A 72,089-nucleotide genomic window follows, 5' to 3' on the forward strand; every position below is an offset into this window, starting at 1 on the left:
GACTTTATTTAAATTAGTACTTAATGGAAACGACACATAATGATACATAAGAGCCATGTCATACATTCAGCCTAGGAATAGTAGCATTGTGCACTATTAAAAATATACACATCAATTGCTCGAATCCCATTGTTGCAAAGTAAAACTCTAATAAAACTCTAGTCTGACATCAACAGAGAAGACTTAGTGTATGTACTACAAATACAGCATTAGGATTTCGAGTGGACCGTGCACCTTGTGAACCATCAGAGGCTTATGACGCAACATATCTTCCAGTTGCTATTAGACAAGTTAGAATTCTCAACCATTTTTCGGAACTGGTTTCTTGGGTCCGTGAGTAAATGCCAAATGAGATGATAGTCCTTAAGTAAGTTCCTGGCGATCCCATGTCACGCTCTTGCCCATCAGCCGGTGAACGCTGAGACGGAACTCGATGAGAGCGATGTATTTTTTAAGTGCTCCGAATGTACTTCTAACAAGCGTGCGATTCACTTCGTGAGTAAACCGCAGCTGCAGCTGATTCAAACAGTCGAGCCAACTTTCTACATCACAATATGCGTTTTGTAGTTAGTCGAGTTTTCTTTTGTGTGGCGCATGCACGGGTTGTTAGCGTCCAGCTCCCAGCTTAGAGAGTCCTGTATTGACACAGACATCAATACATCTCGATGTCATGCAACACACAAAGTCTGTCGCATACAGGTGGGTTAACACACATGTACGATGTGTGCGATGGCGCGCCCGTTTACAATGGGACACGTTGATGATCATTGTTAACCAAACTCTTGTTTCTCACGACAGGTGGTAGCGTTGTCTCCTGCACCTGGTCTTCGTGCACAGAGGGTGTTGTAATGTGCTCGTCATAGTCGCGATCATTGTCACTCGAATCCGTTGTTCTCATGACAGGTGGTAGCGTTGTCTCCTGTATGATGTCTTCGCGTGCGGCAAGCGTTGTGCTGTGCTCGTTATAATGGTTGTCTTCGTACAAAGGGGGTGTTGAATACTCCTTCGCGAGTAGTCTAGGAGGTGGTGTGATGGGACGTATCTCAGAGGCGTTATGTGAGCGTATCACCATGGCCTGAGTAACTGCGACTACTGAGAGTACACCCAGTACAGACAGCGAGATCATTTTTTTTCTTGGGTGTTGTACGTGTGGGTACAGCCGCTTTAATGGCAGTGAGAGCAAGTGGGTATATGTATTTATAGGTCACTAGCAGAAACTAAGGCACGTGGTCAGACTGTAATCGTAACCACCGTAGCTCTTGTCATAATTTAATATACATAGAAATCAGAAACGGGCATGTCAGGATAGACATCACGAGTGATAATGCAGCCAGTATCTGTGTGCGCTTGAGAGCACCTTGTTGTTCTACTGTGGTGCCCACGCCGCCGGGTCTGTAAATGTCATCGACCTTCTTTATATACACATACGCTAAAGACTGTATATTCTCTATGGATTTGAACACGTCCTTTGTTTCGCGTAAGGCTTGAGCTGTCTCGAGCGTGATGTTGTGAGTGTACGCCAGTGTTTCGCGTGCACCGAGATCCGAAAGGGCGTGCGCTACAACTATTAACCTTGGTTTGGGAGTGTGGCGAAACGCTCGCTCCGCTGTAATGGGCGGATGCAATGTTATCACCTGATACATTTCGTTAGTCGGGTCGTAACACACCGGTCCGTCACACGGACCGTCACATTGTATGGGGCACAGTAAGGACAACACGCCGCCGACCGTGACTTCGCACTCGACGGCGGTGGTGTTGTCGATTTGCAAAGGATCACATACGCCTCTCCAGTCGCAATGAGGCACATTGTAGTCGACGCGACCGTCGGTCACCATAGCTTTCGTCAGCCAACACACTCGATTGCCCTTCGAAACATCGGCGTTCAACGTGAGCGTAGAGGTCGCCGTCGCTTTACTGTCCGCCATGATATCCGTGTGTGAGTGCACGCTCGACGTCGATTGACAACCGGTCATGTCAGACCTGATCAGACCTTCCGAACACATGACCATTAGTTGTTGTGCGGCCGAGAGTATCGCGATCATACCGTTGAGATGTGTAGAAAGCGCCTACACGCCAGCCTTCCACGTTTCCAAAGTTTCCAGCAGTCTAGAGGGACTTGTCTTAGCGCACACGGCTGTGCTGAATTTGCGTTTGGTTGACACAACAGCTTCGACCTCGCTTAGGATCTGTGGGCTGATGTACTCGTGGTAGGCCAAGACGTGTATAGTCGAGCGCGGTGACGCCCCGAACACTTGACCCGGTTTTGTTGTGGCGATATGCGTGTCCAGTAACACGGCAAAGTCCGCATGTCTAGCGTGTATTGATTTTACAGCTCACTCATACCCCAACAGTACGGTCCGTAGAAGTTCGTTCACTTGTTTCCATGCGCTCGTGGAACACAGGACATCGCAACCTCTGTGATACTCAAGTAAAGCGTCACACACCAGCTGCTTGCACGTTGGAAATACAATCGGTAGTAACTTCTTACTCCACTCTATGTTGAACTCGTATAGTATGTAATTGGGCGGTTGCGGCGGTTTGCTCATTTTCTATCCACCCTCCGCTAATATGACTCTGTGGTCTGTCTCCTGAGATGGTGCGGTTGGAACTTGCGAGAGTGCACTATCGACGGTCGGCGTTTCCATTTCGTCAACTGTGCCATTTTCAGCCGCTGGCAAACGGCCGTCGTCGGTCGATGCGAGACACCAACATAACGTTAGACCGTGACCCTCATGCCAGTTTTCTGTAGTACTGGTTGTAGTTTCTGGTGCACACTCGATACGCCATTAAGATCACAATTACGTTGATTAATAAATCCAGTGTTGTAGCGACTGCAGCCAGCGCCGTCGCGCAACTCGTGTCGGTGTTATCTCTCGATACTTTTATTTGTATCCGAGCGTATGCAGAATCTACGGATCTGGTGAAGTTGCTTGTCACTAGCTTCCGCACGTTTGATATGGCACTTTGCGCGAGACTCACACAACCTGCAGTGGCGACCGTCGTGTCAGTGCAAAGTTTTTCCGATATATCGCTCGCAACATCGTTTGTCATTTGCTGTACACTGCGCACACTGGCCGCGAGGTCGCGGAGAGGGTCGTCGTTACGAGCTACTCTGGTAGTGTCGTGGTTGATGAGGCTGATCATCTTTAGCAATAGTTCATCTCGAAGCGCAACGATGGTGAGGGCGACGGGTTGGCCGGTTCCGCCTTCAGGCCACTCAGTTGCCGCTAGATTGCCCAATGCCACACACGCAGACGAACCATGTACACACTCAATGACTCGTGTGCGATCGTTGATTTCTGCTAGTACGTTTGCTAGTTCTACGTGCTTCCACGGATCGGGCGTGGGCATGCGCTTTTTTTTAGAGGCGTTTTCGCGCAGCCTCTACCCTGCACGACCGATCATGGCCGCACTAGCTATATTTATCTTTATTTGTTTCACACACACACACACACACACACACACACACACACACACACACACACACACACACACACACACACACACACACACACACACACACACACACACACACACACACACACACAGGCCCTTGCGTGCAAACCCCGGTCAGGCCTGCAGTGTACAGATCACAGACATGATGTTCTTTCACAGAACTGAGGTTGTTCATTACTAAATTACTTTTACAGGAATATTGTTATTATACTATTCAACAGGTTTTTCATAATAATGTGTATTAAACCCACAACCTAGCACTGAGGACAGAGGGACTTTATTTAAATTAGTACTTAATGGAAACGACACATAATGATACATAAGAGCCATGTCATACATTCAGCCTAGGAATAGTAGCATTGTGCACTATTAAAAATATACACATCAATTGCTCGAATCCCATTGTTGCAAAGTAAAACTCTAATAAAACTCTAGTCTGACATCAACAGAGAAGACTTAGTGTATGTACTACAAATACAGCATTAGGATTTCGAGTGGACCGTGCACCTTGTGAACCATCAGAGGCTTATGACGCAACATATCTTCCAGTTGCTATTAGACAAGTTAGAATTCTCAACCATTTTTCGGAACTGGTTTCTTGGGTCCGTGAGTAAATGCCAAATGAGATGATAGTCCTTAAGTAAGTTCCTGGCGATCCCATGTCACGCTCTTGCCCATCAGCCGGTGAACGCTGAGACGGAACTCGATGAGAGCGATGTATTTTTTAAGTGCTCCGAATGTACTTCTAACAAGCGTGCGATTCACTTCGTGAGTAAACCGCAGCTGCAGCTGATTCAAACAGTCGAGCCAACTTTCTACATCACAATATGCGTTTTGTAGTTAGTCGAGTTTTCTTTTGTGTGGCGCATGCACGGGTTGTTAGCGTCCAGCTCCCAGCTTAGAGAGTCCTGTATTGACACAGACATCAATACATCTCGATGTCATGCAACACACAAAGTCTGTCGCATACAGGTGGGTTAACACACATGTACGATGTGTGCGATGGCGCGCCCGTTTACAATGGGACACGTTGATGATCATTGTTAACCAAACTCTTGTTTCTCACGACAGGTGGTAGCGTTGTCTCCTGCACCTGGTCTTCGTGCACAGAGGGTGTTGTAATGTGCTCGTCATAGTCGCGATCATTGTCACTCGAATCCGTTGTTCTCATGACAGGTGGTAGCGTTGTCTCCTGTATGATGTCTTCGCGTGCGGCAAGCGTTGTGCTGTGCTCGTTATAATGGTTGTCTTCGTACAAAGGGGGTGTTGAATACTCCTTCGCGAGTAGTCTAGGAGGTGGTGTGATGGGACGTATCTCAGAGGCGTTATGTGAGCGTATCACCATGGCCTGAGTAACTGCGACTACTGAGAGTACACCCAGTACAGACAGCGAGATCATTTTTTTTCTTGGGTGTTGTACGTGTGGGTACAGCCGCTTTAATGGCAGTGAGAGCAAGTGGGTATATGTATTTATAGGTCACTAGCAGAAACTAAGGCACGTGGTCAGACTGTAATCGTAACCACCGTAGCTCTTGTCTTAATTTAATATACATAGAAATCAGAAACGGGCATGTCAGGATAGACATCACGAGTGATAATGCAGCCAGTATCTGTGTGCGCTTGAGAGCACCTTGTTGTTCTACTGTGGTGCCCACGCCGCCGGGTCTGTAAATGTCATCGACCTTCTTTATATACACATACGCTAAAGACTGTATATTCTCTTTGGATTTGAACACGTCCTTTGTTTCGCGTAAGGCTTGAGCTGTCTCGAGCGTGATGTTGTGAGTGTACGCCAGTGTTTCGCGTGCACCGAGATCCGAAAGGGCGTGCGCTACAACTATTAACCTTGGTTTGGGAGTGTGGCGAAACGCTCGCTCCGCTGTAATGGGCGGATGCAATGTTATCACCTGATACATTTCGTTAGTCGGGTCGTAACACACCGGTCCGTCACACGGACCGTCACATTGTATGGGGCACAGTAAGGACAACACGCCGCCGACCGTGACTTCGCACTCGACGGCGGTGGTGTTGTCGATTTGCAAAGGATCACATACGCCTCTCCAGTCGCAATGAGGCACATTGTAGTCGACGCGACCGTCGGTCACCATAGCTTTCGTCAGCCAACACACTCGATTGCCCTTCGAAACATCGGCGTTCAACGTGAGCGTAGAGGTCGCCGTCGCTTTACTGTCCGCCATGATATCCGTGTGTGAGTGCACGCTCGACGTCGATTGACAACCGGTCATGTCAGACCTGATCAGACCTTCCGAACACATGACCATTAGTTGTTGTGCGGCCGAGAGTATCGCGATCATACCGTTGAGATGTGTAGAAAGCGCCTACACGCCAGCCTTCCACGTTTCCAAAGTTTCCAGCAGTCTAGAGGGACTTGTCTTAGCGCACACGGCTGTGCTGAATTTGCGTTTGGTTGACACAACAGCTTCGACCTCGCTTAGGATCTGTGGGCTGATGTACTCGTGGTAGGCCAAGACGTGTATAGTCGAGCGCGGTGACGCCCCGAACACTTGACCCGGTTTTGTTGTGGCGATATGCGTGTCCAGTAACACGGCAAAGTCCGCATGTCTAGCGTGTATTGATTTTACAGCTCACTCATACCCCAACAGTACGGTCCGTAGAAGTTCGTTCACTTGTTTCCATGCACTCGTGGAACACAGGACATCGCAACCTCTGTGATACTCAAGTAAAGCGTCACACACCAGCTGCTTGCACGTTGGAAATACAATCGGTAGTAACTTCTTACTCCACTCTATGTTGAACTCGTATAGTATGTAATTGGGCGGTTGCGGCGGTTTGCTCATTTTCTATCCACCCTCCGCTAATATGACTCTGTGGTCTGTCTCCTGAGATGGTGCGGTTGGAACTTGCGAGAGTGCACTATCGACGGTTGGCGTTTCCATTTCGTCAACTGTGCCATTTTCAGCCGCTGGCAAACGGCCGACGACGGTCGATGCGAGACACCAACATAACGTTAGACCGCGACCCTCATGCCAGTTTTCTGTAGTACTGGTTGTAGTTTCTTGTGCACACTCGAAACGCCATTACGATCACAATTACGTTGATTAATAAATCCAGTGTTGTAGCGACTGCAGCCAGCGCCGTCGTTCAACTCGTGTCGGTGTTATCTCTCGATACTTTCATTCGTATCCGAGCGTATGCAGAATCTACGGATCTGGTGAAGTTGCTTGTCACTAGCTTGTGCACGTTTGATATGGCACTTTGCGCGAGACTCACACAACCTGCAGTGGCGACCGTCGCGTCAGTGCAAAGTTTTTCCGATATATCGCTCGCAACATCGTTTGTCATTTGCTGTACACTGCGCACACTGGCCGCGAGGTCGCGGAGAGGGTTTTCGTTACGAGTTGTAAAATATCCGCTGACTTGCCGATTCAATTCTGGTGGCGATGACCCAAACGAGAACGCTTTTAAGGCGCATGTCGTGGTAACTCTGGTAGCGCCGTGGTTGACGAGGAGGATCATCTTTAGCAATAGTTCATCTCGAAGCGCAACGATGGTGAGGGCGACGGGTTGGCCGGTTCCGCCTTCAGGCCACTCGGTTGCCGCTAGATTGCCCAATGCCACACACGCAGACAAACCCTGTACACACTCAATGACCCGTGTGCGATCGTTGATTTCTGCTAGTATGTTTGCTAGTTCTACGTGCTTCCACGGATCGGGCGTGGGCACGCGCTTGTTTTAGAGGCGTTTTCACGCAGCCTCTACCCTGCACGACCGCTCGTGGCCGCACTAGCTATATTTATCTTTATTTGTTTCACACACACACACACACTCTCACACACACACAAACACACACACACACACACACACACACACACACACACACACACACACACAGGCCCTTGCGTGCAAACCCCGGTCAGGCCTGCAGTGTACACATCAGAGACATGATGTTCTTTCAAAGAACTGAGGTTGTTCATTACTAAATGACTTTTACAGGAATATTGTTATTATACTATTCAACAGGTTGATCATAATAATGTGTATTAAACCCACAACCTAGCACTGAGGACAGAGGGACTTTATTTAAATTAGTACTTAATGGAAACGATACATAATGATACATAAGAGCCATGTCATACATTCAGCCTAGGAATAGTAGCATTGTGCACTATTAAAAATATACACATCAATTGCTCGAATCCCATTGTTGCAAAGTAAAACTCTAATAAAACTCTAGTCTGACATCAACAGAGAAGACTTAGTGTATGTACTACAAATACAGCATTAGGATTTCGAGTGGACCGTGCACCTTGTGAACCATCAGAGGCTTATGATGCAACATATCTTCCAGTTGCTATTAGACAAGTTATAATTCTCGACCATTTTTCGGAACTGGTTTCTTGGGTCCGTGAGTAAATGCCAAATGAGATGATAGTCCTTAAGTAAGTTCCTGGCGATCCCATGTCACGCTCTTGCCCATCAGCTGGTGAACACTGAGACGGAACTCGATGAGAGCGATGTATTTTTTAAGTGCTCCGAATGTACTTCTAACAAGCGTGCGATTCACTTCGTGAGTAAACCGCAGCTGCAGCTGATTCAAACAGTCGAGCCAACTTTCTACATCACAATATGCGTTTTGTAGTTAGTCGAGTTACCTTTTGTGTGGCGCATGCACGGGTCGTCAGCGTCCAGCTCCCAGCATATAGAGTCCTGTATTGACACAGGCGTCAATACATCTCGATGTCATGCAACACACAAAGTCTGTCGCATACAGGTGGGTTAACACATGTACGATACCTTTTGTGTGGCGCATGCACGGGTCGTTAGCGTCCAGCTCCCGGCTTATAGAGAGTCCTGTATTGACACAGACGTCAATACATCTCGATGTCATGCAACACTCAAAGTCTGTCGCATACAGGTGGGTTAACACACATGTACGATGTGTGCGATGGCGCGCCCGTTTACAATGGGACACGACGATGATCATTGTTAACCAAACTCTTGTTTCTCACGACAGGTGGTAGCGTTGTCTCCTGCACCTGGTCTTCGTGCACAGAGGGTGTTGTAATGTGCTCGTCATAGTCGCGATCGTTGTCACTCGAATCCGTTGTTCTCACGACAGGTGGTAGCGTTGTCTCCTGCATGTTGTCTTCGCGTGCGGCAAGCGTTGTGCTGTGCTCGATATAATGGTTGTCTTCGTACAAAGGGGGTGTTGAATACTCCTTCGCGAGTAGTCTAGGAGGTGGTGTGATGGGACATATCTCAGAGGCGTTATGTGAGCGTACCACCATTGCCTGAGCAACTGCAACTACTGAGAGTACACCCAGTACAGACAGCGAGATCATTTTTTTCTTGGGTGTTGCACGTGTGGGTACAGCCGCTTTAATGGCAGCGAGAGCAAGTGGGCAAATGTATTTATAGGTCACTAGCAGAAACTAAGGCACGTGGTCAGAGTGCAATCGTAACCACCTAAAGTAGCTCTTGTCATAATTTAATATACATAGAAATCAGAAACGGGCATGTCAGGATAGACATCGCGAGTGATAATGCGGCCAGTTTCTGTGTGCGCTTGAGAGCACCTTGTTGTTCTACTGTGGTGCCCACGCCGCCGGGTCTGCAAAAGTCATCGACCTTCTTTATATACGCATACGCTAAAGACCGTATATTCTCTATGGATTTGAACACGTCCTTTGTTTCGCGTAACGCTTGAGCTTTCTCGAGCGTGATGTTGTGAGTGTACGCCAGTGTTTCGCGTGCACCGAGGTCCGAAAGGGCGTGCGATACAACTATTAAACTTGGTTTGGGAGTGTGGCGAAATGCTCGCTCCGCTATAATGGGCGGATGCAATGTTATCACCTGGTACGTTTCGTTAGTCGGGTCGTAACACACCGGTCCGTGACACGGACCGTCACATTGTATGGGGCACAGTAAGGACAACACACCACAGACCGTGACTTCGCACTCGACCGCGGTGGTGTTGTCGATTTGAAAAGGATCACATACGCCTCTCCAGTCGCAATGAGGCACATTGTAGTCGACGCGACCGTCGGTCACCATAGCTTTCGTCAGCCAACACACTCGATTGCCCTTCGAAAAATCGGCGATCAACGTGAGCGTAGAGGTCGCTGTCGCTTTACTGTACGCCAGGATATCCGTGTGTGAGTGCACGCTCGACGTCGATTGACAACCGGTCATGTCAGACCTTCCGAACACATGACCATTAGTTGTTGTGCAGCCGAGAGTATCGCGATCATACCGTTGAGATGTGTAGAAAGCACGTACACGCCAGCCTTCCACGCTTCCAAAGTTTCCAGCAGTCTAGAGGGACTTGTCTTAGCGCGCACGGCAGTGCTGAATTTGCGTTGGGTAGACACAACGGCTTCGACCTCGCTTAGGATCTGTGGGCTCATGTACTCGTGGTAGGCCAAGACGTGTATAGTCGAGCGCGGTGACGCCCCGAACACTTGACCCGGTTTTGTTGTGGCGATATGCGTGTCCAGTAACGCGGCAAAGTCCGCGTGTCTAGCGTGTATTGATTTTACAGCTCGCTCATACCCCAACAGTACGGTCCGTAGAAGTTCGTTCACTTGTTTCCATGCACTCGTGGAACACAGGACATCGCAACCTCTGTGATACTCAAGTAAAGCGTCACACACCAGCTGCTTGCACGTTGGAAATACAATCGGTAGTAACTTCTTACTCCACTCTATGTTGAACTCGTATAGTATGTATATGGGCGGTTGCGGCGGTTTGCGCATTTTCTATCTACCCTCCGCTAATATGACTCTGTGGTCTGTCTCCTGAGATGGTGCGGTTGGAACTTGTGAGAATGCGCTATCGACGGTCGGCGTTTCCATTTCGTCAACTGTGCCATTTTTAGCCGCTGGCAAACGGCCGTCGACGGTCGATGCGAGACACCAACATAACGTTAGACCGTGACCCTCATGCCAGTTTTCTGTAGTACTGGTTGTAGATTCTGGTGCACACTCGAAACGCCGTTACGTTCACAATTACGTTGATTAATAAATCCAGTGTTGTAGCGACTGCAGCCAGCGCCGTCGCGCAACTCGTGTCGGTGTTATCTCTCGATACTTTCATTCGTATCCGAGCGTATGCAGAATCTACGGATCTGGTGAAGTTGCTTGTCACTAGCTTGCGCACGTTTGATATGGCACTTTGCGCGAGACTCACACAACCTGCAGTGGCGACCGTTGCGTCAGTGCAAAGTTTTTCCGATATATCGCTCGCAACATCGTTTGTCATTTGCTGTACACTGCGCACACTGGCCGCGAGGTCGCGGAGAGGGTCTTCGTTACGAGTTGTGTAATATCCGCTGACTTGCCAATTCAATTTTGGTGGCGCTGACCCAAACGAGAACGCTTTTAAGGCGCATGTCGTGGTAACCCTGGTAGCGCCGTGGTTGACGAAGACGATCATCTTTAGCAATAGTTCATCTCGAAGCGCAACGATGGTGAGGGCGACGGGTTGGCCGGTTCCGCCTTCAGGCCACTCGGTTGCCGCTAGATTGTCCAATGCCACACACGCAGACGAACCCTGTACACACTCAATGACCCGTGTGCGATCGTTGATTTCTGCTAGTCTGTTTGCTAGTTCTACGTGCTTCCACGGATCGGGCGTGGGCACGCGCTTGTTTTAGAGGCGTTTTCGCGCAGCCTCTACCCTGCACGACCGCTCCTGGCCGCACTAGCTATTTTTATCTTTATTTGTTTCACACACACACACACACACACACACACACACACACACACAAACACACACACACACACACACACACACACACACACACACACACACACACACACACACACAGGCCCTTGCGTGCAAACCCCGGTCAGGCCTGCAGTGTACACATCAGAGACATGATGTTCCTTCACAGAACTGAGGTTGTTCATTACTAAATGACTTTTACAGGAATATTGTTATTATACTATTCAACAGGTTGATCATAATAATGTGTATTAAACCCACAACCTAGCACTGAGGACAGAGGGACTTTATTTAAATTAGTACTTAATGGAAACGATACATAATGATACATAAGAGCCATGCCATACATTCAGCCTAGGAATAGTAGCATTGTGCACTATTAAAAATATACACATCAATTGCTCGAATCCCATTGTTGCAAAGTAAAACTCTAATAAAACTCTAGTCTGACATCAACAGAGAAGACTTAGTGTATGTACTACAAATACAGCATTAGGATTTCGAGTGGACCGTGCACCTTGTGAACCATCAGAGGCTTATGACGCAACATATCTTCCAGTTGCTATTAGACAAGTTATAATTCTCGACCATTTTTCGGAACTGGTTTCTTGGGTCCGTGAGTAAATGCCAAATGAGATGATAGTCCTTAAGTAAGTTCCTGGCGATCCCATGTCACGCTCTTGCCCATCAGCCGGTGAACGCTGAGACGGAACTCGATGAGAGTGATGTATTTTTTAAGTGCTCCGAATGTACTTCTAACAAGCGTGCAATTCACATCGTGAGTAAACCGCAGCTGCAGCTGATTAAAACAGTCGAGCCAACTTTCTACATCACAATATGCGTTTTGTAGTTAGTCGAGTTACCTTTTGTGTGGCACATGCACGGGTCGTTAGCGTCCAGCTCCCGGATTATAGAGAGTCCTGTATTGACACAGACGTCAATACATCTCGATGTCATGCAACACACAAAGTCTGTCGCATACAGGTGGGTTAACACACATGTACGATGTGTGCGATGGCGCGCCCGTTTACAATGGGACACGACGATGATCATTGTTAACCAAACTCTTGTTTCTCACGACAGGTGGTAGCGTTGTCTCCTGCACCTGGTCTTCGTGCACAGAGGGTGTTGTAATGTGCTCGTCATAGTCGCGATCGTTGTCACTCGAATCCGTTGTTCTCACGACAGGTGGTAGCGTTGTCTCCTGCATGTTGTCTTCGCGTGCGGCAAGCGTTGTGCTGTGCTCGATATAATGGTTGTCTTCGTACAAAGGGGGTGTTGAATACTCCTTCGCGAGTAGTCTAGGAGGTGGTGTGATGGGACATATCTCAGAGGCGTTATGTGAGCGTACCACCATTGCCTGAGCAACTGCAACTACTGAGAGTACACCCAGTACAGACAGCGAGATCATTTTTTTCTTGGGTGTTGCACGTGTGGGTACAGCCGCTTTAATGGCAGCGAGAGCAAGTGGGCAAATGTATTTATAGGTCACTAGCAGAAACTAAGGCACGTGGTCAGAGTGCAATCGTAACCACCTAAAGTAGCTCTTGTCATAATTTAATATACATAGAAATCAGAAACGGGCATGTCAGGATAGACATCGCGAGTGATAATGCGGCCAGTTTCTGTGTGCGCTTGAGAGCACCTTGTTGTTCTACTGTGGTGCCCACGCCGCCGGGTCTGCAAAAGTCATCGACCTTCTTTATATACGCATACGCTAAAGACCGTATATTCTCTATGGATTTGAACACGTCCTTTGTTTCGCGTAACGCTTGAGCTTTCTCGAGCGTGATGTTGTGAGTGTACGCCAGTGTTTCGCGTGCACCGAGGTCCGAAAGGGCGTGCGATACAACTATTAAACTTGGTTTGGGAGTGTGGCGAAATGCTCGCTCCGCTATAATGGGCGGATGCAATGTTATCACCTGGTACGTTTCGTTAGTCGGGTCGTAACACACCGGTCCGTGACACGGACCGTCACATTGTATGGGGCACAGTAAGGACAACACACCACAGACCGTGACTTCGCACTCGACCGCGGTGGTGTTGTCGATTTGAAAAGGATCACATACGCCTCTCCAGTCGCAATGAGGCACATTGTAGTCGACGCGACCGTCGGTCACCATAGCTTTCGTCAGCCAACACACTCGATTGCCCTTCGAAAAATCGGCGATCAACGTGAGCGTAGAGGTCGCTGTCGCTTTACTGTACGCCAGGATATCCGTGTGTGAGTGCACGCTCGACGTCGATTGACAACCGGTCATGTCAGACCTTCCGAACACATGACCATTAGTTGTTGTGCAGCCGAGAGTATCGCGATCATACCGTTGAGATGTGTAGAAAGCACGTACACGCCAGCCTTCCACGCTTCCAAAGTTTCCAGCAGTCTAGAGGGACTTGTCTTAGCGCGCACGGCAGTGCTGAATTTGCGTTGGGTAGACACAACGGCTTCGACCTCGCTTAGGATCTGTGGGCTCATGTACTCGTGGTAGGCCAAGACGTGTATAGTCGAGCGCGGTGACGCCCCGAACACTTGACCCGGTTTTGTTGTGGCGATATGCGTGTCCAGTAACGCGGCAAAGTCCGCGTGTCTAGCGTGTATTGATTTTACAGCTCGCTCATACCCCAACAGTACGGTCCGTAGAAGTTCGTTCACTTGTTTCCATGCACTCGTGGAACACAGGACATCGCAACCTCTGTGATACTCAAGTAAAGCGTCACACACCAGCTGCTTGCACGTTGGAAATACAATCGGTAGTAACTTCTTACTCCACTCTATGTTGAACTCGTATAGTATGTATATGGGCGGTTGCGGCGGTTTGCGCATTTTCTATCTACCCTCCGCTAATATGACTCTGTGGTCTGTCTCCTGAGATGGTGCGGTTGGAACTTGTGAGAATGCGCTATCGACGGTCGGCGTTTCCATTTCGTCAACTGTGCCATTTTTAGCCGCTGGCAAACGGCCGTCGACGGTCGATGCGAGACACCAACATAACGTTAGACCGTGACCCTCATGCCAGTTTTCTGTAGTACTGGTTGTAGATTCTGGTGCACACTCGAAACGCCGTTACGTTCACAATTACGTTGATTAATAAATCCAGTGTTGTAGCGACTGCAGCCAGCGCCGTCGCGCAACTCGTGTCGGTGTTATCTCTCGATACTTTCATTCGTATCCGAGCGTATGCAGAATCTACGGATCTGGTGAAGTTGCTTGTCACTAGCTTGCGCACGTTTGATATGGCACTTTGCGCGAGACTCACACAACCTGCAGTGGCGACCGTTGCGTCAGTGCAAAGTTTTTCCGATATATCGCTCGCAACATCGTTTGTCATTTGCTGTACACTGCGCACACTGGCCGCGAGGTCGCGGAGAGGGTCTTCGTTACGAGTTGTGTAATATCCGCTGACTTGCCAATTCAATTTTGGTGGCGCTGACCCAAACGAGAACGCTTTTAAGGCGCATGTCGTGGTAACCCTGGTAGCGCCGTGGTTGACGAAGACGATCATCTTTAGCAATAGTTCATCTCGAAGCGCAACGATGGTGAGGGCGACGGGTTGGCCGGTTCCGCCTTCAGGCCACTCGGTTGCCGCTAGATTGTCCAATGCCACACACGCAGACGAACCCTGTACACACTCAATGACCCGTGTGCGATCGTTGATTTCTGCTAGTCTGTTTGCTAGTTCTACGTGCTTCCACGGATCGGGCGTGGGCACGCGCTTGTTTTAGAGGCGTTTTCGCGCAGCCTCTACCCTGCACGACCGCTCCTGGCCGCACTAGCTATTTTTATCTTTATTTGTTTCACACACACACACACACACACACACACACACACACACAAACACACACACACACACACACACACACACACACACACACACACACACACACACACACACACACAGGCCCTTGCGTGCAAACCCCGGTCAGGCCTGCAGTGTACACATCAGAGACATGATGTTCCTTCACAGAACTGAGGTTGTTCATTACTAAATGACTTTTACAGGAATATTGTTATTATACTATTCAACAGGTTGATCATAATAATGTGTATTAAACCCACAACCTAGCACTGAGGACAGAGGGACTTTATTTAAATTAGTACTTAATGGAAACGATACATAATGATACATAAGAGCCATGCCATACATTCAGCCTAGGAATAGTAGCATTGTGCACTATTAAAAATATACACATCAATTGCTCGAATCCCATTGTTGCAAAGTAAAACTCTAATAAAACTCTAGTCTGACATCAACAGAGAAGACTTAGTGTATGTACTACAAATACAGCATTAGGATTTCGAGTGGACCGTGCACCTTGTGAACCATCAGAGGCTTATGACGCAACATATCTTCCAGTTGCTATTAGACAAGTTATAATTCTCGACCATTTTTCGGAACTGGTTTCTTGGGTCCGTGAGTAAATGCCAAATGAGATGATAGTCCTTAAGTAAGTTCCTGGCGATCCCATGTCACGCTCTTGCCCATCAGCCGGTGAACGCTGAGACGGAACTCGATGAGAGTGATGTATTTTTTAAGTGCTCCGAATGTACTTCTAACAAGCGTGCAATTCACATCGTGAGTAAACCGCAGCTGCAGCTGATTCAAACAGTCGAGCCAACTTTCTACATCACAATATGCGTTTTGTAGTTAGTCGAGTTACCTTTTGTGTGGCACATGCACGGGTCGTTAGCGTCCAGCTCCCGGATTATAGAGAGTCCTGTATTGACACAGACGTCAATACATCTCGATGTCATGCAACACACAAAGTCTGTCGCATACAGGTGGGTTAACACACATGTACGATGTGTGCGATGGCGCGCCCGTTTACAATGGGACACGACGATGATCATTGTTAACCAAACTCTTGTTTCTCACGACAGGTGGTAGCGTTGTCTCCTGCACCTGGTCTTCGTGCACAGAGGGTGTTGTAATGTGCTCGTCATAGGCGCGATCGTTGTCACTCGAATCCGTTGTTCTCACGACAGGTGGTAGCGTTGTCTCCTGCATGTTGTCTTCGCGTGCGGCAAGCGTTGTGCTGTGCTCGTTATAATGGTTGTCTTCGTACAAAGGGGGTGTTGAATACTCCTTCGCGAGTAGTCTAGGAGGTGGTGTGATGGGACATATCTCAGAGGCGTTATGTGAGCGTACCACCATGGCCTGAGCAACTGCGACTACTGAGAGTACACCCAGTACAGACAGCGAGATCATTTTTTTTCTTGGGTGTTGTACGTGTGGGTACAGCCGCTTTAATGGCAGTGAGAGCAAGTGGTCAAATGTATTTATAGGTCACTAGCAGAAACTAAGGCACGTGGTCAGAGTGTAATCGTAACCACCGTAGCTCTTGTCATAATTTGATATACATAGAAATCAGAAACGGGCATGTCAGGATAGACATCGCGAGTGATAATGCGGCCAGTATCTGTGTGCGCTTGAGAGCATCTTGTTGTTCTACTGTGGTGCCCACGCCGCCGGGTCTGTAAATGTCATCGACCTTCTTTATATACGCATACGCTAAAGACCGTATATTCTCTATGGATTTGAACACGTCCTTTGTTTCGCGTAACGCTTGAGCTGTCTCGAGCGTGATGTTGTGAGTGTACGCCAGTGTTTCGCGTGCACCGAGGTCCGAGAAGGGCGTGCGCTACAAATATTAACCTTGGTTTGGGAGTGTGGCGAAACGCTCGCTCCGCTGTAATGGGCAGATGCAATGTTATCACCTGGTATGTTTCGTTAGTCGGGTCGTAACACACCGGTCCGTGACACGGACTGTCACATTGTATGGGTCACAGTAAGGACAACACGCCGCCGCCCGTGACTTCGCACTCGACCGCTGTGGTGTTGTCGATTTGCAAAGGATCACATACGCCTCTCGGGTCGCAATGAGGCACATTGCAACAATGGGTCTGACTGAGAGCCTCCAGGAGAGAGGCCCAAGCAAGAAGCGCCCCGAGGAGCGTCTTGCCACATGTGAACACTGGGTCTGACTGAGCGCCTCCAGGAGAGATGCCCAAGCAAGACGCGCCCCGAGGAGCATCTTGCCACATGTCAACACTGGGTGTGACTGAGAACCTCCAGGAGAGAGGCCCAAGCAAGACGCGCCCCGAGGAGCGTCTTGCCACATGTCAACACTGGGTCTGACTGAGGGCCTCCAGGAGAGAAGCCCAAGCCAGACGCGCCCCGAGGAGCGTCTTGCCACATGTCACCTCTGGGTCTGACTGAGCACCTCCAGGAGAGAGGCCCAAGCAAGACGCGCCCCGAGGAGCGTCTTGTCACATGTCAACACTGGGTCTGACTGAGCGCCTCCGGGAGAGAGGCCCTAGCAAGAAACGCCCGAGGAGCGTCTTGACACATGTCAACACTGGGTCTGACTGAGTGCCTCCATGAGAGAAGCCCCAGCAAGACGCGCCCCGAGGAGCGTCTTGTCACATGTCACTACTCGGTCTGACTGAGCGCCTCCAGGAGAGAGGCCCAAGCAAGACGTGTCCCGAGGAGCGTCTTGCCACATGTCACCACTGGGTCTGACTGAGCGCCTCCAGGAGAGAGGCCCAAGCAAGAAGCGCCCCGAGGAGCGTCTTGCCACGTGTCAACACTGGGTCTGATTGAGGGCCTTCTGGAGAGAGGCCCAAGCAAAACGCGCCCCGAGGAGCGTCTTGCCACATGTCAACACTGGGTCTGACAGAGGGCATCCAGGAGAGAGGCCCAAGCAATACGCGCCCCGAGGAGCGTCTTGCCACATGTCACCACTGGGTCTGACTGAGCGCCTCCAGGAGAGAGGCCCAAGCAAGAAGCGCCCCGAGGAGCGTCTTGCCACGTGTCAACACTGGGTCTGATTGAGGGCCTTCTGGAGAGAGGCCCAAGCAAGACGCGCCCCGAGGAGCGTCTTGCCACATGTCAACAATGGGTCTGACTGAGGGCCTCCAGGAGAGAGGCCCAAGCAAGACACGCCCCGAGGAGCTTCTTGCCACATGTCAGCACTCGGTCTGACTGAGCACCTCCAGGAGAGAGGCCAAAGCAAGACGCGCCCCGAGGAGCGTCTTGACACATGTCAACACTGGGTCTGACAGAGGGCCTCCATGAGAGAGGCCCAAGCAAGACGCGCCCCGAGGAGTGTCTTGCCACATGTCAACACTGGGTCTGACTGAGCGCCTCCAGGAGAGAGGCCCAAGCAAGAAGCGCCCCGAGGAGCGTCTTGCCACGTGTCAACACTGGGTCTGACTTAGCGCCTCCAGGAGAGAGGCCCAAGCAAGATGCGCCCCGAGGAGCGTCTTGCCACGTGTCACCACTGGGTCTGAATGAGCTCCTCCAGGAGAGAGGCCCAAGCAAGAAGCGCCCCGAGGAGCGTCTTGCCACGTGTCAACACTGGGTCTGATTGAGGGCCTTCTGGAGAGAGGCCCAAGCAAAACGCGCCCCGAGGAGCGTCTTGCCACATGTCAACACTGGGTCTGACAGAGGGCATCCAGGAGAGAGGCCCAAGCAATACGCGCCCCGAGGAGCGTCTTGCCACATGTCACCACTGGGTCTGACTGAGCGCCTCCAGGAGAGAGGCCCAAGCAAGAAGCGCCCCGGGGAGCGTCTTGACACGTGTCAACACTGGGTCTGATTGAGGGCCTTCTGGAGAGAGGCCCAAGCAAGACGCGCCCCGAGGAGCGTCTTGCCACATGTCAACAATGGGTCTGACTGAGGGCCTCCAGGAGAGAAGCCCAAGCAAGACACACCCCGAGGAGCTTCTTGCCACATGTCAGCACTCGGTCTGACTGAGCGCCTCTAGGAGAGAGGCCAAAGCAAGACACACCCCGAGGAGCGTCTTGACACATGTCAACACTGGGTCTGACAGAGGGCCTCCATGAGAGAGGCCCAAGCAAGACGCGCCCCGAGGAGTGTCTTGCCACATGTCAACACTGGGTCTGACTGAGCGCCTCCAGGAGAGAGGCCCAAGCAAGAAGCGCCCCGAGGAGCGTCTTGCCACGTGTCAACACTGGGTCTGACTTAGCGCCTCCAGGAGAGAGGCCCAAGCAAGATGCGCCCCGAGGAGCGTCTTGCCACGTGTCACCACTGGGTCTGAATGAGCTCCTCCAGGAGACAGGCCCAAGCAAGACGCGCCCCGAGGAGCGTCTTGCCATGTGTCACCACTGGGTCTGACTGAGCGCCTCCAGGAGAGAGGCCCAAGCAAGAAACGCCCGAGGAGCGTCTTGACACATGTCAACACTGGGTCTGACTGAGCGCCTCCAGGAGAGAGGCCCAAGCAAGACGCGCCCCGAGGAGCGTCTTGCCACATGTAAACACTGGGTCTGACTGAGTGCCTCCATGAGAGAAGCCCCAGCAAGACGCGCCCCGAGGAGCGTCTTGTCACATGTCACTACTCGGTCTGACTGAGCGCCTCCAGGAGAGAGGCCCAAGCAAGACGTGTCCCGAGGAGCGTCTTGTCACATGTAAACACTGGGTCTGACTGAGGGCCTCCATGTGAGAAGCCCAAGCAAGACGCGCCCCGAGGAGATTCTTGCCACATGTCAACACTGGGTCTGACAGAGGGCATCCAGGAGAGAGGCCCAAGCAATACGCGCCCCGAGGAGCGTCTTGCCACATGTCAACAATGGGTCTGACTGAGGGCCTCCAGGAGAGAAGCCCAAGGAAGACGCGCCCCGAGGAGCTTCTTGCCACATGTCAGCACTCGGTCTGACTGGCGCCTTCAGGAGAGAGGCCAAAGCAAGAAGTGCCTCAAGGAGCGTCTTGACACATGTCAACACTGGGTCTGACAGAGGGCCTCCATGAGAGAGGCCCAAGCAAGATGCGCCCCGAGGAGTGTCTTGCCACATGTCAACACTGGGTCTGACTGAGCGCCTCCAGGAGAGAGGCCCAAGCAAGACGTGCCCCGAGGAGCGTCTTGTCACATGTCAACACTGGGTCTGACTGAGCGCCTCCAGGAGAGAAGCCCCAGCAAGACGTGCCCCGAGGAGCGTCTTGCCACATGTCAGCACTCGGTATGACTGAGCGCCTCCAGGAGAGAGGCCCAAGCAAGATGCGCCCCGAGGAGCATCTTGCCACATGTCAACACTGGGTTTGACAGAGGGCCTCCAGGAGAGAGGCCCAAGCAAGACGCGCCCCGAGGAGTGTCTTGCCACATATCACCTCTGGGTCTTACTGAGCGCCTCCAGGAGAGAGGCCCAAGAAAGACGCGCCCCGAGGAGCGTCTTGTCACATGTCAACACTGGGTCTGACTGAGCGCCTCCAGGAGAGAAGCCCCAGCAAGACGTGCCCCGAGGAGCGTCTTGCCACATGTCAGCACTCGGTCTGACTGAGCGCCTCCAGGAGAGAGGCCCAAGCAAGATGCGCCCGGAGGAGCGTCTTGCCACATGTCAACAATGGGTCTGAGTGAGGGCCTCCAGGAGAGAAGCCCAAGCAAGATGCGCCCCGAGGAGCGTCTTGCCACATGTCAGCACTCAGTCTGACTGAGCGCCTCCAGGAGAGAGGGCCAAGCAAGACGCGCCCCGAGGAGCGTCTTGCCACATGTCAACGAAGGGTCTGACTGAGGGCCTCCAGGAGAGAAGCCCAAGCAAGAAGCGCCCCGAGGCGCGTCTTGCCACATGTCAGCACTAGGTCTGACTGAGCGCCTCCAGGAGAGAGGCCCAAGCAAGACGCGCCCCGAGGAGCGTCTTGCCACATGTCAACACTGGGTCTGACTGAGCGCCTCCAGGATAGAGGCCCAAGCAAGAAACGCCCGAGGAGCGTCTTGACACATGTCAACACTGGGTCTGACTGATCGCCTCCCCAGGAGAGAGGCCCAAGCAAGACGCGCCCCGAGGAGCGTCTTGCCACATGTCAACACTGGGTCTGACTGAACGCCTCCAGGTGAGAGGCCCAAGCAAGACGCGCCCGGAGGAGCGTCTTGCCACATGTCAACACTGGGTCTGACTGAGCGCCTCCAGGAGAGAGGCCCAAGCAAGACGCGCCCCGAGGAGCGTCTTGTCACATGACAACAATGGGTCTGACTGAGAGCCTCCAGGAGAGAAGCCCAAGCAGGATGCGCCCCGAGGAGCGTCTTGCCACATGTCAGCACTCGGTCTGACTGAGCGCCTCCAGGAGAGAGGCCCAAGCAAGACGGGCCCCGAGGAGCGTCTTGCCACATGTCAGCACTCAGTCTGACTGAGCGCCTCCAGGAGAGAGGCCCAAGCAAGACGCGCCCCGAGGAGCGTCTTGCCACATGACAACAATGGGTCTGACTGAGAGCCTCCAGGAGAAAAGCCCAAGCAAGATGCGCCCCGAGGAGCGTCTTGCCACATGTCAGCACTCGGTCTGACTGAGCGCCTCCAGGAGAGAGGCCCAAGCAAGACGTGCCCCGAGGAGCGTCTTGCCACATGTCACCACTGGGTCTGACTGAGCGCCTCCAGGAGAGAGGCCCAAGCAAGAAACGCCCGAGGAGCGTCTTGCCACATGTCAGCACTCGGTCTGACTGAGCGCCTCCAGGAGAGAGGCCCCAGCAAGACGTGCCCCGAGGAGCGTCTTGCCACATGTCAGCACTCGGTCTGACTGAGCGCCTCCAGGAGAGAGGCCCAAGCAAGATACGCCCGGAGGAGCGTCTTGCCACATGTCAACAATGGGTCTGAGTGAGGGCCTCCAGGAGAGAAGCCCAAGCAAGATGCGCCCCGAGGAGCGTCTTGCCAGATGTCAGCACTCAGTCTGACTGAGCGCCTCCCGGAGAGAGGGCCAAGCAAGACCCGCCCCGAGGAGCGTCTTGCCACATGTCAACGAAGGGTCTGACTGAGGGCCTCCAGGAGAGAAGCCCAAGCAAGAAGCGCCCGGAGGAGCGTTTTGCCACATGTCAACACTGGGTCTGACAGAGGGCCTCAAGGAGAGAGGCCCAAGCAAGACGTGCCCCGAGGAGCGTCTTGCCACATGTCAACAATGGGTCTGACTGAGCGCCTCCAGGAGAGAGGCCCAAGCAAGACGCGCCCCGAGGAGCGTCTTGCCACATGTTACCTCTGGGTCTGACTGAGCACCTCCAGGAGAGAGGCCCAAGCAAGACGCGCCCCGAGGAGCGTCTTGTCACATGTCAACACTGGGTCTGACTGAGCGCCTCCGGGAGAGAGGCCCAAGCAAGAAACGCCCGAGGAGCGTCTTGACACATGTCAACACTGGGTCTGACTGATCGCCTCCCCAGGAGAGAGGCCCAAGCAAGACGCGCCCTGAGGAGCGTCTTGCCACATGTCAACACTGGGTCTGACTGAGTGCCTCCATGAGAGAAGCCCCAGCAAGACGCGCCCCGGGGAGCGTCTTGCCAGATGTCAGCACTCGGTCTGACAGGGCGCCTCCAGGAGAGAGGCCAAGGCAAGACGCGCCCCAAGGAGCGTCTTGCCACATGTCAACACTGGGTCTGACTGAGCGCCTCCAGGAGAGAGGCCCAAGCAAGACGCGCCCGGAGGAGCGTTTTGCCACATGTCAACACTGGGTCTGACAGAGGGCCTCAAGGAGAGAGGCCCAAGCAAGATGCGCCCCGAGGAGCATCTTGCCAAATGTCAACAATGGGTCTGACTGAGCGCCTCCAGGAGAGAGGCCCAAGCAAGAAGCGCCGCGAGGAGCGTCTTGCCATGTGTCAACACTGGGTCTGATTGAGGGCCTTCTGGAGAGAGGCCCAAGCAAGACGCGCCCCGAGGAGCGTCTTGCCACATGTCAACAATGGGTCTGACTGAGGGCCTCCAGGAGAGAAGCCCAAGCAAGACACGCCCCGAGGAGCTTCTTGCCACATGTCAGCACTTGGTCTGACTGAGCGCCTCCAGGAGAGAGGCCAAAGCAAGATGCGCCCCGAGGAGCGTCTTGACACATGTCAACACTGGGTCCGACAGAGGGCCTCCATGAGAGAGGCCCAAGCAAGACGCGCCCCGAGGAGTGTCTTGCCACATGTCAACACTGGGTCTGACTGAATCTCTCCTGGAGGCGCTCAGTCAGACCCAGTGTTCACATGTGGCAAGACGCTCCTCAGGGCGCGTCTTGCTTGGGCCTCTCTCCTGGGGAGGCGATCAGTCAGACCCAGTGTTGACATGTGTCAAGACGCTCCTCGGGTGTTTCTTGCTTGGGCCTCTCTCCTGGGGAGGCGATCAGTCAGACCCAGTGTTGACATGTGTCAAGACGCTCCTCGGGTGTTTCTTGCTTGGGCCTCTCTCCTGGAGGAGCTCAGTCAGACCCAGTGTTGACATGTGACAAGACGCTCCTCGGGGCGCGTCTTGCTTGGGCCTCTCTCCTGGAGGTGCTAAGTCAGACCCAGAGGTGACATGTGGCAAGACGCTCCTCGGGGCGCGTCTTGCTTGGGCCTCTCTCCTGGAGAAGCTCAGTCAGACCCAGTGTTGACATGTGGCAAGACGCTCCTCGGGGCACGTCTTGCTTGGGCCTCTCTCCTGGAGGCGCTCAGTCAGACCGAGTAGTGACATGTGACAAGACTCTCCTCGGGGCGTGTCTTGCTTGGGCCTCTCTCCTGGAGGCGCTCAGTCAGACCCAGTGTTGACATGTGGCAAGACGCTCCTCGGGGCGCGTCTTGCTTGGGCCTCTCTCCTGGAGGTTCTTAGTCAGACCCAGTGTTGACATGTGGCAAGATGCTCCTCGGGGCACGTCTTGCTGGGGCTTCTCTCATGGAGGCACTCAGTCAGACCCAGTGTTGACATGTGGCAAGACGCTCCTCGGGGCACGTCTTGCTTGGGCCTCTCTCCTGGAGGCGCTCAGTCAGATCCAGAGGAGACATGTGTCAAGATGCTCCTCGGGGCGCGTCTTGCTTGGGCCTCTCTCCTGGAGGCGCTCAGTCAGACCGAGTGCTGACATGTGGCAAGACGCTCCTCCGGGCGCGTCTTGCTTGGGCCTCTCTCCTGGAGGCGCTCAGTCAGACCCAGTGTTCACATGTGGCAAGACGCTCCTCAGGGCGCGTCTTGCTTGGGCCTCTCTCCTGGGGAGGCGATCAGTCAGACCCAGTGTTGACATGTGTCAAGACGCTCCTCGGGTGTTTCTTGCTTGGGCCTCTCTCCTGGGGAGGCGATCAGTCAGACCCAGTGTTGACATGTGTCAAGACGCTCCTCGGGTGTTTCTTGCTTGGGCCTCTCTCCTGGAGGAGCTCAGTCAGACCCAGTGTTGACATGTGACAAGACGCTCCTCGGGGCGCGTCTTGCTTGGGCCTCTCTCCTGGAGGTGCTAAGTCAGACCCAGAGGTGACATGTGGCAAGACGCTCCTCGGGGCGCGTCTTGCTTGGGCCTCTCTCCTGGAGAAGCTCAGTCAGACCCAGTGTTGACATGTGACAAGACGCTCCTCGGGGCACGTCTTGCTTGGGCCTCTCTCCTGGAGGCGCTCAGTCAGACCGAGTGCTGACATGTGGCAAGACGCTCCTCGGGGCGCGTCTTGCTTGGGCTTCTCTTCTGGAGGCCCTCAGTCAGACCCATTGTTGACATGTGGCAAGACGCTCCTCGGGGAGCGTCTTGCTTGGGCCTCTCTACAGAAGGCCCTCAATCAGACCCAGTGTTGACACGTGGCAAGACGCTCCTCGGGGCGCTTCTTGCTTGGGCCTCTCTCCTGGAGGCGCTCAGTCAGACCCAGTGGTGACATGTGGCAAGACGCTCCTCGGGGCGCGTATTGCTTGGGCCTCTCTCCTGGATGCCCTCTGTCAGACCCAGTGTTGACATGTGGCAAGACTCTCCTCGGGGCGCGTCTTGCTTGGGCTTCTCTCATGGAGGCCCTCAGTCAGACCCAGTGTTGACATGTGTCAAGACGCTCCTCGGGGCGTGTCTTGCTTGGGCCTCTCTCCTGGAGGCGCTCAGTCAGACCCAGTGTTGACATGTGGCAAGACGCTCCTCCGGGCGCTTCTTGCTTGGCCCTCTCTCCTGGAGGCGCTCAGTCAGACCGAGTGCTGACATGTGGCAAGACGCTCCTCGGGGCTCCTCTTGCTTGGGATTCTCTCCTGGAGGCCCTCAGTCAGACCCATTGTTGACATGTGGCAAGACGCTCCTTCGGGGCGCATCTTGCTTGGGCCTCTCTCCTGGAGGCGCTCAGTCAGACCGAGTGCTGACATGTGGCACGACGCTCCTCGGGGCACGTCTTGCTGGGGCTTCTCTCATGGAGGCGCTCAGTCAGACCCAGTGTTGACATGTAACAAGACGCTCCTCGGGGCGCGTCTTGCTTGGGCCTCTCTCCTCGAGGCGCTCAGTCAGACCCAGAGGTGACATGTGGCAAGACGCTCCTCGGGGCGCGTCTTGCTTGGGCCTCTCTCCTGGAGGCCCTCTGTCAGACCCAGTGTTGACATGTGGCAAGACGCTTCTCGGGGCGTTTCTTGCTTGGGCCTCTCTCTTGGAGGCGCTCAGTCAGACCCAGTGTTGACATGTGACAAGACGCTCCTCGGGGCGCGTCTTGCTTGGGCCTCTCTCCTGGAGGTGCTCAGTCAGACCCAGAGGTGACATGTGGCGAGACGCTCCTCGGGCCGCGTCTTGCTTGGGCCTCTCTCCTGGAGAAGCTCAGTCAGACCCAGTGTTGACATGTGGCAAGACGCTCCTCGGGGCACGTCTTGCTTGGGCCTCTCTCCTGGAGGCGCTCAGTCAGACCGAGTGCTGACATGTGGCAAGACGCTCCTCGGGGCGCGTCTTGCTTGGGCTTCTCTCCTGGAGGCCCTCAGTCAGACCCATTGTTGACATGTGGCAAGACGCTCCTCGGGGCGCTTCTTGCTTGGGCCTCTCTCCTGGAGGTGCTCAGTCAGACCCAGTGGTGACATGTGCCAAGACGCTCCTCGGGGCGCGTATTGCTTAGGCCTCTCTCCTGGATGCCCTCTGTCAGACCCAGTGTTGACATGTGGCAAGACTCTCCTCGGGGCGCGTCTTTCTTGGGCTTCTCTCATGGAGGCCCTCAGTCAGACCCAGTGTTGACATGTGTCAAGACGCTCCTCGGGGCGTGTCTTGCTTGGGCCTCTCTCCTGGAGGCGCTCAGTCAGACCCAGTGTTGACATGTGGCAAGACGCTCCTCGGGGCGATTCTTGCTTGGCCCTCTCTCCTGGAGGCGCTCAGTCAGACCGAGTGCTGACATGTGGCAAGACGCTCCTCGGGGCTCCTCTTGCTTGGGATTCTCTCCTGGAGGCCCTCAGTCAGACCCATTGTTGACATGTGGCAAGACGCTCCTCGGGGCGCATCTTGCTTGGGCCTCTCTCCTGGAGGCGCTCAGTCAGACCGAGTGCTGACATGTGGCAAGACGCTCCTCGGGGCACGTCTTGCTGGGGCTTCTCTCCTGGAGGCGCTCAGTCAGACCCAGTGTTGACATGTAACAAGACGCTCCTCGGGGCGCGTCTTGCTTGGGCCTCTCTCCTGGAGGCGCTCAGTCAGACCCAGAGGTGACATGTGGCAAGACGCTCCTTGGGGCGCGTCTTGCTTGGGCCTCTCTCCTGGTGGCCCTCTGTCAGACCCAGTGTTGACATGTGGCAAGACGCTCCTCGGGGCGTTTCTTGCTTGGGCCTCTCTCTTGGAGGCGCTCAGTCAGACCCAGTGTTGACATGTGACAAGACGCTCCTCGGGGCGCGTCTTGCTTGGGCCTCTCTCCTGGCGGTGCTCAGTCAGACCCAGAGGTGACATGTGGCAAGACGCTCCTCGGGGCGCGTCTTGCTTGGTCCTCTCTCCTGGAGAAGCTCAGTCAGACCCAGTGTTGACATGTGGCAAGACGCTCCTCGGGGCACGTCTTTCTTGGGCCTCTCTCCTGGAGGCGCTCAGTCAGACCGAGTGCTGACATGTGTGTTGAGGGTCTGACCTCATGAGGAAATTACTATGCAGTGATTTTCTCCAAAATGACTGTGCTTAAATTGCTCTGGAAAGCAAATAATCACATCAGCGCCAAGAAACTTCATTTCCCATGATGCTTTGCACACGGAAGCATTGGGTGATGTTACCGCCTAGTACCAGAAACACGTTCTGCGCATGTGCGGGAAGCCGTGGAGTTTTCCCGCAAACTAAGACCATAAATCTTCAGCAGAGACAAAGAAACCTCGTTCTTTTGCCCAGGATACCTGGCGGTGAGGACACGCTTGTCGAACGCTCCGACTTCTTTGAGCACGCGGAAGCTCTAAGAGCCAAGTTGAGCCACGGAACTGCTGGAAACTAAACTGCAAGCCCATCAGATCTGCTCGTTTCTGCTCCCCTCCAGCTGATGTTTGAGGACACAGAACTGCGGAGGGAAACAACAACTCCATCCAGCTCTCAGAAACGCTGTAAGTTATAACTCAGCACAGAAAGAAACTTTGCTGTCTCTGTCCAGCCCGTGGAGAAACACTCGTGAACGCCAAACAACGGAGAAAGCATCAAACCGACGGATGACGCCGGAAACTGCGGAGAAAAACGGAGAACCGTCAAGTCATAACAGCGGGGGACGCCTTGCTGCTTTGGTGATCAGGAAACTCATTTTTTTCCTCTCCTTTTCTTCTCCCGTTTCCTTTATAGTCCAGAATAAGCAATAAAATCGCGCTATTGCTTAAAAAGTAGCTTCGTGTTTTCCTCTTTCGTCCCAAACACGTCCGTCGGGTCATTTTGAAAGAATAAACTGCTTATTGATCATTGTTTGGTATCTTTAAATGGTTTCTGTCATGGCCAGGCTGAAACTAAAAGATATTAATTTGTGATTAATCTTTTGTGTTGTTTCATGATCTTTTGAAATGTTTTGAGTGATTTAAGGTTAAGTTACTACTGATTCTAAGTGCTTTGGAAGTTAAAGTGCAAGTTGCCACCCACACTTTAGCCAGACAAAGGGGTCAGCCATCTTGTATTCAAGACTCCATTTTGAATCCATACACACGCACACACACACACACACACACACACATACACACTACTCCTTTGTGAGAACAAAGGACCCCATTCATACATCCTACATACACACAAAACACCTTGAACATTATTTTGAATATACATCCTTTTATTATATCACATGGTTATTATTCATTTATGCCACTGTTTATTCATTTGACAAATTGTTAATTAAACGTTATAAAATTCAGATTTTCGTCTCCAGTAGCTTTGTTGTGTCGAAGAGAAGTCTCTGCTCCAAGGATTCTACGAACTTCAAGAAAGACTGATAAGAGTTTTGGATTCAATTTTTCCCCGGAAAAAGGGGAATGGTGCCCCGTATATCTAAGAATATCTTAATTAATTAATAAATCAGTAAATATTTACATATTTACAGAATTTATTGAAGAATCCAAAAGTAAGTTAACGCTTACGAATTGTTCGCTCCTAATAACCCCAACATTTTATTGGTGCGGCCGTGTGAGGCTTGGATACACAGAGATTTCTATCCGGCACAAACAAACAAATAAATCCAAAGAGCTTGAATTAAAAATAATCCGTTGGTCAGCCTTGAACCAGCAACAGAGTGGTGCTGATTTCGCTGAGCAGGAAGCTGCATCGAACTCTCACCAGTAACTCAGTGCTTCTTTAAAGGTGCAACGTGTAAATTAATTCTGGTTGACCTTTTAGGTTAAAATTCAGTTTTTCCTTAAAGGTGCAACGTGTAATTAATTCTGGCTAACCTTTTAGGTTAAAATTCAGCTTTTCCTTAAAGGTGCAACGTGTAATTAATTCTGGCTAACCTTTTAGGTTAAAATTCAGTTTTTCCTTAAAGGTGCAACGTGTAATTAATTCTGGCTAACCTTTTAGGTTAAAATTCAGTTCCTCATTAAAGGTGCAGCGTGTAAGTAATTCTGACTAACCCTTTTAGGCTAAAATTAACTGCTAATTTAGCGACTTTAACTCACAGTGGCTATTATAACTAACTGAAACCTTCACTCAAAGACTGATAACACCTTGTTTGCTAATATTCTGAAGGAATAACTAGCATATTTAACACTGCAAGTGTTGTAAGACGTTGCTACGGCAACGCACCAGCTTTTGCTAAAATACTGAAAGGAATAGTATTTTAGGCGTTAGTCACGGCATTCCGTGCAATCTTAAAACGCTAAAACCTGTGCGCACAAAGGTTAATTTAGTGTTTTTCTGCTACAAAGCTAGCAGTTGCTGCCCAAAAGGTGCAGCTTGAGCTATCTGCAGAAGCTCTACTAGGCTATTTTTGGTTCGGTTGTTAAAATGGAGGGACAGAGTAGTGAACTGACCAACTCCCAGCAACCAGGTGGCGCTGCGGCCCACGACTATGAACCTGGCCTACTTTCTGGACAAATATTGTCCAAACTGGTCGCGGTTGCTCGAGAACCCGACTACCCTTCTAGGGATTTCACTGAAGAACAGCGTAGCGTCGAGCTAGAAGCTGTAATTGATCAAATAGAAAACCCGGATGGTACAAAACCAATCCAGGTTCACTTAGCTAAGTTAGCCCTGATCCTCTATCAGAGAGGACTCCAACGTGGTCAGAAGATCATGAACCTCCAGAGTATGCTAGCTGAAAAACAGCGAAATGGAAGGCTGATCGAGGAAGACGACACCCGCACCGATTCTGGGGAAGATGGGGAGGAGACCCCGCCCCCCTCTGCTGATGACAACAGACAGTGGGAAGGGGGGAAACACCTTGACTCTCTGGACGGACGCATGCCGCAGGGGAGAGACGAAGCTTATCTGTTCCAACCTTCGGCCCCGTTCCCTACACACACTATAGGGCATTCAGGACCACCTAGGGGCCGAGAGCAGTTCACCCTCGAATCCCAGGTTGGACCCTCATCTTCACGGCCTTCTCAATCAGTGAGAAGTCGACCAGCTGAGCGGCACCTCTATTTAGACCGCTCCCCCAGTCCACGAAGGGTGCAAGGTGCCGATTGGGGTTATGCACCCCAAGCTGCACCTCAACCATCCACCCATCCTAGCTACTCCGGTATTCGGCATGCCGATAACCAGCTGCATGACCAAGCATCATACGCCAGTCCGTACCCGGACAGAGCGTATTACGCAGAAGCCCCAGTTGAAAGACGCAGGCTGCACTACGCAGACGTGCCCCGGGAGGAGGACCTCCCAAGACACCCACGTGACGTGCCAGCAGCCCGCCACAACATGCCGAACCCCGATTTGGGCCCCAGGAGTCAACATTGGGAGCCCAGAGCACACCAGCGATATCCAGCGCCTTCTGAGACAGACCGTGGGTCAGAGTCAGAGGATGACGCGCCGTACCGTGAGTCAGGGCTCCGTGTACGTCAAATTGAATCGCTAGCTAAAGACATAGAACGCTTTGATCCTAACACCAATGAATCCAACGTCGACGATTATCTCAGGGAGATAGAACGTTGTCTGCTTGATCTTCCAGCACCTTCTTCAAGGGAAAAGCTCAAGCTAATTTGGAAAACCACATCTAGAACGGTGCACGGTTTCATGGAAACTCTACCACCTGACATTCGTGATCGGTACTCCTCGCTCTGCCGAGCGTTGAGAGATGAATACGCCACGTATGCAGACTCTGCGTCTGCTACAATGGGGGCCTTCTCCATCAAACACGGGAGAAACGAACCCCCAAGAGAGTATTATCGCCGACTCAAAAGTGCTTATTTCCAAGGTCGAAACGGCCCTGGGCTCGAGGAAGACCCTGCCTTCAGATCCCTGTTCATTCACAACCTGCACGAGTGTGTTCGCTCCGAAGTCTCAATGTATTGTCGGATAAAAAAACTGACAACTCAGGAGATTAGGAGATACGCTCAACAGGCTTGGGAAGCCGGCGGAAAGCCCCAAAAGCCTGACGCACATCACCGCGTCATGCACCTAGCTCCCGACGCCGAGCCGCGTTTGGAGCTTGAAGGCACAGAAGCTCCACCCACTAAGCCAAAATCTGCTAAACCTAGACCTGTTAAACCGCGAGAGCAGTCCCAATCTCCTCAACAGGGGAAGGGGGGTGCTGATTGGCCGCCTAGGTCTGGACAATCAGACAGGAAGTGGCCCAACCAAAACCAACGGCAGGCAGGTTGGAACAGTGGAAGGTTTAAGGAGCGCCGCCAACAGGTAAGTCCCGAACGCAAGTCCGCAGGTGAGTACTTGACCAAAGCCGACCTCCAGGAGATGTTTCAGCAGTTCCTAGCTAAACAGAAGGAACAGCTGAGATCTGCAGGAGAGACCCCTGCACCAAAGTCTTCTTCTAAGCAGCCAGACCCAGAGCCAACGTCCGCATGACTAGGCGTGGCTCAACCCCCCAGCGTGGCCAGGACCTACCTGATCAGCTGGGGGAACACTACGGGTAGATCACAGGAGTCTCCTGAAATCTACCCCCCAGAGAAACCTGATACTAAATTTCTGAAGTTCCTTGGTGACTTAACAAACCATGATCATGCTCGCCGTTTGTACTGTAGCACCAACGTAGGTGGATGCATACAGGTTGATGCTCTGCTGGATACCGGCTCAGAAATCACCCTGATGTGCTCCACACTGTTCCATCGCGTGTCTGACACCATGCGGTCGCTCGGGAAACCAGTCCAGGTTGAACCTTGTGACCTGAAAATCACCAGCTACACCCAGACCCGGGAGTGTATCACTCACCGGGCGTGGCTGGACATCACCTTCCAAGACATGACTCTGGTTCACCCGTTTTATGTCTGCCAGCTAGACACTGAACCACTTCTCATTGGTCAGGACCTGCTTGAACGTCTAGCTCCCCTCATCGACTGCCAGAAGGGTCAACTTTGGGCTCAGGTGGAAACACCTAAGCCCTGGAACCCGGATAGCAGCCGACCATCCTCCATTCTTGAAGTCAGCCTAAGTGAGCCGCAAAACCCTTGTTCCAAGGTCATGCCCCTCCCTACAGCTCCCACAGACGATGTCCGCCTGCAAAGGCATGAAACCGCTCCTGGAACTCCGTTCCGCACACATTCATCTTTTCTCTGCTCGCTGAAGAACGTCAGCCTGCAGCCATATGCACCACACATAGTTGGTGGTCTTACCATCAACTGCACCCACATCTCAGATGCTCGCCTTGCTCTTTGGTCTGAAAAGTCAGCCATCAGCCAGCAGACGTTTGAACACCTGCGTCAGAAGGACCCCCTTCTGGTCAGTGTGACACGTAGCCATCGGCTCTTGTCACCTACTTGGCCGCAGAGGCTCCTGAAAGCGCCAGAGGTCTGCTCTCTGACTATCCAACTTGGAGCAAGACAGCTCACACATACATTCAGCATCATACCACAGCTTGATCCACCTGCACTCATTGGAGCAGATCTGCTGGTTCGACTAGGTGCCCAGCTGGACACTTGCAATCAAGTCCTTTGGGCCCGGGCCACACCTTCCTCTGAGCCTCGCTCAGAAGGCCGTGAACACTTGCTGTCCGGACAGACCATTCCACAGGCCTGCCGTGCAGTGGTTGAGGCCAGCACGGTTCTGCCCCCACTGGTCAAAGGAGCGCCTGTTCGTCTGACTCTGATGAAGCATCAGAAGCTGCCAGGCACACAGGCCTTCTTCCAGCCATCACCACACTTCTTGGAGCTCAACTTAGCCGTCTGTGGCACGCCACTCTTGGAGCTGAACACTCGTTCTGCGTACTTGTTGGTCGAAAATCCGACCCAGAGTCCTATCCACCTGCCGGCAGGAAAGCCCTTGGGCATGCTGATAGATAGCTCATTCCATGACTTCGAACTTTCAGTCCCCGTGATCGGACAACTTCCGTTGTTCTTGAACGACAGACAGGTTGGTGCAGACACATTCAGTACTTTCCCTTCACAAATGATTACCATCAAGCGGCATGAAGCCCTTCCTGAGGAACCCATTTGCAGTGCAACCTTAGATACTGACAGCGGTCAGTGTCTAACGGTTTTTGCAATAAATACTCAACCCTCTGAGTCACCGGCTGAAAGCCCGGAACACCAGAGACCCTCCTCCTCTGAACCTTATGACGGCTTCGAGGCCGAAGTCAGCCAGCAGCTTGACAAAGCGGATGCGCTGGAGTCAGAGGAGCAGAGAGCAGAGCTTAGAAGCCTGTTCTACGAGTTTCAGTCCGTCTTATCCAGGGACTCCCTGGACTGTGGACTCACAAACCTGCATACGGTTCGCATTCCAACGAACCCGAATGCCCCTCCTACTTTTGTACGTCAGTACAAGATTCCCCTCGCTGCTTATGAGTCGATCCAGGAGATCCTCGATCAGCTGAAGGAGAAAAACATCATCAGAGAGTGTAACTCCACTTACAACTCTCCCATCTGGCCGGTTCTGAAACCGACTGGGAAATGGCGTCTCACCATAGACTATCGCGCACTGAACAAACAAGTACCTCTCTCCAGGTGGCCTATGATCCATTTAGATCAGGAGCTAGCCAGAGTCAGAGATGCTCGTTTCTTCTCTACGGTTGACGTAGCCAACGGCTTCTGGACCATGAAGGTTGAGCCGGCGGACCAGTATAAACTGGCTTTCTCCTTTGGAAATCGCCAATATACTTGGAACCGCTGCCCCTTTGGCTACTCTAACTCACCTGCCGAGTTCAACATCTTCCTCCACAAAGCCATGTCAGATGCTGCTTCCAGAGGGAACCTCATATATGTCGATGACATCTTGATGAGGAGTCGAACCTTCGAGGAGCACCTGGCCGAACTCCGTCACGTGCTGCGACAGCTCGCTGACGCCGGAGCTAAATTGACGATTCTCAAAGGACAGTGGTGTAGAACCAAAGTGGAGTATGTTGGACTGCTGGTTGGCCCTAATGGAGTCGAGCCCCAAGCGGGACGCATTAGAGCCATTCAGGACATCAAAGCCCCAGCTAATCTGACTGAACTCAGGAGCTTCCTCGGAGTCTGCAACTACTCCAGACAGTTCTTTGAGGAGTACGCTGAAACAGCGAGGCCCCTCACTGAGCTGCTTCGGAACGACACACCTTTCGTGTGGGACAGACCCCAAGAACTCTCCTTCCAGTTCCTAAAACAGAAGTTGGCGTCCGCACCCTGTCTGGCTTACCCAGACAAGGATAAAGAGTTCTACATAGAGGCTACTTTCTCCTCTCACTGCCTGAGCGCTGCTTTGAAGCAAAAACACGATCAGGACATGAGAGTTGTGGCATACGCCAGCAAGCCTCTGAGCAAGGTGGAACTCCAGTTCTCAGACTGCGAGAGAGCTCTCCTCTCTACAGTCTGGGCCGTCGAACACTTTCGTAGTTACATCGGTGGACAGAAAGTGATCATTGAAACGTGTCATCAGCCCGTCACCTTCCTAAACAGCCAGCGTCTGCGCGAAGGAAGAGTGTCAAACAGCCGCATTGCGACGTGGATGATGGTGCTCCAAGGATACAACATTGAGGTCAAGTATGGTCAGAACACCAAGCTAGCGCTAGGACAAGGGCTAGCAGGCTGCCAGCACTGTGACTCTGACTCCGTCATGGGCCCCCTGGACACACCTGCCGCAGTCTACCCAACCGCATCCAATCATCGCTACTTTGATGAGAATGTTTGCCAAGGGCTTCCGAAAGTTTACACTGACGGATGCGCCTACCTTCACGAAGGCCAGCTCCGTGCCGGGGTTGGAGTCGTTTGGGTGGACTGTGACACTAAGCAACCAAATCACTACCGGTTGGGCCAAAAGTCTAGTCAGTACGCTGAAATTGCTGCAGTGTTGATAACCCTCCAGCAGGCGGCAGCCTTGGACATCACTCAAATCGTCCTTTGCTCAGATTCAAACTACGCTAGACACAGCTTCATTTCTCACTTCCCCATGTGGAAGGAGAACCACATGAAAAACGCCAGGAACAGAGATGTGAAACACTCGGAGTTATTCCTAGCGTGTGATCTGCTCACCACTGAGAAAGGCATAATGGTCTACTGGAAAAAGGTCAAAGGTCACTCCAGGACCATAGGTCCAGAGAAAGATGGTAATGACGAAGCTGACCGCCTTGCTAAGCTCGGTGCTGACCAGGGAACCTGCTGGGAATTCAAAGACGAGTGGCTTCCACCCAAGGCCGTTCACGAGGTCTGCGCGATTACTCGTCGCCATGCTAAACAGGCAGACGAACCTCAGAACGTTGGGGTACCCGTGTTTCTAGGCAGACAACCACATGATGCGGACCTAGTCACCATGCAGGAACAAGATCCTGACCTGAAGCTCATCCGCGAGCTTCTCCAAAAGGGCCCGATGTCTAAACAACCATCACCACCTATTGGTGCAAGCCAAGATTTGGTAACCCTGCATCGTCAACTCGCGCATCTGAAACTACAGAACGATTTGTTAGTTTACATACGTGACGATCACAGCCCGCCGCGCTGGGTTGTTCCACTCGACCACAGAGGAGTGATGCTTGCCTACGCCCACGACACTCCGGTTGGAGGTCACCGCGGAGCAAAAGCTACCCTCGCATCACTGACAGAAGTAGCATATTGGCCGTCGATGTCCAAGGACGTACACAGCTATGTCCAAGGCTGCCTCATCTGTGCCCAGTTTCAACCCTCCCAGCCGCTTGCTAGAGCACCACTGCAACGCAGGGGAATAACCTTCCCTTGGTCCCACCTGCAGATCGACTGGGTTGGACCGGTTCCCAAATCGGCAAGAGGAAACAAATATATGCTAACTGTAACTTGCAGTTTCACAAAGTGGGTGGAATGCCTTCCAGCGCCAAACGATACAGCCGTCACAACCGCTGTACTGCTGATTAACCACGTTTTCAGTCGATGGGGACTTCCACTCTGCATTGACTCTGACCGGGGAACTCATTTCACATCCAGTGTAATGACGTCCCTGTTTGAACTTCTGGGAGTGGAAGTGAGATTCCACCTCCCCTATCACCCACAGTCATCCGGACAGGTCGAACGGATGAACCGCACGGTCGTCTCTATGCTCAAAAAGTACGTCTGCTCCACTGGGAAGGACTGGGACGTCAAGCTCCCTCTGGTCCTGATGGCCATACGGTCCACTCCACAGCGATCCACGGGGGTTACGCCCTTTGAGATGATGACCGGCAGACTGATGACTCTACCACTGCACCTCCTGTATCACCCAGAGGATGTCAGTGTTGCCACTGCCTATACCGCTCATCAGTATGTGGCAGACTTGAAAACACACCTCAGAGCTACGTTCGCGCATGCTCAGAAGAAACTGGAGACCAACGTAGAAGGCGCTAAAGCCTACTACGACCAAAAGACAACCAGCCGCGAATACGAGGTGGGTGACAAAGTATTCTACTTTCGGTTCGCCCAACCGGCACGCAAAGCTAAGAAGTTCCTGCCCTGCTGGTCAGGACCATTTGAGATCGTGGCAAAACTCTCTCCAGTTGCATACAGGTTACGCATCACCAAAGCGAGACAGGAGCCTGTCTACAAATGGGTGCATGCAAACCAAATCAAACCCTACGTCAAACCATCCCCGCGGGTACAGAGACCAGACTCCCCGCAGGAGGTAGACGTAGTCTCGACATAGTTCTATGCATGGAAATGGAAAGGGGGGGAAGTGCACGTTTAACCCACTAACATGTACTAACCGACAAAGAACCAAGCCCCCCCCCGCCGTCATTTTCACTAACCAAGAGAAACTCCTTCCTAGACCGCTAACAGGATGTACCTACTAAAACCTTACAGAGTACTCTGGCACCTACACTAGGCTCTGATTAATGAATCTCTACGTGCAATCAAGACTTTGTCTGAAACCATACCTCAGGATATTGTGTACACACGAGTGGTGAGAGATTTGATGTAGGACCTGCTCAGGGAAGTAAGTTCCACGCTGGACAGCTTGGTTGAAAGTCGTATTTCCCCGTACTTGGTACCACTGGACCTGCTCAAAGTTAGCTTGACAGCTGCTACCCCTCTACTGTGCACCTTTCACAAATCCACCTAGCGTACAGCCTAGGTAGTGCAATTCCCATTCACGTTGATGCAGAAAATTAGAACTCGGTTTCCTGTTACATGTTCCCATAATTGTGACACCTCACATCTATAGGTTTAGGTCGATGCTGAGCATTGGTATTTGAAAGGACGGTAGGCATTTCCACTTTGAACTAGAAACCTGACACTCCATCACCTCAACCTCGAACAGCATGACTCAGAGATTGAGATCATGGACGCTTTCCAGGGTTATAACTTTGCCTTCGATTTAGAAATTGACCAACAATTACTGATTGAAGGAACCAAATTTGCTAAGTTCACACAAAACCCGCGTGAACTTACTTTGACGCCCAAGACGCTACATTGACACAGATTATACGACTTTAATCTGCACATTGGTCGCCCTGGGGATGGAATGGCTCATCACGGCCGTGATAGCTTATTCCGCCTACAGGCGTGTTAATAAACTCCAAGATAAGATGCACTTGCTCACCTACGGTGTGCCTCGTAACAGCGTTCGGGGAGACTCCAAGCGTGAATGTACCACACCTGTCTAAAGGGGGTGAGCAACATTTTCTTTGTTATTCTGTAAACCTAAGAGTAGTTCTCAATTTAGTCTACCTCACATTTTTATCTGAGTGTTGCATTATGTCACATTCTTTATAAGCTACACACTGAATGTATGACCTAAGAATGTATTTTATGAGACCTCAAGGTTGCTATGAATTTTCTTGGATGTTATATGTTACATGTTTTTTTTTTGGGGTTTTCTGTATTTTTGTTTCTTACTTGGTCACATATTGACTAGTGGTTATGTGCCGGCCCAGCTCAGTCTGTCAATGACTCTGTCTGACACACCAGCACATTGTAGTACCTCTTAGTTTTATGGTCCTTGTTTTAGCCCAAAGACTGTCCTGATCCGCCCTTTGGACCAAAAAGGGGGGAATCTTGGGACCACATAGGTCAATGCGCGTTTGCGAACTATGGACCTCGTACATCACCGCGTGCTCCATAAACTGAACTGTATGGCCGGCGGTGAGATGCCTTTGTGACCACTCGTGGAGTTAACCGCCCACCGACCTTCCTCCTTCTACACTACTACCTCTCGCATGGACGACATCATCATTGCGTACCACCTGCGTGAGTGGCTTCTTCTCGTTATGCGCGTTGGGGACTATCCCGTTTCCTATCCTCTTTGTGCCTGACCAGGATCAAAGACCAAAGGCGCCAGGATCAAAGACCAAAGGCGCCAGGATCCAAGACAAAGAACAAAGACAAAGGCGTCCAAGGAGACCAACGTCCTAAGGGACAAACCCACCTGTGCTTCCGACAATCAAGTCGACCTACGTTCATGAGGAACAAACCCATCTGTGCTTCCGACGATCGAGCTTTGGGCGCGATCCCCGAAACCAAAAGGGGGAATGTTGAGGGTCTGACCTCATGAGGAAATTACTATGCAGTGATTTTCTCCAAAATGACTGTGCTTAAATTGCTCTGGAAAGCAAATAATCACATCAGCGCCAAGAAACTTCATTTCCCATGATGCTTTGCACACGGAAGCATTGGGTGATGTTACCGCCTAGTACCAGAAACACGTTCTGCGCATGTGCGGGAAGCCGTGGAGTTTTCCCGCAAACTAAGACCATAAATCTTCAGCAGAGACAAAGAAACCTCGTTCTTTTGCCCAGGATACCTGGCGGTGAGGACACGCTTGTCGAACGCTCCGACTTCTTTGAGCACGCGGAAGCTCTAAGAGCCAAGTTGAGCCACGGAACTGCTGGAAACTAAACTGCAAGCCCATCAGATCTGCTCGTTTCTGCTCCCCTCCAGCTGATGTTTGAGGACACAGAACTGCGGAGGGAAACAACAACTCCATCCAGCTCTCAGAAACGCTGTAAGTTATAACTCAGCACAGAAAGAAACTTTGCTGTCTCTGTCCAGCCCGTGGAGAAACACTCGTGAACGCCAAACAACGGAGAAAGCATCAAACCGACGGATGACGCCGGAAACTGCGGAGAAAAACGGAGAACCGTCAAGTCATAACAGCGGGGGACGCCTTGCTGCTTTGGTGATCAGGAAACTCATTTTTTTCCTCTCCTTTTCTTCTCCCGTTTCCTTTATAGTCCAGAATAAGCAATAAAATCGCGCTATTGCTTAAAAAGTAGCTTCGTGTTTTCCTCTTTCGTCCCAAACACGTCCGTCGGGTCATTTTGAAAGAATAAACTGCTTATTGATCATTGTTTGGTATCTTTAAATGGTTTCTGTCATGGCCAGGCTGAAACTAAAAGATATTAATTTGTGATTAATCTTTTGTGTTGTTTCATGATCTTTTGAAATGTTTTGAGTGATTTAAGGTTAAGTTACTACTGATTCTAAGTGCTTTGGAAGTTAAAGTGCAAGTTGCCACCCACACTTTAGCCAGACAAAGGGGTCAGCCATCTTGTATTCAAGACTCCATTTTGAATCCATACACATGCACACACACACACACACACACACACACATACACACTACTCCTTTGTGAGAACAAAGGACCCCATTCATACATCCTACATACACACAAAACACCTTGAACATTATTTTGAATATACATCCTTTTATTATATCACATGGTTATTATTCATTTATGCCACTGTTTATTCATTTGACAAATTGTTAATTAAACGTTATAAAATTCAGATTTTCGTCTCCAGTAGCTTTGTTGTGTCGAAGAGAAGTCTCTGCTCCAAGGATTCTACGAACTTCAAGAAAGACTGATAAGAGTTTTGGATTCAATTTTTCCCCGGAAAAAGGGGAATGGTGCCCCGTATATCTAAGAATATCTTAATTAATTAATAAATCAGTAAATATTTACATATTTACAGAATTTATTGAAGAATCCAAAAGTAAGTTAACGCTTACGAATTGTTCGCTCCTAATAACCCCAACATGTGGCAAGACGCTCCTCGGGGCGCGTCTTGCTTGGGCTTCTCTTCTGGAGGCCCTCAGTCAGACCCATTGTTGACATGTGGCAAGACGCTCCTCGGGGCGCGTCTTGCTTGGGCCTCTCTCCAGAAGGCCCTCAATCAGACCCAGTGTTGACACGTGGCAAGACGCTCCTCGGGGCACTTCTTGCTTGGGCCTCTCTCCTGGAGGCGCTCAGTCAGACCGAGTGCTGACATGTGGCAAGACGCTCCTCGGGGCACGTCTTGCTGGGGCTTCTCTCCTGGAGGCGCTCAGTCAGACCCAGTGTTGACATGTGACAAGACGCTCCTCGGGGCGCGTCTTGCTTGGGCCTCTCTCCTGGAGGCGCTCAGTCAGACCCAGAGGTGACATGTGGCAAGACGCTCCTCGGGGCGCGTCTTGCTTTGGCCTCTCCCCTGGAGGCGCTCAGTCAGCCCTAGTGCTGACATGTGGCAAGACGCTCCTCGGAGCGCGTCTTGCTTGGGCTTCTCTCCTGGAGGCCCTCAGTCAGACCCTTCGTTGACATGTGGCAAGACGCTCCTCGGGACGCGTCTTGCTGGGGCTTCTCTCCTGGAGGCGCTCAGTCAGACCCAGTGTTGACATGTGACAAGACGCTCCTCGGGGCGCGTCTTGCTTGGGCCTCTCTCCTGGAGGCGCTCAGTCAGACCGAGTGCTGACATGTGGCAAGACGCTCCTCGGGGCGCATCTTGCTTGGGCTTCTCTCCTGGAGGCCCTCAGTCAGACCCATTGTTGACAAGTGGCAAGACGCTCCTCGGGGCGCATCTTGCTTGGGCCTCACTCCTGGAGGTGCTCAGTCAGACCGAGTGCTGACAAGTGGCAAGACGCTCCTCGGGGCACGTCTTGCTGGGGCTTCTCTCATTTAGGCGCTCAGTCATACCCAGTGTTGACATGTGACAAGACGCTCCTGGGGGCGCGTCTTGCTTCGGCCTCTCTCCTGGAGGCGCTCAGTCAGATCCAGAGGTGACATGTGGCAAGACGCTCCTCGGGGCACGTCTTGCTTGGGCCTCTCTTCTGGAGGCCCTCTGTCAGACCCAGTGTTGACATGTGGTAAGGACACGATCACGCCGACCCTATTGTTGGAGAACCTGCTGACGCCGGATTGGGCGCGGGCACGCGCTTGTTTTAGAGGCGTTTTCCCGCAGCCTCTACCCTGCACGACCGCTCGTGGCCGCACTAGCTATATTTATCTTTATTTGTTTCACACACACACACACACACACACACACACACACACACACACACACACACACACACACACACACACACACACACACACACACACACACAAAAACACACACACACACACACACACACACACACAGGCCCTTGCGTGCAAACCCCGGTCAGGCCTGCAGTGTGTACATCAGAGACATGATGTTCTTTCACAGAACTGAGGTTGTTCATTACTAAATGACTTTTACAGGAATATTGTTATTATACTATTCAACAGGTTTATCATAATAATGTGTATTAAACCCACAACCTAGCACTGAGGACGGAGGGACTTTATTTAAATTAGTACTTAATGGAAACGATACATAATGATACATAAGAGCCATGTCATACATTCAGCCTAGGAATAGTAGCATTGTGCAGTATTAAAAATATACACATCAATTGCTCGAATCCCATTGTTGCTAAGTAAAACTCTAATAAAACTCTAGTCTGACATCAACAGAGAAGACTTAGTGTATGTACTATATTGACACAGACGTCAATACATCTCGATGTCATGCAACACACAAAGTCTGTCGCATACAGGTGGGTTAACACATGTACAATACCTTTTGTGTGGCGCATGCACGGGTTGTTAGCGTCCAGCTCTCGGCTTATAGAGAGTCCTGTATTGACACAGACGTCAATACATCTCGATGTCATGCAACACACAAAGTCTGTCGCATATAGGTGGGTTAACACACATGTACGATGTGTGTGATGGCGCGCCCGTTTACAATGGGACACGACGATGATCATTGTTAACCAAACTCTTGTTTCTCACGACAGGTGGTAGCGTTGTCTCCTGCACCTGGTCTTCGTGCACAGAGGGTGTTGTAATGTGCAAGTCATAGTCGCGATCGTTGTCACTCGAATCCATTGTTCTCACGACAGGTGGTAGCGTTGTCTCCTGCATGTTGTCTTCGCGTGCGGCAAGCGTTGTGCTGTGCTCGTTATAATGGTTGTCTTCGTACAAAGGGGGTGTTGAATACTCCTTCGCGAGTAGTCTAGGAGGTGGTGTGATGGGACGTATGTCAGAGGCGTTATGTGAGCGTACCACCATGGCCTGAGCAACTGCGACTACTGAGAGTACACCCAGTACAGACAGCGAGATCATTTTTTTTCTTGGGTGTTGTACGTGTGGGTACAGCCGCTTTAATGGCAGTGAGAGCAAGTGGGCAAATGTATTTATAGGTCACTAGCAGAAACTAAGGCACGTGGTCAGAGTGTAATCGTAACCACCGTAGCTCTTGTCATAATTTAATATACATAGAAATCAGAAACGGGCATGTCAGGATAGACATCACGAGTGATAATGCGGCCAGTATCTGTGTGCGTTTGAGAGCACCTTGTTGTTCTACTGTGGTGCCCACGCCGCCGGGTCTGTAAATGTCATCGACCTTCTTTATATAAGCATACGCTAAAGACTGTATATTCTCTATGGATTTGAACACGTCCTTTGTTTCGCGTAACGCTTGAGCTGTCTCGAGCGTGATGTTGTGAGTGTACGCCAGTGTTTCGCGTGCACCGAGGTCCGAAAGGGCGTGCGCTACAACTATTAACCTTGGTTTGGGAGTGTGGCGAAACGCTCGCTCCGCTGTAATGGGCGGATGCAATGTTATCACCTGGTACGTTTCGTTAGTCGGGTCGTAACACACTGGTCCGTCACACGGACCGTCACATTGTATGGGGCACAGTAAGGACAACACGCCGCCGACCGTGACTTCGCACTCGACCGCGGTGGTGTTGTCGATTTGCAAAGGATCACATACGCCTCTCCAGTCGCAATGAGGCGCATTGTAGTCGACGCGACTGTCGGTCACCATAGCTTTCGTCAGCCAACACACTCGATTGCCCTTCGAAACATCGGCGATCAACGTGAGCGTAGAAGTCGCCGTCGCTTTAATATCCGTGTGTGAGTGCACGCTCGAAGTCGATTGACAACCGGTCATGTCAGACCTGATCAGACCTTCCGAACACATGACCATTAGTTGTTGTGCGGCCGAGAGTATCGCGATCATACCGTTGAGATGTGTAGAAAGCGCGTACACGCCAGCCTTCCACGTTTCCAAAATTTCCAGCAGTCTAGAGGGACTTGTCTTAGCGCTACGGCTGTGCTGAATTTGCGTTGAGTAGACACAACGGCTTCGACCTCGCTTAGGATCTGTGGGCTCATGTACTCGTGGTAGGCCAAGACGTGTATAGTCGAGCGCGGTGACGCCCCGAACACTTGACCCGGTTTTGTTGTGGCGATATGCGTGTCCAGTAACGCGGCAAAGTCCGCGTGTCTAGCGTGTATTGATTTTACAGCTCACTCATACCCCAACAGTACGGTCCGTAGAAGTTCGTTCACTTGTTTCCATGCGCTCGTGGAACACAGGACATCGCAACCTCTGTGATACTCAAGTAAAGCGTCACACAGCAGCTGCGTGCACGTTGGAAATACAATCGGTAGTAACTTCTTACTCCACTCTACGTTGAACTCGGATAGTATGTATATGGGCGGTTGCGGCGGTTTGCGCATTTTCTATCCACCCTCCGCTAATATGACTCTGTGGTCTGTCTCCTGAGATGGTGCGGTTGGAACTTGCGAGAGTGCACTATCGACGGTCGGCGTTTCCATTTCGTTAACTGTGCCATTTTCAGCCGCTGGCAAACGGCCGTCGACGGTCGATGCGAGACACCAACATAACGTTAGACCGCGACCCTCATGCCAGTTTTCTGTAGTACTGGTTGTAGTTTCTCGTGCACACTCGAAACGCCATTACGATCACAATTACGTTGATTAATAAATCCAGTGTTGTAGCGACTGCAGCCAGCGCCGTCGCGCAACTCATGTCGGTGTTATCTCTTGATACTTTCATTCGTATCCGAGCGTATGCAGAATCTACGGATCTGGTGAAGTTGCTTGTCACTAGCTTGCGCACATTTGATATGGCACTTTGTGTGAGACTCACACAACCTGCAGTTGCGACCGTCGCGTCAGTGCAAAGTTTTTCCGATATATCGCTCGCAACATCGTTTTTCATTTGCTGTACACTGCGCACACTGGCCGCGAGGTCGCGGAGAGGGTTTTCGTTACGAGTTGTGTAATATCCGCTGACTTGCCAATTCAATTCTGGTGGCGCTGACCCAAACGAGAACGCTTTTAAGGCGCATGTCGTGGTAACTCTGGTAGCGCCGTGGTTGACGAGGACGATCATCTTTAGCAATAGTTCATCTCGAAGCGCAACGATGGTGAGGGCGACGGGTTGGCCGGTTCCGCCTTCAGACCACTCGGTTGCAGCTAGATTGCCCAATGCCACACACGTAGACAAACCCTGTACACACTCAAGGACCCGTGTGCGATAGTTGATTTCTGCTAGTTTGTTTGCTAGTTCTACGTGCTTCCACGGATCGGGCGTGGGCACGCGCTTGTTTTAGAGGCGTTTTCGCGCAGCCTCTACCCTGCACGACCGCTCGTGGCCGCACTAGCTATATTTATCTTTATTTGTTTCAACACACACACACAAACACACACACACACACACACACACACACACACACACACACACACACACACACACACACACACACAGACACACACACACACACACACACACAGGCCCTTGCGTGCAAACCCCGGTCAGGCCTGCAGTGTACACATCAGAGACATGATGTTCTTTCACAGAACTGAGGTTGTTCATTTCTAAATGACTTTTACAGGAATATTGTTATTATACTATTCAACAGGTTGATCATAATAATGTGTATTAAACCCACAACCTAGCACTGAGGACAGAGGGACTTTATTTAAATTAGTACTTAATGGAAACGATACATAATGATACATAAGAGCCATGTCATACATTCAGCCTAGGAATAGTAGCATTGTGCACTATTAAAAATATACACATCAATTGCTCGAATCCCATTGTTGCAAAGTAAAACTCTAATAAAACTCTAGTCTGACATCAACAGAGAAGACTTAGTGTATTTACTACAAATACAGCATTAGGATTTCGAGTGGACCGTGCACCTTGTGAACCATCAGAGGCTTATGACGCAACATATCTTCCAGTTGCTATTAGACAAGTTATAATTCTCGACCATTTTTCGGAACTGGTTTCTTGGGTCCGTGAGTAAATGCCAAATGAGATGATAGTCCTTAAGTAAGTTCCTGGCGATCCCATGTCACGCTCTTGCCCATCAGCCGGTGAACGCTGAGACGGAACTCGATGAGAGCGATGTATTTTTTAAGTGCTCCGAATATACTTCTAACAAGCGTGCGATTCACTTCGTGAGTAAACCGCAGCTGCAGCTGATTCAAACAGTCGAGCCAACTTTCTACATCACAATATGCGTTTTGTAGTTAGTCGAGTTACCTTTTGTGTGGCGCATGCACAGGTCGTTAGCGTCCAGCTCCCAGCTTGTAGAGTCCTGTATTGACACAGACGTCAATACATCTCGATGTCATGCAACACACAAAGTCTGTCGCATACAGGTGGGTTAACACATGTACGATACCTTTTGTGTGGCGCATGCAAGGGTCGTTAGCGTCCAGCTCCCGGCTTATAGAGAGTCATGTATTGACACAGACGTCAATACATCTCGATGTCATGCAACACACAAAGTCTGTCGCATACAGGTGGGTTAACACACATGTACGATGTGTGCGATGGCACGCCCGTTTACAATGGGACACGACGATGATCATTGTTAACCAAACTCTTGTTTCTCACGACAGGTGGTAGCGTTGTCTCCTGCACCTGGTCTTCGTGCACAGAGGGTGCTGTAATGTGCTCGTCATAGTCGCGATCGTTGTCACTCGAATCCGTTGTTCTCACGACAGGTGGTAGCGTTGTCTCCTGCATGTTGTCTTCGCGTGCGGCAAGCGTTGTGCTGTGCTCGTTATAATGGTTGTCTTTGTACAAAGGGGGTGTTGAATACTCCTTCGCGAGTAGTCTAGGAGGTGGTGTGATGGGACGTATCTCAGAGGCGTTATGTGAGCGTACCACCATGTGTACCTTGCAGGCCTGACCGGGGTTTGCACGCAAGGGCCTGTGTGTGTGTGTGTGTGTGTGTGTGTGTGTGTGTGTGTGTGTGTGTGTGTGTGTGTGTGTGTGTGTGTGTGTGTGTGTGTGTGTGTGTGTGTGAAACAAATAAAGATAAATATAGCTAGTGCGGCCACGAGCAGTCGTGCAGGGTAGAGGCTGCGCGAAAACGCCTCTAAAACAAGCGCGTGCCCACGCCCGATCCGTGGAAGCACGTAGAACTAGCAAACGTACTAGCAGAAATCAATGTTCGCACATGGGTCATTGAGTGTGTACAGGGTTCGTCTGCGTGTGTGGCATTGGGCAATCTAGCGGCAACCGAGTGGCCTGAAGGCGGAACCGGCCAACCCGTCGCCCTCACCATCGTTGCGCTTCGAGATGAACTATTGCTAAAGATGATCGTCCTCGTCAACCACGGCGCTACCAGAGTTACCACGACATGCACCTTAAAAGCGTTCTCGTTTGGGTCAGCTCCACCAGAATTGAATCGGCAAGTAAGCGGATATTACACAACTCGTAACGAAGGCCCTCTCCACGACCTCGCGGCCAGTGTGCGCAGTGTACAGCAAATGAAAAACGATGTTGCGAGCGATATGTCGGAAAAACTTTGCACTGATGCGACGGTCGCCACTGCAGGTTGTGTGAGTCTCGCGCAAAGTGCCATATCAAACGTGCGCAAGCTAGTGAAAAGCAACTTCACCAGATCCGTAGATTCTGCATACGCTCGGATACGAATGAAAGTATCGAGAGATAACACCGACATGAGTTGCGCGACGGCGCTGGCTGCAGTCGCTACAACACTGGATTTATTAATCAACGTAATTGTGATCCTAATGGCGTATCGAGTGTGCACCAGAAACTACAACCAGTACTACAGAAAACTGGCATGAGAGTCGCGGTCTGACGTTATGTTGGTGTCTCGCATCGACGGCCGTTTGCCAGCGGCTGAAAATGGCACAGTTGACGAAATGGAAACACCGACCGTCGATAGTGCCCTCTCGCAAGTTCCAACCGCACCATCTCAGGAGACAGACCACAGAGTCATATTAGCGGAGGGTAGATAGAAAATGCGCAAACCGCCGCAACCGCCCATATACATACTATACGAGTTCAACATAGAGTGGAGTAAGAAGTTACTACCGATTGTATTTCCAACGTGCAAGCAGCTGGTGTGTGACGCTTTACTTGAGTATCACAGAGGTTGCAATGTCCTGTGTTCCACGAGCGCATGGAAACAAGTGAACGAACTTCTACGGACCGTACTGTTGGGGTATGAGCGAGCTGTAAAATCAATACACGCTAGACACGCGGACTTTGCCGCGTTACTGGACACGCATATCGCCACAACAAAACCGGGTCAAGTGTTCGGGGCGTCACCGCGCTTGACTATACACGTCTTGGCCTACCACGAGTACATGAGCCCACAAGATCCTAAGCGAGGTCGAAGCCGTTGTGTCTACCCAACGCAAATTCAGCACAGCCGTGCGCGCTAAGACAAGTCCCTCTAGACTGCTGGAAAATTTGGAAACGTGGAAGGCTGGCGTGTACGCGCTTTCTACACATCTCAACGGTATGATCGCGATACTCTCGGCCGCACAACAACTAATGGTCATGTGTTCGGATGGTCTAATCAGGTCTGACATGACCGGTTGTCAATCGACGTCGAGCGTGCACTCACACACGGATATCCTGGCGTACAGTAAAGCGACAGCGACCTCTACGCTCACGTTGATCGCTGATGTTTCGAAGGGCAATCGAGTGTGTTGGCTGACGAAAGCTATGGTGACCGACGGTCGCGTCGACTACAATGTGCCTCATTGTGACTGGAGAGGCGTATGTGATCCTTTGCAAATCGACAACACCACCGCGGTCGAGTGCGAAGTCACGGTCGGCGGTGTGTTGTCCTTACTGTGCCCCATAAAATGTGACGGTCCGTGTCACGGACCGGTGTGTTACGACCCGACTAACGAAACGTACCAGGTGATAACATTGCATCTGCCCATTACAGCGGAGCGAGCGTTTCGCCACACTCCCAAACCAAGGTTAATAGTTGTAGCGCACGCCCTTTCAGATCTCGGTGCACGCGAAACACTGGCGTACACTCACAACATCACGCTCGAGACAGCTCAAGCGTTACGCGAAACTAAAGGACGTGTTCAAATCCATAGAGAATATACGGTCTTTAGCGTATGCGTATATAAAGAAGGTCGATGACATTTACAGACCCGGCGGCGTGGGCACCACAGTAGAACAACAAGGTGCTCTCAAGCGCACACAGATACTGGCCGCATTATCACTCGCGATGTCTATCCTGACATGCCCGTTTCTGATTTCTATGTATATTAAATTATGACAAGAGCTACATTGGTTACGATTACACTCTGACCACGTGCCTTAGTTTCTGCTAGTGACCTATAAATACATTTGACCACTTTCTCTCACTGCCATTAAAGCGGCTGTACCCACACGTACAACACCCAAGAAAAAAAAATGATCTCGCTGTCTGTACTGGGTGTACTCTCAGTAGTCGCAGTTGCTCAGGCCATGGTGGTACGCTCACATAACGCCTCTGAGATACGTCCCATCACACCACCTCCTACACTACTCGCGAAGGAGTATTCAACACCCCCTTTGTACGAAGACAACCATTATAACGAGCACAGCACAACGCTTGCAGCACGCGAAGACAACATGCAGGAGACAACGCTACCACCTGTCGTGAGAACAACGGATTCGAGTGACAACGATCGCGACTATGACGAGCACATTACAACACCCTCTGTGCACGAAGACCAGGTGCAGGAGACAACGCTACCACCTGTTGTGAGAAACAAGAGTTTGGTTAACAATGATCATCGTCGTGTACCATTGTAAACGGGCGTGCCATCGCACACATCGTACATGTGTGTTAACCCACCTGTATGCGACAGACTTTGTGTGTTGCATGACATCGAGATGTATAGATGTCTGTGTCAATACAGGACTCTATAAGCCGGGAGCTGGACGCTAACGACCCGTGCATGCGCCACACAAAAGGTATTGTACATGTGTTAACCCACCTGTATGCGACAGACTTTGTGTGTTGCATGACATCGAGATGTATTGACGTCTGTGTCAATACAGGACTCTCTAAGCTGGGAGCTGGACGCTAACAACCCGTGCATGCGCCACACAAAAGGTAACTCGACTAACTACAAAACGCATATTGTGATGTAGAAAGTTGGCTTGACTGTTTGAATCAGCTGCAGCTGCGGTTTACTCACGAAGTGAATCGCACGCTTGTTAGAAGTACATTCGGAGCACTTAAAGAATACATCGCTCTCATCGAGTTCCGTCTCAGCGTTCACCGGCTGATGGGCAAGAGTGTGACATGGGATCGCCAGGAACTTACTTAAGGACTATCATCTCATTTGGCATTTACTCACGGACCCAAGAAACCAGTTCCGAAAAATGGTTGAGAATTATAACTTGTCTAATAGCAACTGGAAGATATGTTGCGTCATAAGCCTCTGAAAGTTCACAAGGTGCACGGTCCACTGGAAATCCTAATTCTGTATTTGTAGTACATACACTAAGTCTTCTCTGTTGATATCAGACTAGAGTTTTATTAGAGTTTTACTTTGCAACAATGGGATTCGAGCAATTGATGTGTATATTTTTAATAGTGCACAATGCTACTATTCCTAGGCTGAATGTATGACATGGCTCTTATGTATCATTATGTATCGTTTCCATTAAGTACTAATTTAAATAAGGTCCCTCTGTCCTCAGTGCTAGGTTGTGGGTTTAATACACATTATTATGATCAACCTGTTGAATAGTATAATAACAATATTCCTGTAAAAGTCATTTAGTAATGAACAACCTCAGTTCTGTGTAAGAAAATCATGTCTCTGATGTGTACACTGCAGGCCGGACCGGGGTTTGCACGCAAGGGCCTGTGTGTGTGTGTGTGTGTGTGTTTGTGTGTGTGTGTGTGTGTGTGTGTGTGTGTGTGTGTGTGTGTGTGAAACAAATAAAGATAAATATAGCTAGTGCGGCCACGAGCGCTCGTGCAGGGTAGAGGCTGCGCGAAAACGCCTCTAAAACAAGCGCGTGCCCACGCCCGATCCGTGGAAGCACGTAGAACTAGCAAACGTACTAGCAGAAATCAACGATCGCACATGGGTCATTGAGTGTGTACAGGGTTCGTCTGCGTGTGTGGCATTGGGCAATCTAGCGGCAACCGAGTGGCCTGAAGGTGGAACCGGCCAACCCGTCGCCCTTACCATCGTTGCGCTTCGAGATGAACTATTGCTAAAGATGATCGTCCATGTCAACCACGGTGCTACCAGAGTTACCACGAAATGCGCCTTAAAAGCGTTCTCGTTTGGGTCAGTGCCACCAGAAATGAATCGGCAAGTCAGCGGATATTACACAACTCGTAACGAAGACCCTCTCCGCGACCTCGCGGCCAGTGTGCGCAGTGTACAGCAAATGACAAACGATGTTGGAAGCGATATATCGGAAAAACTTTGCACTGACGCGACGGTCGCCACTGCAGGTTGTGTGAGTCACGCGCAAAGTGCCATATCAAATGTGCGCAAGCTAGTGACAAGCAACTTCACCAGATCCGTAGATTCTGCATACGCTCGGATACGAATGAAAGTATCGAGAGATAACACCGACACGAGTTGCGCGACGGCGCTAGCTGCAGTCGCTACAACACTGGATTTATTAAACAACGTAATTGTGATAACTTGTCTAATAGCAACTGGAAGATATATTGCGTCATAAGCCTCTGATGGTTCACAAGGTGCACGGTCCACTCGAAATCCTAATGCTGTATTTGTAGTACATACACTAAGTCTTCTCTGTTGATGTCAGACTAGAGTTTTATTAGAGTTTTACTTTGCAACAATGGGATTCGAGCAATTGATGTGTATATTTTTTATAGTGCACAATACTACTATTCCTAGGCTGAATGTATGACATGCCTCTTATGTATCATTATGTATCGTTTCCATTAAGTACTAATTTAAATAAGGTCCCTCTTTCCTCAGTGCTAGGTTGTGGGTTTAATACACATTATTGTGATCAACCTGTTGAATAGTATAATAACAATATTCCTGTAAAAGTCATTTAGTAATGAACAACCTCAGTTCTGTGAAAGAACATCATGTCTCTGATGTGTACACTGCAGGCCTGACCGGGGTTTGCACGCAAGGGCCTGTGTGTGTGTGTGTGTGTGTGTGTGTGTGTGTGTGTGTGTGTGTGTGTGTGTGTGTGTGTGAAACAAATAAAGATAAATATAGCTAGTGCGGCCACGAGCGGTCGTGCAGGGTAGAGGCTGCACGAAAACGCCTCTAAAAACAAGCGCGTGCCCACGCCCGATCCGTGGAAGCACGTAGACCTAGCAAACGTACTAGCAGAAATCAACGGTCGCACACGGGTCATTGAGTGTGTACAGGGTTCGTCTGCGTGTGTGGCATTGGGCAATCTAGCGGCAACCGAGTGGCCTGAAGGCGGAACCGGCCAACCCGTCGCCCTCATCATCGTTGCGCTTCGAGATGAACTATTGCTAAAGATGATCATCCTCATCAACCACTGCGCTACCAGAGTAGCTCGTAACGAAGACCCTCTCCGCGGCCTCGCGGCCAGTTTGCGCAGTGTACAGCAAATGACAAACGATGTTGCGAGCGATATATCGGAAAAACTTTGCACTGACGCGACGGTCACCACTGCAGGTTGTGTGAGTCTCGCGCAAAGTGCCATATAAAACGTGCACAAGCTAGTGACAAGCAACTTCACCAGATCCGTAGATTCTGCATACGCTCGGATACGAATGAAAGTATCGAGAGATAACACTGACACGAGTTGCGCGACGGCGCTGGCTGCAGTCGCTACAACACTGGATTTATTAATCAACGTAATTGTGATCGTAATGGGGTTTCGAGTGTGCACCAGAAACTACAACTAGTACTACAGAAAACTGGCATGAGGGTCGCGGTCCAACGTTATGTTGGTGTCTCGCATCGACCGTCGACGGCCGTTTGCCAGCGGCTGAAAATGGCACAGTTGACGAAATGGAAACGCCGACCGTCGATAGTGCACTCTCGCAAGTTCCAACCGCACCATCTCAGGAGACAGACCACAGAGTCATATTAGCAGAGGGTAGATAGAAAATGCGCAAACCGCCGCAACCGCCCATATACATACTATACGAGTTCAACATAGAGTGGAGTAAGAAGTTACTACCGATTGTATTTCCAACGTGCAAGCAGCTGGTGTGTGACGCTTTACTTGAGTATCACAGAGGTTGCGATGTCCTGTGTTCCACGAGCGCATGGAAACAAGTGAACGAACTTCTACGGACCGTACTGTTGGGGTATGAGTGAGCTGTAAAATCAATACACGCTAGACACGCGGACTTTGCCGCGTTACTGGACACGCATATCGCCACAACAAAACCGGGTCAAGTGTTCGGGGCGTCACCGCACTCGACTATACACGTCTTGGCCTACCACGAGTACATGAGCCCACAGATCCTAAGCGAGGTCGAAGCCGTTGTGTCTACCCAACGCAAATTCAGCACAGCCGTGTGCGCTAAGACAAGTCCCTCTAGACTGCTGGAAACTTTGGAAACGTGGAAGGCTGGCGTGTACGCGCTTTCTACACATCTCAACGGTATGATCGCGATACTCTCGGCCGCACAACAACTAATGGTCATGTGTTCGGAAGGTCTGATCAGGTCTGACATGACCGGTTGTCAATCCACGTCGAGCGTGCACTCACACACGGATATCCTGGCGTACAGTAAAGCGACGGCGACCTCTACGCTCACGTTGATCGCCGATGTTTCGAAGGGCAATCGTGTGTGTTGGCTGACGAAAGCTATGGTGACCGACGGTCGCGTCGACTACAATGTGCCTCATTGCGACTGGAGAGGCGTATGTGATCCTTTGCAAATCGATAACACCACCGCGGTCGAGTGCGAAGTCACGGCCGGCGGCGTGTTGTCCTTACTGTGCCCCATACAATGTGACGGTCCGTGTGACGGACCGGTGTGTTACGACCCGACTAACGAAACGTACCAGGTGATAACATTGCATCCGCCCATTACAGCGGAGCGAGCGTTTCGCCACACTCCCAAACCAAGGTTAATAGTTGTAGCGCACGCCCTTTCAGATCTCGGTGCACGCGAAACACTGGCGTACACTCACAACATCACGCTCGAGACAGCTCAAGCGTTACGCGAAACTAAAGGACGTGTTCAAATCCATAGAGAATATACGGTCTTTAGCGTATGCGTATATAAAGAAGGTCGATGACATTTACAGACCCGGCGGCGTGGGCACCACAGTAGAACAACAAGGTGCTCTCAAGCGCACACAGATACTGGCCGCATTATCACTCGCGATGTCTATCCTGACATGCCCGTTTCTGATTTCTATGTATATTAAATTATGACAAGAGCTACATTGGTTACGATTACACTCTGACCACGTGCCTTAGTTTCTGCTAGTGACCTATAAATACATTTGACCACTTTCTCTCACTGCCATTAAAGCGGCTGTACCCACACGTACAACACCCAAGAAAAAAAAATGATCTCGCTGTCTGTACTGGGTGTACTCTCAGTAGTCGCAGTTGCTCAGGCCATGGTGGTACGCTCACATAACGCCTCTGAGATACGTCCCATCACACCACCTCCTACACTACTCGCGAAGGAGTATTCAACACCCCCTTTGTACGAAGACAACCATTATAACGAGCACAGCACAACGCTTGCAGCACGCGAAGACAACATGCAGGAGACAACGCTACCACCTGTCGTGAGAACAACGGATTCGAGTGACAACGATCGCGACTATGACGAGCACATTACAACACCCTCTGTGCACGAAGACCAGGTGCAGGAGACAACGCTACCACCTGTTGTGAGAAACAAGAGTTTGGTTAACAATGATCATCGTCGTGTACCATTGTAAACGGGCGTGCCATCGCACACATCGTACATGTGTGTTAACCCACCTGTATGCGACAGACTTTGTGTGTTGCATGACATCGAGATGTATAGATGTCTGTGTCAATACAGGACTCTATAAGCCGGGAGCTGGACGCTAACGACCCGTGCATGCGCCACACAAAAGGTATTGTACATGTGTTAACCCACCTGTATGCGACAGACTTTGTGTGTTGCATGACATCAAGATGTATTGACGTCTGTGTCAATACAGGACTCTCTAAGCTGGGAGCTGGACGCTAACAACCCGTGCATGCGCCACACAAAAGGTAACTCGACTAACTACAAAACGCATATTGTGATGTAGAAAGTTGGCTTGACTGTTTGAATCAGCTGCAGCTGCGGTTTACTCACGAAGTGAATCGCACGCTTGTTAGAAGTACATTCGGAGCACTTAAAGAATACATCGCTCTCATCGAGTTCCGTCTCAGCGTTCACCGGCTGATGGGCAAGAGTGTGACATGGGATCGCCAGGAACTTACTTAAGGACTATCATCTCATTTGGCATTTACTCACGGACCCAAGAAACCAGTTCCGAAAAATGGTTGAGAATTATAACTTGTCTAATAGCAACTGGAAGATATGTTGCGTCATAAGCCTCTGAAAGTTCACAAGGTGCACGGTCCACTGGAAATCCTAATTCTGTATTTGTAGTACATACACTAAGTCTTCTCTGTTGATATCAGACTAGAGTTTTATTAGAGTTTTACTTTGCAACAATGGGATTCGAGCAATTGATGTGTATATTTTTAATAGTGCACAATGCTACTATTCCTAGGCTGAATGTATGACATGGCTCTTATGTATCATTATGTATCGTTTCCATTAAGTACTAATTTAAATAAGGTCCCTCTGTCCTCAGTGCTAGGTTGTGGGTTTAATACACATTATTATGATCAACCTGTTGAATAGTATAATAACAATATTCCTGTAAAAGTCATTTAGTAATGAACAACCTCAGTTCTGTGAAAGAAAATCATGTCTCTGATGTGTACACTGCAGGCCGGACCGGGGTTTGCACGCAAGGGCCTGTGTGTGTGTGTGTGTGTGTGTGTGTGTGTGTGTTTGTGTGTGTGTGTGTGTGTGTGTGTGTGTGTGTGTGTGTGTGAAACAAATAAAGATAAATATAGCTAGTGCGGCCACGAGCGCTCGTGCAGGGTAGAGGCTGCGCGAAAACGCCTCTAAAACAAGCGCGTGCCCACGCCCGATCCGTGGAAGCACGTAGAACTAGCAAACGTACTAGCAGAAATCAACGATCGCACATGGGTCATTGAGTGTGTACAGGGTTCGTCTGCGTGTGTGGCATTGGGCAATCTAGCGGCAACCGAGTGGCCTGAAGGTGGAACCGGCCAACCCGTCGCCCTCACCATCGTTGCGCTTCGAGATGAACTATTGCTAAAGATGATCGTCCATGTCAACCACGGTGCTACCAGAGTTACCACGAAATGCGCCTTAAAAGCGTTCTCGTTTGGGTCAGTGCCACCAGAAATGAATCGGCAAGTCAGCGGATATTACACAACTCGTAACGAAGACCCTCTCCGCGACCTCGCGGCCAGTGTGCGCAGTGTACAGCAAATGACAAACGATGTTGGAAGCGATATATCGGAAAAACTTTGCACTGACGCGACGGTCGCCACTGCAGGTTGTGTGAGTCACGCGCAAAGTGCCATATCAAATGTGCGCAAGCTAGTGACAAGCAACTTCACCAGATCCGTAGATTCTGCATACGCTCGGATACGAATGAAAGTATCGAGAGATAACACCGACACGAGTTGCGCGACGGCGCTAGCTGCAGTCGCTACAACACTGGATTTATTAAACAACGTAATTGTGATAACTTGTCTAATAGCAACTGGAAGATATATTGCGTCATAAGCCTCTGATGGTTCACAAGGTGCACGGTCCACTCGAAATCCTAATGCTGTATTTGTAGTACATACACTAAGTCTTCTCTGTTGATGTCAGACTAGAGTTTTATTAGAGTTTTACTTTGCAACAATGGGATTCGAGCAATTGATGTGTATATTTTTAATAGTGCACAATACTACTATTCCTAGGCTGAATGTATGACATGCCTCTTATGTATCATTATGTATCGTTTCCATTAAGTACTAATTTAAATAAGGTCCCTCTTTCCTCAGTGCTAGGTTGTGGGTTTAATACACATTATTGTGATCAACCTGTTGAATAGTATAATAACAATATTCCTGTAAAAGTCATTTAGTAATGAACAACCTCAGTTCTGTGAAAGAACATCATGTCTCTGATGTGTACACTGCAGGCCTGACCGGGGTTTGCACGCAAGGGCCTGTGTGTGTGTGTGTGTGTGTGTGTGTGTGTGTGTGTGTGTGTGTGTGTGTGTGTGTGTGTGTGTGTGTGTGTGTGTGTGTGTGTGTGTGTGTGTGTGTGTGTGTGTGTGTGAAACAAATAAAGATAAATATAGCTAGTGCGGCCACGAGCGGTCGTGCAGGGTAGAGGCTGCACGAAAACGCCTCTAAAAACAAGCGCGTGCCCACGCCCGATCCGTGGAAGCACGTAGACCTAGCAAACGTACTAGCAGAAATCAACGGTCGCACACGGGTCATTGAGTGTGTACAGGGTTCGTCTGCGTGTGTGGCATTGGGCAATCTAGCGGCAACCGAGAGGCCTGAAGGCGGAACAAGCCAACCCGTCGCCCTCATCATCGTTGCGCTTCGAGATGAACTATTGCTAAAGATGATCATCCTCATCAACCACTGCGCTACCAGAGTAGCTCGTAACGAAGACCCTCTCCGCGGCCTCGCGGCCAGTTTGCGCAGTGTACAGCAAATGACAAACGATGTTGCGAGCGATATATCGGAAAAACTTTGCACTGACGCGACGGTCACCACTGCAGGTTGTGTGAGTCTCGCGCAAAGTGCCATATAAAACGTGCACAAGCTAGTGACAAGCAACTTCACCAGATCCGTAGATTCTGCATACGCTCGGATACGAATGAAAGTATCGAGAGATAACACTGACACGAGTTGCGCGACGGCGCTGGCTGCAGTCGCTACAACACTGGATTTATTAATCAACGTAATTGTGATCGTAATGGGGTTTCGAGTGTGCACCAGAAACTACAACTAGTACTACAGAAAACTGGCATGAGGGTCGCGGTCCAACGTTATGTTGGTGTCTCGCATCGACCGTCGACGGCCGTTTGCCAGCGGCTGAAAATGGCACAGTTGACGAAATGGAAACGCCGACCGTCGATAGTGCACTCTCGCAAGTTCCAACCGCACCATCTCAGGAGACAGACCACAGAGTCATATTAGCAGAGGGTAGATAGAAAATGCGCAAACCGCCGCAACCGCCCATATACATACTATACGAGTTCAACATAGAGTGGAGTAAGAAGTTACTACCGATTGTATTTCCAACGTGCAAGCAGCTGGTGTGTGACGCTTTACTTGAGTATCACAGAGGTTGCGATGTCCTGTGTTCCACGAGCGCATGGAAACAAGTGAACGAACTTCTACGGACCGTACTGTTGGGGTATGAGTGAGCTGTAAAATCAATACACGCTAGACACGCGGACTTTGCCGCGTTACTGGACACGCATATCGCCACAACAAAACCGGGTCAAGTGTTCGGGGCGTCACCGCACTCGACTATACACGTCTTGGCCTACCACGAGTACATGAGCCCACAGATCCTAAGCGAGGTCGAAGCCGTTGTGTCTACCCAACGCAAATTCAGCACAGCCGTGTGCGCTAAGACAAGTCCCTCTAGACTGCTGGAAACTTTGGAAACGTGGAAGGCTGGCGTGTACGCGCTTTCTACACATCTCAACGGTATGATCGCGATACTCTCGGCCGCACAACAACTAATGGTCATGTGTTCGGAAGGTCTGATCAGGTCTGACATGACCGGTTGTCAATCCACGTCGAGCGTGCACTCACACACGGATATCCTGGCGTACAGTAAAGCGACGGCGACCTCTACGCTCACGTTGATCGCCGATGTTTCGAAGGGCAATCGTGTGTGTTGGCTGACGAAAGCTATGGTGACCGACGGTCGCGTCGACTACAATGTGCCTCATTGCGACTGGAGAGGCGTATGTGATCCTTTGCAAATCGATAACACCACCGCGGTCGAGTGCGAAGTCACGGCCGGCGGCGTGTTGTCCTTACTGTGCCCCATACAATGTGACGGTCCGTGTGACGGACCGGTGTGTTACGACCCGACTAACGAAACGTACCAGGTGATAACATTGCATCCGCCCATTACAGCGGAGCGAGCGTTTCGCCACACTCCCAAACCAAGGTTAATAGTTGTAGCGCACGCCCTTTCGGACCTCGGTGCACGTGAAACACTGGCGTACACTCACAACATCACGCTCGAGACAGCTCAAGCGTTACACGAAACAAAGGACGTGTTCAAATCCATAGAGAATATACGGTCTTTAGCGTATGCGTATATAAAGAAGGTCGATGACATTTACAGACCCGGCGGCGTGGGCACCACAGTAGAACAACAAGGTGCTCTCAAGCGCACACAGATACTGGCCGCATTATCACTCGCGATGTTTATCCTGACATGCCCGTTTCTTATTTCTATGTATATTAAATTATGACAAGAGCTACGGTGGTTACGATTACACTCTGACCAGGTGCCCTAGTTTCTGCTAGTGACCTATGAATACATTTGCCCACTTGCTCTCACTGCCATTAAAGCGGCTGTACCCACACGTACAACACCCAAGAAAAAAAATGATCTCGCTGTCTGTACTGGGTGTACTCTCAGTAGTCGCAGTTGCTCAGGCCATGGTGGTACGCTCACATAACGCCTCTGAGATAGGTCCCATCACACCACCTCCTACACTACTCGCGAAGGAGTATTCAACACCCCCTTTGTACGAAGACAACCATTATAACGAGCACAGCACAACACTTGCCGCACGCGAAGACAACATGCAGGAGACAACGCTACCACCTGTCGTGAGAAAAACGGATTCGAGTGACAACGATTGCGACTATGACGAGCACATTACAACACCCTCTGTGCAGGAAGACCAGGTGCAAGAGACAACGCTACCACCTGTCGTGAGAAACAAGAGTTTGGTTAACAATGATCATCGTCGTGTCCCATTGTAAACGGGCGTGCCATCGCACACATCGTACATGTGTGTTAACCCACCTGTATGCGACAGACTTTGTGTGTTGCATGACATCGAGATGTATTGACGTCTGTGTCAATACAGAACTCTCTATAAGCCGGGAGCTGGACGCTAACGACCCATGCATGCGCCACACAAAAGGTATCGTACATGTGTTAACCCACCTGTATGCAACAGACTTTGTGTGTTGCATGACATCGAGATGTATTGACGTCTGTGTCAATACAGGACTCTCTAAGCTGGGAGCTGGACGCTAACAACCCGTGCATGCGCCACACAAAAGGTAACTCGACTAACTACAAAACGCATATTGTGATGTAGAAAGTTGGCTTGACTGTTTGAATCAGCTGCAGCTGCGGTTTACCCACGAAGTGAATCGCACGCTTGTTAGAAGTACATTCGGAGCACTTAAAAAATACATCGCTCTCATCGAGTTCCGTCTCAGCGTTCACCGGCTGATGGGCAAGAGCGTGACGTGGGATCGCCAGGAACTTACTTAAGGACTATCATCTCATTTGGCATTTACTCACGGACCCAAGAAACCAGTTCCGAAAAATGGTCGAGAATTATAACTTGTCTAATAGCAACTGGAAGATATGTTGCGTCATAAGCCTCTGATGGTTCACAAGGTGCACGGTCCACTCGAAATCCTAATGCTGTATTTGTAGTACATACACTAAGTCTTCTCTGTTGATGTCAGACTAGAGTTTTATTAGAGTTTTACTTTGCAACAATGGGATTCGAGCAATTGATGTGTATATTTTTAATAGTGCACAATGCTACTATTCCTAGGCTGAATGTATGACATGGTTCTTATGTATCATTATGTATCGTTTCCATTAAGTACTAATTTAAATGAAGTCCCTCTGTCCTCAGTGCTAGGTTGTGGGTTTAATACACATTATTATGATCAACCTGTGGAATAGTATAATAACAATATTCCTGTAAAAGTCATTTAGTAATGAACATCCTCAGTTCTGTGAAAGAACATCATGTCTCTGATGTGTACACTGCAGGCCTGACCGGGGTTTGCACGCAAGGGCCTGTGTGTGTGTGTGTGTGTGTGTGTGTGCGTGTGTGTATGTGTGTGTGTGTGTGTTTCTGTGTGTGTGTGTGTGTGTGTGTGTGTGTGTGTGTGTGTGTGTGTGTGTGTGTGTGTGTGTGTGTGTATGTGTGTGTGTGTGTGTGTGTGTGTGTGAAACAAATAAAGATAAATATAGCTAGTGCGGCCACGAGAGGTCATGCAGGGAAGAGGCTGCGCGAAAACGCCTCTAAAACAAGCGCGTGCCCACGCCCGATCCATGGAAGCACGTAGAACTAGCAAACGTACTAGCAGAAATCAACGATCGCACACGGGTCATTGAGTGTGTACAGGGTTCGTCTGCGTGTGTGGCATTGGGCAATCTAGCGGCAACCGAGTGGCCTGAAGGCGGAACCGGCCAACCCGTCGCCCTCACCATCATTGTGCTACGAGATGAACTATTGCTAAAGATGATCGTCCTCGTCAACCACGGCGCTACCAGAGTTACCACGACATGCGCCTTAAAAGCGTTCTCGTTTGGGTCAGCGCCACCAGAATTGAATCGGCAAGTCAGCGGATATTACACAACTCGTAACGACGACCCTCTCCGCGACCTCGCGGCCAGTGTGCGCAGTGTACAGCAAATGACAAACGATGTTGCGAGCGATATATCGGAAAAACTTTGCACTGATGCGACGGTCGGCACTGCAGGTTGTGTGAGTCTCGCGCAACGTGCCATATCAAACGTGTGCAAGCTAGTGACAAGCAACTTCACCAGATCCGTAGATTCTGCATACGCTTGGATACGAATGAAAGTATCGAGAGATAACACTGACACGAGTTGCGCGACGGCGCTGGCTGCAGTCGCTACAACACTGGATTTATTAATCAACGTAATTGTGATCGTAATGGCGTATCGAGTGTGCACCAGAAACTACAACCAGTACTACAGAAAACTGGCATGAGGGTCGCGGTCTAACGTTATGTTGGTGTCTCGCATCGACCGTCGACGGCCGTTTGCCAGCGGCTGAAAATGGCACAGTTGACGAAATGGAAACGCCGACCGTCGATAGTGCACTCTCGCAAGTTCCAACCGCACCATCTCAGGAGACAGACCACAGAGTCATTTTAGCGGAGGGTAGATAGAAAATGCGCAAACCGCCGCAACCGCCCATATACATACTATACGAGTTCAACATAGAGTGGAGTAAGAAGTTACTACCGATTGTATTTCCAACGTGCAAGCAGCTGGTGTGTGACGCTTTACTTGAGTATCACAGAGGTTGCGATGTCCTGTGTTCCACGAGCGCATGGAAACAAGTGAACGAACTTCTACGGACTGTACTGTTGGGGTGTGAGCGAGCTGTAAAATCAATACACGCTAGACACGCGGACTTTGCCGCGTTACTGGACACGCATATCGCCACAAAAAAACCGGGTCAAGTGTTCGGGGCGTCACCGCGCTCGACTATACACGTCTTGGCCTACCACGAGTACATGAGCCCACAAGATCCTAAGCGAGGTCGAAGCCGTTGTGTCTACCCAACGCAAATTCAGCACAGCCGTGCGCGCTAAGACAAGTCCCTCTAGACTGCTGGAAACTTTGGAAACGTGGAAGGCTGGCGTGTACACGCTTTCTACACATCTCAACGGTATGATCGCGATACTCTCGGCCGCACAACAACTAATGGTCATGTGTTCGGAAGGTCTGATCAGGTCTGACATGACCGGTTGTCAATCGACGTCGAGCGTGCACTCACACACGGATATCCTGGCGTACAGTAAAGCGACAGCGACCTCTACGCTCACGTTGATCACCGATGTTTCGAAGGGCAATCGAGTGTGTTGGCTGATGAAAGCTATGGTGACCGACGGTCGCGTCGACTACAATGTGCCTCATTGCGACTGGAGAGGCGTATGTGATCCTTTGCAAATCGACAACACCACCGCGGTCGAGTGCGAAGTCACGGTCGGCGGCGTGTTGTCCTTACTGTGCCCCATACAATGTGACGGTCCGTATCACGGACCGGTGTGTTACGACCCGACTAACGAAACGTACCAGGTGATAACATTGCATCTGCCCATTACAGCGGAGCGAGCGTTTCGCCACACTCCCAAACCAAGGTTAATAGTTGTAGCGCACGCCCGTTCGGACCTCGGTGCACGCGAAACACTGGCGTACACTCACAACATCACGCTCGAGACAGCTCAAGTGTTACGCAAAACAAAGGACGTGTTCAAATCCATAGAGAATATACGGTCTTTAGCGTATGCGTATATAAAGAAGGTCGATGACATTTACAGACCCGGCGGCGTGGGCACCACAGTAGAACAACAAGGTGCTCTCAAGCGCACACAGATACTGGCCGCATTATCACTCGCGATGTCTATCCTGACATGCCCGTTTCTGATTTCTATGTATATTAAATTATGACAAGAGCTACGGTGGTTACGATTACACTCTGACCACGTGCCTTAGTTTCTGCTAGTGACCTATAAATACATTTGAGCACTTGCTCTCACTGCCATTAAAGCGGCTGTACCCACACGTACAAAACCCAAGAAAAAAATGATCTCGCTGTCTGTACTGGGTGTACTCTCAGTAGGCGCAGTTGCTCAGGCCATGGTGGTACGCTCACATAACGCCTCTGAGATACGTCCCATCACACCACCTCCTAGACTACTCGCGAAGGAGTATTCAACACCCCCTTTGTACGAAGACAACCATTATAACGGGCACAGCACAACGCTTGCCGCACGCAAAGACAACATGCAGGAGACAACGCTACCACCTGTCGTGAGAACAACGGATTCGAGTGACAACAATCGCGACTATGACGAGCACATTACAACACCCTCTGTGCACGAAGACCAGGTGCAGGAGACAACGCTACCACCTGTCGTGAGAAACAAGAGTTTGGTTAACAATGATCATCGTCGTGTCCCATTGTAAACGGGCGCGCCATTGCACACATCGTACATGTGTGTTAACCCACCTGTATGCGACAGACTTTGTGTGTTGCATGACATCGAGATGTATTGACGTCTGTGTCAATACAGGACTCTCTATAAGCCGGGAGCTGGACGCTAACGACCCGTGCATGCGCCACACAAAAGGTATCGTACATGTGTTAACCCACCTGTATGCGACAGACTTTGTGTGTTGCATGACATCGAGATGTATTGACGTCTGTGTCAATACAGGACTCTCTAAGCTGGGAGCTGGACGCTAACAACCCGTGCATGCGCCACACAAAAGGTAACTCGACTAACTACAAAACGCATATTGTGATGTAGAAAGTTGGCTTGACTGTTTGAATCAGCTGCAGCTGCGGTTTACTCACGAAGTGAATCGCACGCTTGTTAGAAGTACATTCGGAGCACTTAAAAAATACATCGCTCTCATCGAGTTCTGTCTCAGCGTTCACCGGCTGATGGGCAAGAGCGTGACATGGGATCGCCAGGAACTTACTTAAGGACTATCATCTCATTTGGCATTTACTCACGGACCCAAGAAACCAGTTCCGAAAAATGGTCGAGAATTATAACTTGTCTAATAGCAACTGGAAGATATGTTGCGTCATAAGCCTCTGATGGTTCACAAGGTGCACGGTCCACTCGAAATCCTAATGCTGTATTTGTAGTACATACACTAAGTCTTCTCTGTTGATGTCAGACTAGAGTTTTATTAGAGTTTTACTTTGCAACAATGGGATTCGAGCAATTGATGTGTATATTTTTAATAGTGCACAATGCTACTATTCCTAGGCTGAATGTATGACATGGCTCTTATGTATCATTATGTATCGTTTCCATTAAGTACTAATTTAAATAAAGTCCCTCTGTCCTCAGTGCTAGGTTGTGGGTTTAATACACATTATTATGATCAACCTGTTGAATAGTATAATAACAATATTCCTGTAAAAGCCATTTAGTAATGAACAACCTCAGTTCTGTGAAAGAACATCATGTCTCTGATGTGTACACTGCAGGCCTGACCGGGGTTTGCACGCAAGGGCCTGTGTGTGTGTGTGTGTGTGTGTGTGTGTGTGTGTGTGTGTGTGTGTGTGTGTGTGTGTGTGTGTGTGTGTGTGTGAAACAAATAAAGATAAATATAGCTAGTGCGGCCACGAGCGGTCGTGCAGGGTAGAGGCTGCGCGAAAACGCCTCTAAAACAAGCGCGTGCCCACGCCCGATCCGTGGAAGCACGTAGAACTAGCAAACAAACTAGCAGAAATCAACGATCGCACACGGGTCATTGAGTGTGTACAGGGTTTGTCTACGTGTGTGGCATTGGGCAATCTAGCTGCAACCGAGTGGCCTGAAGGCGGAACCGGCCAACCCGTCGCCCTCACCATCGTTGCGCTTCGAGATGAACTATTGCTAAAGATGATCGTCCTCGTCAACCACGGCGCTACCAGAGTTACCACGACATGCGCCTTAAAAGCGTTCTCGTTTGGGTCAGCGCCACCAGAATTGAATCGGCAAGTCAGCGGATATTACACAACTCGTAACGAAAACCCTCTCCGCGACCTCGCGGCCAGTGTGCGCAGTGTACAGCAAATGACAAACGATGTTGCGAGCGATATATCGGAAAAACTTTGCACTGACGCGACGGTCGCCACTGCAGGTTGTGTGAGTCTCACACAAAGTGCCATATCAAATGTGCGCAAGCTAGTGACAAGCAACTTCACCAGATCCGTAGATTCTGCATACGCTCGGATACGAATGAAAGTATCGAGAGATAACACCGACACGAGTTGCGCGACGGCGCTGGCTGCAGTCGCTACAACACTGGATTTATTAATCAACGTAATTGTGATCGTAATGGCGTTTCGAGTGTGCACGAGAAACTACAACCAGTACTACAGAAAACTGGCATGAGGGTCGCGGTCTAACGTTATGTTGGTGTCTCGCATCGACCGTCGACGGCCGTTTGCCAGCGGCTGAAAATGGCACAGTTGACTAAATGGAAACGCCGACCGTCGATAGTGCACTCTCGCAAGTTCCAACCGCACCATCTCAGGAGACAGACCACAGAGTCATATTAGCGGAGGGTGGATAGAAAATGCGCAAACCGCCGCAACCGCCCATATACATACTATCCGAGTTCAACATAGAGTGTAGTAAGAAGTTACTACCGATTGTATTTCCAACGTGCAAGCAGCTGCTGTGTGACGCTTTACTTGAGTATCACAGAGGTTGCGATGTCCTGTGTTCCACGAGCGCATGGAAACAAGTGAACGAACTTCTACGGACCGTACTGTTGGGGTATGAGTGAGCTGTAAAATCAATACACGCTAGACACGCGGACTTTGCCGCGTTACTGGACACGCATATCGCCACAACAAAACCGGGTCAAGTGTTCGGGGCGTCACCGCGCTCGACTATACACGTCTTGGCCTACCACGAGTACATGAGCCCACAGATCCTAAGCGAGGTCGAAGCCGTTGTGTCTACTCAACGCAAATTCAGCACCGCCGTAGCGCTAAGACAAGTCCCTCTAGACTGCTGGAAATTTTGGAAACGTGGAAGGCTGGCGTGTACGCGCTTTCTACACATCTCAACGGTATGATCGCGATACTCTCGGCCGCACAACAACTAATGGTCATGTGTTCGGAAGGTCTGATCAGGTCTGACATGACCGGTTGTCAATCGACGTCGAGCGTGCACTCACACACGGATATTAAAGCGACGGCGACCTCTACGCTCACGTTGATCGCCGATCTTTCGAAGGGCAATCGAGTGTGTTGGCTGACGAAAGCTATGGTGACCGACAGTCGCGTCGACTACAATGTGCCTCATTGCGACTGGAGAGGCGTATGTGATCCTTTGCAAATCGACAACACCACCGCGGTCGAGTGCGAAGTCACGGTCGGCGGCGTGTTGTCCTTACTGTGCCCCATACAATGTGACGGTCCGTGTGACGGACCGGTGTGTTATGACCCGACTAACGAAACGTACCAGGTGATAACATTTCATCCGCCCATTACAGCGGAGCGAGCATTTCGCCACACTCCCAAACCAAGGTTAATAGTTGTAGCGCACGCCCTTTCGGACCTCGGTGCACGCGAAACACTGGCGTACACTCACAACATCACGCTCGAGACAGCTCAAGCGTTACGCGAAACAAAGGACGTGTTCAAATCCATAGAGAATATACAGTCTTTAGCGTATGCGTATATAAAGAAGGTCGATGACATTTACAGACCCGGCGGCGTGGGCACCACAGTAGAACAACAAGGTGCTCTCAAACGCACACAGATACTGGCCGCATTATCACTCGTGATGTCTATCCTGACATGCCCGTTTCTGATTTCTATGTATATTAAATTATGACAAGAGCTACGGTGGTTACGATTACACTCTGACCACGTGCCTTAGTTTCTGCTAGTGACCTATAAATACATTTGCCCACTTGCTCTCACTGCCATTAAAGCGGCTGTACCCACACGTACAACACCCAAGAAAAAAAATGATCTCGCTGTCTGTACTGGGTGTACTCTCAGTAGTCGCAGTTGCTCAGGCCATGGTGGTACGCTCACATAACGCCTCTGACATACGTCCCATCACACCACCTCCTAGACTACTCGCGAAGGAGTATTCAACACCCCCTTTGCACGAAGACAACCATTATAACGAGCACAGCGCAATGATCAGCACATGTGAACGCTGTGTTCGTCGGAAGAGTAAGCCTGAGAGGGCAGCCCCTCTAATGAACATACAGACGAATAGGCCCCTGGAGTTAGTCTGTATAGACTACTTATCTATTGAACCAGACCAGTCTAACACAAAAGATGTATTAGTCATGACTGATCACTTTACAAAGTTTGCGGTAGCCATTCCTACACCTAATCAAAGAGCTCGAACCGTCGCAAAAGCTCTCTGGGAAAACTTTATAGTTCCTTATGGTGTCCCAGAGAGACTTTTAAGTGATCAAGGCACCGATTTTGAATCAAAAACCATTCGTGAGCTATGTGAAATTACTGGCATGAAGAAGATACGAACAACACCATATCACCCTAGAGCCAATCCAGTTGAGAGGTTTAATAGGACACTCCTCCAAATGCTTGGTACTCTGAGTGATGGTGAAAAGTTGCATTGGAAAGACCATGTAAAACCTTTAGTACATGCGTATAATTGTACTAAGAATGACGTAACCGGCTATTCACCCTATGAGCTAATGTTTGGAAGGCGGCCGAGACTCCCTATCGACTTAACATTTGGGTTGCCTGTTAATGCTGAAAAGAAGTCACACTCTCAGTATGTCAGTGACCTGAAACACAGATTGGAGGAAAGTTTTAAACTCGCAACTTCAAGCGCACAAAAGAACGCTGAGCGCAATAAAGTACGCTTTGACAAAAAAGTGGTTGACTCAACTCTCGACATAGGCGATAAGGTTCTCGTGCGTAATGTTAAACTCAGAGGAAAGCATAAGCTGGCAAACAGATGGGAGGATGATGTTTATGTAGTTCTGAGGAAAGCAGGCGATCTACCAATTTATACAGTTAAGCCGGAAGGCAAAGAGAGACCAGTCCGAACACTCCACCGAGACTTACTTCTCCCCTGTAGTTTTATACATACCTCGGGTTCAAGAGAAAGCAGTGTTCAAAAGCTTCAGACTCGCCAGACGACCAGGCTGACCGTGGTGCAGGAGGATGAGGAGGATTTTGGCTCAGAGCCAGATTATGACTCAATACCTCCCTTGTACCTACCTGTTCCCATGTCATTTTCCGCCTCTACCAAACCGCCTGAAATGTCATCAGCTTTTGCTGTGCCCGGCACTGAAAGTGTCCAAAGACAGGTTGTTACCGGTGATGAACTAGAATGTGGCAGTCAAACCGAACAAGTCCAGAAACCCGAACAAGACAATTCTGCTGAATGTTCAGATCCAACTGAACGTGACAATCCAACAAGCAGAGACGAACGAGAAAAACAGGAAACCAAGGGAAGTAAGAACTTACCTGAACCCGGTTTGTCGGAGCCCGACATTCAGCTAGATGAACCAGTGGAAACTAATTATCAAACTAGGGAACCAATGGTGCCTAGGGAAAAAGTGATATCATCAGCATCGCAAAATGAGCAAGAAGCCATTGTCACTGAGCAGCCTAGTTCACCTAATGTGCGGAGTAGTCTTCAAGAAGGTCAAGACATCCTTCGTCGATCCCAGAGGTCACATCCGAGACCAGAAAGGTTGCAATATTCAACGTTAGGTAACCCGTTACTATATGTTGTTAATGCAGTATTTACTAGCCTAAATGAAGCTATCTCCAGTTCAATGCAGTTTAGCCATTTAGATGCACAGGGACGTGCATACCTTCGAAGTGGGGAGGGTGTAACCCACATATAAATGTGCCTGAGATATTTTAGAGTTCAGTCTCTTAAAACAATAAAAGAAGCAGCTACATTTTATTTTAATCTTTAAAAACAAGAAATAAGTTATTAGCTTAAGAGCTACGTTTAGTTTAATTTAATAACCCACGGTTCTAGTGTAAAAAGGGTTAAATCCCGGGTGAGCTGAAGGCATCACTCTCAGCCAATGAGCTGCGGCTAAACGCTGCATGTCCCGCCCATCTTCTCTGTCTCGGACTGCAGGCCCTCGTTAGTTCTTTTCGGCTGCAGAACACGATCAGAACACCAGCGGAGAAAGTAGGCACGGCGTTTCGGAAAAAAAAGAGTTGTAGAAGGCCAGAGCTTAGAGGCGGCGCCATTTTATGCTGTTGTGCTGCCCATTCGTGGAATCGGTCAGGTTTTTTGTGACATATGAACATTCTGATGTTGATGGCGAGCCAGTCCCGTGGATGAACCAGATCAGCAGCGACTTCCTCCATCCTTGCTGCACGGTGGAGTGTGGTAGGAGTGAAAAAAAAAGGAAAAAAACTAAAGGGATCCCACCACGCCAATTCCCTCTCCTTGCATCTTTTACGTACACCTACATATTCCCTTGGACTCTTGGACATCCCGCCTTATTATTTAGGACTATTTTCTTTTTGTTTTGGACTATCCACATCGTTACACGAGGACTGATTTGGTGTGTTTCAGGTCGGAGCCATTCCAACAAAAGTTGAGGTTTTGTTGCAGGAAGCTGAAAATTTTACCCTGTCAGACAGACATTGTATGTTGAACTGGTACTGATCCAATCTGAAAGATTGAGTTACTAAAAAGGGTGCACCCAGAGAAAAAAAAAAACAATTGTTGCGATTGTGAAAAGATATTGCCACTCCGAAATTGTTGGTATCAAAGGAAAAGACATATTTCGGACCGAAATAGTTTTATTTAATTTTTCTTTTAAATTTGCTTCATTAAATTTGTCCAGCTGGCATTTCTAAAATATTGGAAGTACTGTCCTGAGTCTCATTCCTTTTTCACCTCTTCTGTGAGTAGCCGAACCTACTGGTCCGAACCCTTTTTGAGTATAATTACTTTAGTGAGGTAAATCTGAAATCGAGTCACAAGTAATTCTGAGAGAGTGTTACACATGCAACACACAAAGTCTGTCGCATACAGGTGGGTTAACACATGTACGATACCTTTTGTGTGGCGCATGCACGGGTCGTTAGCGTCCAGCTCCCAGCTTATAGAGTCCTGTATTGACACAGACGTCAATACATCTCGATGTCATGCAACACTCAAAGTCTGTCTCATACAGGTGGGTTAACACACATGTACGATGTGTGCGATGGCGCGCCCGTTTACAATGGGACACGACGATGATCATTGTTAACCAAACTCTTGTTTCTCACGACAGGTGGTAGCGTTGTCTCCTGCACCTGGTCTTCGTGCACAGAGGGTGTTGTAATGTGCTCGTCATAGTCGCGATCGTTGTCACTCGAATCCGTTGTTCTCACGACAGGTGGTAGCGTTGTCTCCTGCATGTTGTCTTCTCGTGCGGCAAGCGTTGTGCTGTGCTCGTTATAATGGTTGTCTTCGTACAAAGGGGGTGTTGAATACTCCTTCGCGAGTAGTCTAGGAGGTGGTGTGATGGGACGTATCTCAGAGGCATTATGTGAGCGTACCACCATGGCCTGACCAACTGCGACTACTGAGAGTACACCCAGTACAGACAGCGAGATCATTTTTTTTTCTTGGGTGTTGTACGTGTTGGTACAGCCGCTTTAATGGCAGCGAAAGCAAGTGGGCAAATGTATTTATAGGTCACTAGCAGAAACTAAGGCACGTGGTCAGAGTGTAATCGTAACCACCTAAAGTAGCTCTTGTCATAATTTAATATACATAGAAATCAGAAACGGGCATGTCAGGATAGACATCACGAGTGATAATGCGGCCAGTATCTGTGTGCGCTTGAGAGCACCTTGTTGTTCTACTGTGGTGCCCACGCCGCCGGGTCTGCAAATGTCATCGACCTTCTTTATATACGCATACGCTAAAGACCGTATATTCTCTATGGATTTGAACACGTCCTTTGTTTCGCGTAACGCTTGAGCTGTCTCGAGCGCATTGTTGTGAGTGTACGCCAGTGTTTCGCGTGCACCGAGGTCCGAAAGGGCGTGCGCTACAACTATTAACCTTGGTTTGGGAGTGTGGCGAAACGCTCGCTCCGCTGTAATGGGCGGATGGAATGTTATCAGCTGGTACGTTTCGTTAGTCGGGTCGTAACACACCGGTCCGTGACACGGACCGTCACATTGTATGGGGCACAGTAAGGACAACACGCCACCGACCGTGACTTCGCACTCGACCGCGGTGGTGTTGTCGATTTGCAAAGGATCACATACGCCTCTCCAGTCGTAGTGAGGCACATTGTAGTCGACGCGACCGTCGGTCACCATAGCTTTCGTCAGCCAACACACTCGATTGCCCTTCGAAACATCGGCGATCAATGTGAGCGTAGAGGTCGCCGTCGCTTTACTGTACGCCAGGATATCCGTGTGTGAGTGCACGCTCGACGTTGATTGACAACGGGTCATGTCAGACCTGATCAGACCTTCCGAACACATGACCATTAGTTGTTGTGCGGCCGAGAGTATCGCGATCATACCGTTGAGATGTGTAGAAAGCGCGTACACGCCAGCCTTCCACGTTTCCAAAGTTTCCAGCAGTCTAGAGGGACTTGTCTTAGCGCGCACGGCTGTGCTGAATTTGCGTTGGGTAGACACAACGGCTTCGACCTCGCTTAGGATCTGTGGGCTCATGTACTCGTGGTAGGCCAAGACGTGTATAGTCGAGCGCGGTGACGCCCCGAACACTTGACCCGGTTTTGTTGTGGCGATATGCGTGTCCAGTAATGCGGCAAAGTCCGCGTGTCTAGTGTGTATTGATTTTACAGCTCGCTCATACCCCAACAGTACGGTCCGTAGGAGTTCGTTCACTTGTTTCCATGCGCTCGTGGAACACAGGACATCGCAACCTCTGTAATACTCAAGTAAAGCGTCACACACCAGCTGCTTTCACGTTGGAAATACGATCGGTAGTAACTTCTTACTCCACTCTATGTTGAACTCGTATAGTATGTATATGGGCGGTTGCGGCGGTTTGCGCATTTTCTATCTACCCTCCGCTAATATGACTCTGTGGTCTGTCTCCTGAGATGGTGCGGTTGGAACTTGCGAGAGTGCACTATCGACGGTCGGCGTTTCCATTTCGTCAACTGTGCCATTTTCAGCCGCTGGCAAACGGCCGTCAACGGTCGATGCGAGACACCAACATAACGTTAGACTGCGACCCTCATGCCAGTTTTCTGTAGTAATGGTTGTAGTTTCTGGTGCACACTCGAAACGCCATTATGATCACAATTGCGTTGATTAATAAATTCAGTGTTGTAGCGACTGCAGCCAGCGCCGTCGCGCAACTCGTGTCGGTGTTATCTCTCGATACTTTCATTCGTATCCGAG

Source organism: Nothobranchius furzeri, chromosome 11 (genome assembly GCF_043380555.1).
Source record: "Nothobranchius furzeri strain GRZ-AD chromosome 11, NfurGRZ-RIMD1, whole genome shotgun sequence".
NCBI classification, from domain to species: Eukaryota; Metazoa; Chordata; class Actinopteri; order Cyprinodontiformes; family Nothobranchiidae; genus Nothobranchius; species Nothobranchius furzeri.